Below are 72,089 nucleotides of genomic sequence, written 5' to 3'. Positions count from 1 at the left end.
GGACAAGCTAAGCATTTGGAGCGGACATAATTTTAATTGCACTTTATTTTTGTTGAGCTTGGTAGGCCCAACTCCCTCACTTTATATTATTTATTTGATGAAATATGTTTATTGGAACCCTTAAAAAATTATCACAAACTTAGAGTTGCCAAAAACTATTTTTCAGATATAAAAACTAATTTTTGATGAATAATAACATGCAAAAATCGATTTTAAGACTAAAACTGCCTTATGGATAAAAACAGACATTTTTTTAGATGCAAATCATGATTTTGGACAAAAATGACTTGACAAATTTATGGACATTGAGACAAATTGGGACCAAACCTATGGACAATTTGGATAAAATGGACTTACAATATTTTTGGACTAATTTGGACTAAAAAGACAAAAAATCTAAAAATGTCAAAAAATGGTTAACATATGGACAATAATAGTATGCCAAAGAGATTTTTATAAAACTTAAAACTAAAAACCTTTTTCTAAAAAACTCGGGTGGGCTTACGTGGTGTTCTACTTAGGTTAACGCCTTTGGGTTTTAACCTAGGTGTTCTAGTCCGAAACCCAAAATGCCCAATTTTGGGCAAAACTCTACCATTTTTATTTCTTGAAAATGAGTAGTTTTTGCATAAATGACTAACCTTTATTTGCAAAAATATAAAACAAAAGCAGTTTTTATATAATTTTTTTTATATCTACAAGGCACACTATTAGAACCCGTAGGTCAACCTTATTTTAAGGATCCTTAATACCGGGGTGCCTAACACCTTCCCCGGGGGATCATCAGAGCCCTTACCCAAACTTTGGTATAGATTTATTTCTTTTAAAACTTAGCCATTTTAAATGAACCCTTTCGAACTGATTTTCCTAACTTACCTATAAGTTAGGTGACGACTCTAAAAACAATTTCCATTTAGAGCACCATCCACATAGAAGTATATTTTTTCCTTTTTCCAGATACGATTGACAACCGTACTTTCCCGGGACACTTTTCTTTTTAAATGAAATAAGTGTGAATACGAATCAGAAAAAATAGAACTGCTACAACCCCCTCGGGTCGTTATCAACTTGGGTGGAGCCATACCTGTAATTATCAAAAGCCAAAATCTAGTCAATCTGTACGAGTGAAATCAAAAACTCAGAAAAAAATAAAATTTCTCAGTTCTCTGAAGTTGGGACCTGCAGACCGTCGTTGTGCTTTGATGGACCGTCGAACAGATAGACAGTACCATATTTGTACAAAGACGGTCCGTCGACATGTTTACGGCCATGGCTGTAGCAACTGTAATTGTGCAGGTTCGAGTTTTTTTTTTTTAAAGCCAATCAATCAGAGAACACACATTAAATTATTTTGCACATTTGGGGTTTTGGGGCTTCGGGTTGATCAGACTTCACCCTTATCTTTGACCTTTTTGACTTTTTGTAATTTTCCGAATTTTGTTTGGTGGGTATAACGATATCAAAACGAGACTTTTTTTTTTTTTTATTGAAATACCCTCCAACCCGTTGGAGTTACTCAGGCTTCACTACTCAATTTGTATGTTTATTAGAATTCCTCTTTTGCGAACCATTGGCGGGCATAATAAATCAACAAAAATTGTGGATCAAAATGCCCGCTGACTCAATGGGGGTACGATATTCTCGTCCCCACGAGTCCTACTAACAGCAAGCATGCCAAATTCCCTTCCCCCAATTAACAATTTCATAATTTTGCAAATTTAGGCATGAATTTCATTCAACAAGTCCCAACCCTAGGTCATGATTTCTACCCTTAGCATTCAACATCACATATATCACACCCCCAGCCTAATTAAAACAACCCCAACTTATTTAATCATGGTATAAACACACCTAGTTCCCATTCTCTAGAATCACTCATTTAGGAACCATAGGCATGCTTCTGTAGTAATTTTCTAACAGAATCACAAACTAAAACCAAGAAAGGGTCGAAATTCACTCAACATACCTGATTATGTGAATAACTTAGAAGAACACTTGAGTTAAAATAAATAAAAAAATGGGGAGCAGATTTCGAATTTGAAGGGCAGAGTGTTGGAGGGGATTTGAGTAATGATAAGAAGGGTTTTGGGGATTTTAATGGGTGAAAGGTTACGGAGAAATTAATGGGGAGTTATGGAGGGAATTATGGAGAAGTGGAGAGGTTGAGGGAGAGTGAAAGGCGGGCTGTGAGAGTTTTAAAAGAAATAGAACTGAACTCTGCCCTTTTGGTTTTTTTAAAAGAATCGCGAGTGTTTAGTTAAATTTTTTTTGGGCGAGCAGTCGACATGTCGACGACTCATCATTGCGTAATAATGACCTAAAAAATGAAAAGACACTTGACCTATTGACGAGTAAAAAGACGGACCGTCTTTGCACATTGACGGCGTCGTTGACGTGTCGACGGTCCGTCGACTTACTCGTCGACTTACTTACCTGCAGAGTAGCAGTTGCTAACTTTCAGATTACCAACTCTGCATACCGTCATTGTACATTGACGGTCCGTCGACATATCGACGACCCGTCTTTGTGCTTTGGTGTCACTTTGCTGGTTTTTCGAATTTTAGTTCCTGCGCACTCAACACTCGTTCAATAGTTTAAAAACTAAAAAAACGTAAAAAAACAAAAGTACAGAAATTGAAACTTGGGTTGCCTCCCAAGAAGCGCTTGACTTAACGTCGCAACACGACGGTGTTAGCCATTTTTACTCCGGTTCAGGATTCGTTCCCAGATGCTTTAATCGGTATCGATCGATAATTCTTTCCCCTTCGATGCAACCATGGTAGTGCTTCACCCTCTGTCCCTTCACCTTAAATGTCCAAGTTCCATCTTCGGACTTCAATTCAATTGCTCCATGGGGGGAGACACTTACCACTTCAAAGGGACCGGACCACCTTGATTTCAATTTGCCCGGTAGCAGCTTCAATCTAGAATTAAATAGCAGGATAGGATTTCCCTTGTAAAATTCGCGCTTCAGGATTTTCTTGTCATGATACTGCTTCATCCTCTCTTTGTATAATGCTGCACTTTCGTAAGCATGATAGCGGAATTCATCCATCTCATTGAGTTGAAACAACCTGAGTTTGGTTGCTTTTTCTCAATTCATGTTCAATTTCTTCAAGGCCCACATGGCCTTATGTTCAGCTTCAACTAGCAGGTGACATGCTTTACCAAAAACTAACTTGAAAGGAAAAGTCCCAATCGGAGTCTTGAAGGCAGTCCGGTAAGCCCATAGAGCATCATCGAGCTTGCGGGCCCAATCAGTTCTGTTCACATTCACCGTTTTTGCTAAAATACTCTTGATCTTCTGATTAGAGACTTCAACTTGGCCACTTATCTGAGGATGATAAGGGGTTGCCACCTATTCTTGACTCCGTACTTTTCCATCAATCCCGCAAAGGCTTTATTGCAAAAGCGAGAACCACCATCACTGATTATCGCCCTTGGGGTACCAAAACGAGTAAATATGTTCTTTTTCAAGAATCCCATGACACTCTTGGCTTCGTTATTAGGTAAAGCCACTGCTTCTACCCATTTAGAAACATAGTCAACAACCACCAAGATGTACTCCATGCCACAAGAGCTTACAAAGGGCCCCATAAAATCAATCCCCCAAACATCGAACACCTCAACTTCCATTACAAAGTTCATAGGCATCTCTTGCCTCCTACCAATATTCCCCTGTCGTTGGCACTAATCACAAGAACGCACCATCAAATTAACATCATGAAAGAGAGTAGCCTAATAGTAACCACATTCGAGAACCTTTGCAGCCGTCCTCGTACCACTATGATGCCCCCAATTGGAGAGTCGTGGCAAGCCTTCAAAATATCCAATACCTCACTCTCTAGAACACAATGCGAATAATGTTATCAGTGTAAGTTATGAATAAGTATGGTTCATCCCAATAGTACTGACGAACATCCCGCAAAAATTTCTTTTTCTGATAAGATTTGATCTCATCAGGAATGATACCAGTCACCAAGTAATTTGCAAAATCCGCATACCAAGGTGCCACTTGTATAGATACCAACAAAACTTTCTCATCTAGAAAAGAATCATCAATATCAAGTTCCTCTGCTGGCACCCCAGTTTCCTCAAGCCTAGAGAGATGGTCAGCAACCTAATTTTTAGACCTTTTTTGATCTTTCACCTCGAAATCGAACTCTTGCAACAAAAGGACCCAACGAATCAGTCGCAGCATAACTTCCTTATTTTCTATAAGATACCTCAACGCAGCATGATCAATGTACACCACAACCTTGGACCCTAACAAATCGGATCAAAACTTCTCAAAAGCATACACTATAGCAAGCAGCTCCTTCTCAGTCACCGTGTAGTTCATCTGCACCGCATTAAGAGCCCTACTAGCATAGTAGATCGGGTGCATAATTTTATTGTGCCTCTGGCCAAGCACAACACCAATCACGAAACCACTCGCATTACACATCAACTCAAAAGGCAAGGACCAATCAGGAGTAACAATAACAGGAGCAGAAGTGATACGCTCCTTCAATTCATAAAATGCCTTTCGGCACTTGTCATCAAACTCAAACTTAGCCTGTTTTTCAATAAGCTTGTACATCGGGTTAGCAATCTTGGAGAAATCTTTGATGAAGCGCTTGTAGAACCCAGCATGTCCCAAGAAACTTCGGACCCCTTTGATTGAGATAGGTGGAGGAAGTTTTGCAATCACATCTATCTTCGCTTGATCGAACCCAATTCCCTTTTCAGAGATTTTGTGACTGAGGACGATCCTTTCCTACACCATAAAGTGGCACTTCTCCCAATTTAGCATGAGAGTTATCTCTTCACTTCTTTTCAGCACTTGACCTAGATGGTCAAGACAATCATCAAACGAATTTCCCACAACGGCGAAATCATCCATGAACACTTCCAAGAAGTATTCTACCGTGTCAGAAAAGATCGACATCATGCACCTCTGAAAAGTTGTTGGTGCATTACACAGCCCAAAAAGCATTTGGCTGAACGCATACGTCCCATAAGGACAAGTGAAAGTCATCTTCTCTTGATCTTCTAGGGCAATGTTGATCTGATTATAGCCAGAGTATCCATCTAAGAAGCAATATTAAGACCTCCTAGCCAGCCTATCCAACATCTGATTAATGAAAGGCATGGGAAAATGGTCTTTACAAGTAGCTGAATTCAACTTCCTATAGTCCATGCAAACACACCATCCAGTAATTGTACGAGTGGGAATCAGCTCATTCTTTGCATTAGGCACCACAGTGATGCCTCCTTTCTTTGAAACACATTGAATAGGACTCACCCACTTACTGTCTGCAATCAGATACACTACCCTAGCATCTAACCACTTTATGATATCTTTTTTCATGACCTCTTACATGTTTTGGTTCAATATCCGCCGATGTTCAACACTCGGCTTGCTATCCTCCTCTAGCTAAATTTTATGCTCACAAATACCATAAGGAATACCCCGAATGTCTGCTATGGTCCAACCAATAGCGCGTCTGTACTCACGCAAAATCTCCACTAATTGCTCAATTTGGTCCTCAGTTAGTAATGCTGAAACGATCACTGGCAATGTCCTATTTGGACCAAGGAACTCATACCTTAAGTGTGATAGGAGCTGCTTAAGCTCAAGCTTTGGTGGATCAACAATAAACGGCTTAGCTGGTGGAGTAGTTCTATTTGCGAGATCAAGATCAATCTTTCTTGGGTGGTAAGTGTAAGAACCTGAACCCTCAAGCGCATTTACAGTTTCCACATAGCCTTCTATATCTTCAGCATCAAAGTTCACCAGAATAGCAGTAAGAACCTCTCCCAAACTTTCTTCTTCCATTTTATGTTCGACAACATCATCAATCCCCTCAAACGAATCAATAACTGAGATATTCTCATAAGCACTTGGCAACTTCATCCCCTTACTTGCTTGGAAAGTCACCTCTTCATCATTCACTCGGAACTTGATTTCGTTCTTTTTAGAGTCTATAAAGGCTCTCCCCGTGGCAAGGAATGGTCTTCCCAAGATGACGGGAATATCTTTATCAATCGCACAATCCAGAATAACGAAGTCAGTAGGCAACATGAACTTACCCACTTGTACCAACACATCATCTATAACCCCAACTGGCTTCTTGATGGATCTGTTCGCCATTTGTAATTACATAGAAGTCAGTCTAGGCACTCTCAATATGGATTGCTTGAAAATAGCAAGAGGCATTAGATTGATGCTCACCCTATTGTCATATAGAGCACGAGCGAATGCATGAAGCCCAATATTACACGGAATGGTGAACGCCCCTGGATCTCCCTTCTTCTGAACTGTGGTGAAAGCAATAATACTCACACGATGAGTTGAATTCCCTGTCTCATGTTGAACGTACCTCTTCTTCGTAAGCAAGTCTTTCACAAACTTGGCAAATCCGGGCATCTCTTTAACATCATCTAAGAATGGAAAATTCACTGTGAACTGCTTCAATTGATCATAGAACTTTTAGCACTTAGCATAATCATTTTTCTTGGCCAACCTTTGAGGAAAGGGAGGTTTTTCTTTGTACATCTGAGTCAAAGGGCGAAGATCCCCTTTTATCGTCTGTTTCCTAGTATCAGCAGTAACATCTAGAATATCAGCAACTTTCTCTTCAACATGGACCTCATCATCTACTATATGTACATCAAAATGCACCTCTTCTTCCTTAATAATCGAATCCAGATCAACCGCCTTCTTGTCAGCACCTTGAAGTATTTTACCGCTTCTCATGCTAATAGCAAAAGTACGCTCTACACCACCACCATTCTTCGGGTTTGGAATAGTATCACTAGGAAGTCCTCCCTTTCTAGCAGGATGCTGCTCTCTAAAAAGATCACACATCACACATCTGCTGTTCAAGGTTTTGAATAGTCGCTGAGTGATAAACCACGGTCTCTGATAGCCCAAATAATGTCTTTTCAGTATTTTTCTGACTTGCCAACACTTTTTCAATGATTGACTCCAACCTCGAACTATTATGATCATTAGACTACCCTTTTGGTGGAATGTAAGGGTTGGAACTTCTGTTTCTGAAGTTGCCATTGTTGTTGTTGTATCTACCTTGGTTCGCTCCACCATAGTTGTTATTGTAGTTCCCTTAGTTGTTGTATGCACCCTACCCTTGTTGAGGTCTCCAGTATCTTTGAACTGGCCCAAGAATATCTCTTTTCGCGATGTAGTCTGCATATTGAACATTCTCAACTGGTGGAGGGGGACCCTCTTGATATAGACCCTCTTGGACTTAGTACATTCCAGGCAGCATACCTATGATATCTTCACAAACATTCACCTTCTTCGCCTCTCTATCATCCAATCATTTCGTCAGTAAAGAGATATTAGTGTCCACCTATGCCAATGTCTGCTGCATCTCCTGGCTATCCATTACAATATTTTGGATCAATGGTGTCCCAAGTGATAACCCATCGGAATTACTCGAATGCCATGCTTGACTGGGTGTAGTCAATCGATCAAGTATATTAGTAATATTAGCATAGGACTTATTCATGAAACATCCGCCAACAACATTATTGGCTATTGCTTGGGTCATAGGATCCAACCCTCTGTAGAACTTCTCCTTCAGCATCTGATCTGGGAAACCATGGTTCGGAATTCTATCCAAATATTCTTTGTACCTCTCCCAAGCTTCAAAAAGTTGTTCCCCATAACGTTTTTTGAACTCGTAAATCTGATCATAAATTTCAGCTCTTTTACTCGGGGGATACCACTTCCTGAGAAACACTTTGACCATCTCTTCCCATGTAGCAATAGATTTTCGGAGCTGCTTTGTGAACCATTTTCTCGCTTCTCCTGCTAAAGAATATTTGAATAGTTTCAGCCAGACAGCTTCTTGAGTCACACCCTGTTGGATATGCTGAGCGCATACCTCGAGAAAGTTTGTTATATGTAGGTGCGGGTCATCATCGACTGCATTCCGAAAGTATCCCTCTTGTTTGAGCATATGATAGAGGGAATTATCAAACTTAATAGTAGTAGCAGTCACCCTCGGATGAATTATTACAGATGCAAAGTCATCCTCTGGTTCTGACTCATCAGTAAAAACATTATCGACTGGAAGTTCGTTGTTAGCCATGATCACCTGGTTTACAAGGTAGAAAATGAGGTGTGTTGGAATATGACAAATACTTTAAGAAGAGTAAACACTATTTAGTAATTTCAAAACTATATTCCCCGGCAACGGCGTCAAAATTTGATACGCTCAAATTACACCTTTTAATAGCGTAAAGCGAACGATGTCAAATATAGTAGCCCAACAAGGGTTGGGTCGAGTCCCACAGAGAATATGGTGTGAAAAGTTTACTAAATAAGTATTATACTAATCTTGCGGTCCTGGTGTATTCCAGAAAAAGGGTTTTATAGGAGTTTTGGTTTATGGACTAATTTAAAGTGACCAGAAATTTAGAGTTGTAAATATATGATTAAAAAGAACCAAGGTTGCATCCCCTTCACATAAAGTGTATGATCTTGGGTATCGATCTTGATATACTTCTAATGGACCGTTTGTATGGATGCGCTTAACCTCTATGTGAATCTAGACTATTTCCCAATAAGAAAAGATTATTTCTTTCTATGCTTTTTCCAAAGATAAGAAAGTATGCATGAAGAACAGTTAATTATGCCAAATAAATTCCTCTTATTCTTAAGTCAATTTATTAAACAAGGTTTAAAGTCTTGAGTTCTTGTTATTCGTTCTTACCTAACCCTAGTTGTTTTCCCAAATAAACTAAAGTTTTTGGCATTAGCTAATGTTTGCAACCACTAACTATATGATGAAAACGAAGAACAAATAATCCCTAACAATCCATTATGCGTATATCAATCACAATCCCCAATCACAAACAACCATCCTTGGGTTCACAATCTTAGTAAAGGTGTTTAGCTACTCATGGCAACAAGAAAACAATAAAAGATTGAAGATTGCATAATTGAATTTTGTATTGAACTTACAAATAAAACTTGAAAATAAACGAATGTAATTGTCTGGAAAATCTTCAAAAGTAATAACAACCCAAAAGTAATTATTACCAGTCTAAAACTCCAGATGTCTGAAAAATAAAACCTAAACAGGTATTTATATAAGTTAAACTCGGAATAGTTAATCCCAATCCTGTTCCACGTCGGCTTGCAACTTGATGGGTCGTCATTGTGCTTCGACGGTCGTCAACATGTCGACGGGCTTGACGACGATCTGATGACAGACTTTCATTCCGCAGGAGTTCAACCATCTTTGCACTTCGACGACCGTTGATCATGTCGAAGGTGCAACTCAACGGTCTGAAGGCACTTTACACTTTGTAGGATGTATGTCGACGAGGTAACTCGACGGATCGTCGAACATGTTGACGGTCCGTCAATCATCCAGCTCTGCATGTCGTCGAGCTTACTTAGCTGCAGGAACTCTCCTTGCAATTCTATGATCCAAAACGATGAACCAAAGACATGTCGACGGTCCGTACTTAGTGCATATCAATACAGAACACTTCATTTCCTTATTTTCTCTTGCCGACCATTCCGACTTCGAAATACCTGCACAACTGCCAAAACACATCAAACTAACACAAACTTACTCGAAAACCAGTAAAACTTATAGTTAAAAAGCATTAGCTGTGCCATAATTTCACGGCACATCAATATATATTAAAGGATTTTATGACCTGTATAAATATCAACATGAGCTCCATATAAGTAATGCCGCCATATCTTCAGAGCGTATATTACTGCCGCCAACTCAAGATCATGAGTTGGATAGGTTTGCTCATGTTTCCGCAACTGTCTGGAGCCATAAGCGATCACCTTAACATTTTGCATTAATACACATCCCAGACCTGTGCTTGAAGCGTCACAATATACAGTGTAACTCTCAGTGCCTTCTAGAAAGGTGAGAACATGAGCGGATGTCAACTTGTCTTTCAATTTCAGGAAACTCGGCTCATAATCTTCTGACCATTGAAACTTGGTTGTTTTCTGAGTTAATTTTTTCAAAGGAGCTGCTATAGAAGAGAATCCTTCTACAAATCTCCGATAACATCCCGCAAGGCCCAAGAAACTTCGAACTTCTAAGGTTGTTGTTGGCTAGGAAATTCTTAACGGCTTCGATCTTCCGATTATCAACTTTAATACCCTCGTTAGACACAACAAGGCCTAGAAAAGCTACTGAAGTTAGCCAAAAGTCACATTTGGAGAACTTTGCGTACAACCTTCGATCTCGTAATGTTTGTAACACCTTCCGAAGGTGATCAGCATGTTCTGCTTCAGACTGAGAATATACCAGGATATCGTCAATGAATACAACAACAAAGACATCCAAGAAGGGCCTAAATACAGTATTCATTAGTGCCATGAATGCCGTTGGAGCATTTGTCAATCCGTAGTACATAACTAAGAATTCAAAATGTCCATATCTAATTCGAACAACTGTCTTTGGAATTTCTTCCCCTTTTACATGTAGCTGATGATACTCTGACCTCAAGTCAATCTTCGAGAAACATTTGGCACATTGCAGCTGATCAAATGAATCATCAAATCTGGGCAATGGATATTTATTCTTGATAGTCACCTTATTTAGTTACCGGTAGTCAATACACATTCTTAGTGAGCCATCCTTCTTGCGCATAAATATTACTGGCGCTCCTGACGGAGAAGTGCTGGGCCTAATGAAGCCCTTGTCTAGCAAGTCTTGTAATTTCACCTTCAATTTTCGTAATTTGGAAGGGGACATACGATAGGGAGGATTAGAGATGGGATGAGTTCCCGGCTACACATCAATCGCAAATTCAAATTCTCTCTCCGGCGGAATTCATCAGGGAATATATCCTGAAATTCATTAACTATTAGAACAGACTGTAGAGTTGGTGGTTACGCTTCATACTCCTAACTCGAACCAAATGATAAATATAGCCTTTGGAAATCATCTTCCACGCCTTAAGGTAGGAAATAATCCTACCTTTTGGTGCTGGGGTATTACCCCTCCATTTAAGAACTGGTTTGCCCGAAAACTAAAATTTCACTGTTTTAGACCAACATTCAACATTGGCATAACAAGAAGCTAACCAATACATACTCATAATAGTATCGAAGTCCACCATTTCTAATTTTACTAAATCAGCAAGAGTTTCGCAGTCACATGTCGTAACCACACACTTACGATAAATTCGTCTTGCAATAACAGGCTCCCCGACTAGGGTAGAAATTGAGAAATGCTTAGATAAAGATTCTGGCTTAATACCAAACTTATTAGCAACATATGTAGTGATATAAAATAGCGTAGAGCCAGGATCAATTAATGCATAAACATCATAAGAACAGATGGATAAGATGCCGATCACAACATCTGGGGACGACTTAAGATCCTGCTGCCCTGTGAGTGCATAAATACGATTCTGACTGCTGCCTGAACCAGAGGTCTGATCTCTGCCCTACCTCTGATTGCTGGATTTAAAGAGAAACCTTGCCCAGGTGGGCGAACAGAAGATGAAGAGCCTGCAACCAAACCTGTCAGCTGAGTCGGGCCACCTCTACCGTGAGACGGACAGTTTCGTATGACATGACCAGGCTGCCCACAAGTGTAGTACACCCCCATACCCTGGAGATACTGACCAGAGTGGACTTTACCACACGGGTCATAATGGGGCAATGGGGGCTTTGCCTGACTAGACTCTCCCCTATAAAAAAGATCTGGCGCCCTCGAACTTTGAGCCGGTTCAGAATAAATGGATCAGTCATAACGATGCCCCTGAAATTGAGAAGGTTCACTAACTGCTGAAGGGGTTGATCGTCTGGGATAATGAGGCTTATAACCTCCTTGATAATCACCATAATAACCTGCAGACCTTGCCCACTTACAACGACCTCTGTCCGGATCCTGCTTGGCCCGCTGTTGACGTTCATGATCCTTCATATTCTGAGCATATGCCTGAATACGAGCACTATCCATATTGTCCTAAAGTGAGGCCATCTGTAACATCCCATATCTTTCAACAAAGGTTAGACTTGTATCGTTAGAGTTTTAGCGGAAAAACAGAAAGTTTATACGTATTACGAAAGTGGTTGACAAGCCTACTTCGGGCACCCATAACCCCTTGATTCGTTGAGAATTTGTAAAAGGTTTCTTAATGAAAGTTGTAGTACATAGAAATATCTTTTCAGGCATATAAGGACCAGGCCAATTGGAGTTCAGATCAAGGAGATATGATCGTCTCAAAATGGCTAATAGAGAGGTGCTTAAGATTCGGTAGAATCGACTAACTTTTTGATATATCTGCCTTCCAGCCCAATTACAGGAAGATTCGTTAATAATTTGAGAAAACTTAAAACATGAAAGTTATATCCCTTTGAAATAGATTTCCAATGGTATACTGTGGAGCCCGAACGGAGCTTGGTACTAGGAGTTATGCCCAGTTTTCTAAACACTGTCGACTGAGTGTAAAAGTGACTAGAGAGCTCGCCGAGCTCGCCCCAAAGCGAGGCAAGGGCTCGCCTTGGGCCGCGCTTAGCGAGGTAGGGGTCCAAAAGTGGAAAAATTCAAGAAAATCGTCTAAGTGTAAAATGGACAAGGGAGCTCGCCGATCTCAACCCAAAGCGAGGCAGGGGCAAGCAATAGACCGCGCTCGGCGAGCCTAGGTGTCCAAAATGCCCCATGCTATAAATTCAACACTTTAACTCGAAGTTTCATTTATCAAACATTCCAACTTTGTTTTAAAGCCCTAAGCAGCCATTTTCCTCCTCTCCCCATCCTCCCACGTCAAGGTAAGATCGCTTTAGCAATTCCTAAGTAATTATAACATTAATTCATGAATTGTAACATGATTCTTCAACCAAAATATAGGATTTCCAAGGTAAATCCATCTTAAGCGATTCAAAGCTAGAGTTTTGGTGTTCTTCGTCAGAGAAGCAGTTTAGTTCATTAGATTGGAGCGTTTACAGGTATGTAGGGTTGCTATCTACGTGTGGGAATATCATTTTTCTTCCCCACGCTTCTTCTTCCATAAAGTATGAAGCTTTACAAAAACTAGGATTTTTAACCATGTTCATGGTAACCCTAGGTCCATGCCCTATGTTATATTATGTATTAAATTGTTATAAATTCTTCATTGTGTTCTTGATACATCATTATTATTATTCAGAATCTGTCCGTAATCCATGAAAACCCATACCTTGCATTCCATGGGTTCTTACATGTAAGCTTATGAACTGTTATGATATTTTCAAGAAAATCTATATATATGTTTTATAAGTTCATGCAAGAATAATACTAATAATATCTATGTACATGCAAGTTTTCATTCATGAAAAGCCATAGGCAGCAAATGCCACTTATTTTCCATGTTCATTTTTTTGGGAGTTGCATTAATTGCCGAGAAGGCTTCAAACAGCCCGAAACTACGTAGTCACCGTAGGATGAGGATCGCTCCACTCATGCTTAGGACGATCTGTCATAATGACTGAATCCTTTCATAATATTATTAAATCTCATGTCCCTGGCAAGGTATGAGTATTCTGCTGGTAAGACGCAAGTACCAGACCATGTTGTCGGCTATATTTACTGTTCTCCCTACTCACGATACTTTACACATGTTATATATGTACATGTACTCATGTTCATGATCATGTTTCAGTTCAGTCTCTATTATGTTATTTCCATGTCCCACGTTGTTTCGGTCAGTTGCTTTTCATACCAGTATATTTAATGTGCTGACGTCCCCTTTTATGGCTCGGGGGCCTGTATTTCACGATGTTTCACGATGTAGGTACAGATTTACAGGACGACACATCTGCTTAGTAGGACTCTACACGTATCAGCTTATTGGTGAGCCCCATCTCATTCGGGGTTTTAGTCAGTTATCTTTATTTCATTAGTTATGAATTTAAAGGTATGCTGGGGGCTTGTCCCAGCAAGTACGTTTTCCATTCAAGACTCATGATTAGAGGTTTCATAGACTAGTCAGTCTGTTATGTCAGATACTCAGAGTCGTGTAGCCATCTTTGGCTCGATTTATGATATTTCCGCATTCATGATTTAAACAAGTATTTCATTAAATTATTATCACATCTCATGTTTTATAAAATCTCATCACATTTCATGCTATATTCCACTTATGTTATGCTTCATGATGATTCAGCAAGTCATGTGGTTCGCTCAGTCAGATGCAGTAAGGCATCGAGTGTCGTGTTTCAGCTAGGCCATGGTTCGGGGCGTAACAAAGCTTGGTTTCAGAGCCCCAGGTTGAAGTGTCTTAGGGAGTCTATGAAACCGTGTACAATAGGGTCACTTTTATATGTGTGTGAAGGACAAAGCTCGGGATCAGAGTCTCAGGTTTGATGTATTCATGATATGCCATGCTCGAGTTTCACACTAGATGTTAGGATCCTATTTATATTCTATGACTCATAATAGACTCATTTGCACTAAATTGCGATTTCATTCAAAGCTTAATTCGTACTTTTATCTGATATGTCTACCGTGGGGACATACGAACATCTATGCTCATGTCTCTAAGTGTTCAAATCCTACCCGTGCTCAGTATTCAACCCTCATGTTGTAACAATCATGTTTTTCTCATTCAAATCCCATGTTATGATATCCATGTTTACACGTATTCGTATCTCATAACAGTTTAGCACTCATGTATTCAAAAGCTGGGTTTCCACTAAAAACAACTTTTGTATCAAGGTATTGAGACCTCGACCTAGACGTCACATGTCTTGCCTTGATACATTGGCTGAGTGGACGTCCAAAAATACAAAAATTTAAAATGACGCGTTGATAGCGGGATTGAATGCCGTTACTCACAATCGAGTCTAGTCCTTTTGGAAGATGTGAATCCTTTCGACGGACGGGTATTCTTCCCCGGAGTCAAAAAATGAAGGTGTAAGTATTGCCACCGAGATAAGCTTCAATCCTCAAAATGACGATATGGATCAAGACACTACGTGCCGAAGGGGCTAAGTCGCCATCCATATATATAGCCAAAAATAGGTAGCGTAATTCCGAGTTGATGTCCGCAATCGTTGAAATACGAATGTGATTCCTACGTCAAAATTTGTGGTCGCTATTGCAGTCTATTTCAAGTTAACGTAATCATGGGTCAGGGATAGTGGTAGTCATGAGAAAAGGCTCCGCCCCTGAATATGCCATAGTTAACTTGAAAATTCTGACTAAATGTTGTAATTTTGGATACAAGGGTTAGCGGTCAACATGAGAGGAATATGATACTACACTCTAATGTGCAGTCTACATTTGGGTATTTTTTACTATAGGTGATGTTAGACTAACTGGTGTACCGCGGTCACCGTATGCGGATAATGAGATGTGCAACACCAGATTTGGACAGTCATCGCGATATGAAATCATGATGTGATGCCAAATTTTCGAGGGTAGTGGACCTCGTAAGAAACAAAAATAGCCCCACACGAGAAAACATGGGTTTCATGATTGACATATCGAGTTACGAAAACGACAGCCAGACTGGGGCGTGTAGGTTCACAGAAATGCGATATAGCCCGACCCACATCCCAACAGAAGTTATCATTGGACGATGAAAACGTCTGATGATGACGTAAAAAACCGATCGAAGTATCGTGATTATTATCCAGAGTAGATTATTATTTTTAAAAAAATATACACAAAAACACACACTGACACGAGAGAAGAAAGAAAATGGACAAGCCTTTGCCAAAAGACGGACATCGGAGGATGATTACAATGTCAACAAAATGGCAAAATGCCACACAGGTATGACTACATTAAAATTAAAATTTTCAAAAGACTAACACGCAGGACTCAGCATTTGGAAATGAGCTAGAAACTACCAAAGGTGGGAGCAAAACCCGGATTCAAAACATGCGGAGCATACGTGGAACTTTCTTGGGCATCCAGTCAAAAATCGTGTACGAAAGTCAAGATTTCTACACCAGGGATTGGAGATCATTTCAAGCATCAACACTAATAAGTCCTTTCAAAAATCGCCTCCGGTTCGGATTTTCAACCGGAAATAGACAAAGGGGTTCCCACATAAAGGGATGTTCCTTTTCGGGTTATCAAGTCGAACTACAATTGGCCTGATTCCCAAAGCTAGGGATATGTAGGCTACTCAAGTTTCGAGGCTCGACCATATTCCTATAATTATCTTGGGATATCCCGAGATAGCTTAAAGAAAACTTTTTAATTTATAGTCCTCATAAAGTCAGAACTACAAATGGCCTGAATTCTTATTTAGCCTGAGATATGTAGGAAGCCCAGAAACCAGGGTCCGGCCATACTTCTGAAATATTGCGCAAAAAGGACAGTGCTTTCTATTATTCAGTGAAAAATTAGGTTTGTCAAATTCGTAGCTCAAGGATGCCATCCTTGAACTTCGAAAGGGCAATTGTTGACACCTAATTTACACCTCAGAAAACGTATATTTTTAATTTCCATATTTCCTGAGTCCAAGATGGGATGAGGATGCCCTTAAAAAATTAAAAATCCCGAGAAAATTGCACAAATTGACGCTTAATTATTATTTTCATAAAAATTAACAATTACAAGAAATTACAAGTTATTTACTTTCACAAACGTGATTTGAAGAGAAGATACACATCCCGTTCCGTCTAGCTCGGGAAAATTGTTAATTAAAACGACATATGAATTACGGTTTACTCTTGACCGCATTTTTCATATTCTTGAATATCCTCCAGAACTATATCAATATTAGGCTCGTTTCGAAGCTAATATTTTAAATTTGCGAGTTTTAAATTTTAATTAGCCTAAATAACTATTTTATTTAGTTGTATATGTATTTATATTACTTAGTCATTTATTTGATCTAAATTGGGAGGGGGACTAATTTAAACTCTTAAAAACTTGGGGGGGGGGGGGGGGGGGAGTTAATAAAAAATAAACTTCCAGCCCCACTCTTTATTTTTCCTTCACCCGACCACCCTTTCCTCTTCTTAGGCGATTTGAAGGCGATATTAGGGTTCCGCTATTGGCAGTCTATCCATAGGATTTATGCGTATTTTTGGCCGGACTTTTAAGGGTTTTTGTTCTTTATCACGAGTTTTCGTGATTCCCAGGTTCATTTTCCTCGAATCTGTGTTTTTATTCCTAATCGAATCCTAATTTAGGAAGTTACTCTAGGATTCCTTCGTGCTATGGTTGCCATGGGCAGAGCCACGAGCTCTTTGCCATCTTGTGCCCCATAACACTTGAGAAAGGGACCTAAGGGGGAATTTCCTACGTGGGTTCGTGGTTGGGTACGATTTTGGGGAATTTTATCTTTTTGTACTATGGTACCGTTATAGGGTGGTAATTTTGATTTATTGATGACAAGGCATGCTATCATAATATTTTCTGATTTTTATTTGTTCTTTCGGGTACAATTGGTTAGATTCTTACCTGTATTATTGTGATTTATGTGAAAATTTGGTTGGAAAAGGTACCATTGGTACAAATGTGCTGAAAATGGGTTTAAAACTATGTTCACATGATCCTGGTTTATGCATACCATACCTAGGAATATCCCCTTTTGACCTAGTTTCACCTATTTGAGCCAAACTATGTGCATTGGTCATCCCTATACTTTAGATAGTGCCTTGGATTTTTGTTTAAACTTAAACTCCTCAGAACTTGTCATGTAGGAACCTCTGTTTATCTGCACTTGTTCTGAATAGTTGACTCACATTTCTAGAACGTAAGGCAACCCTCATAGGTTTACTTGTGAACCTTATAATGACTAAACAACTTATATGTCACTATGTGCCAATTCTGAGAATGTATTATGATTATTTGACTCTATACCTAACTTGTTGTGCCTGTTCTATATTGACTTGGATCCCGATGGCTTTAAAACTGCCTAAAATGATCATTAAAACTTTGATTGAACTTACTCAACTTGTTAAGTGAAAAAATGGCTTCATTCAGTTGGAATTACACTGCTTTGACTCTGCAACTTACTAAAGAAGAGATAACTTGGAAATAACTTACTTGAAACCAGTTTTGACTATTCATAAGATTGAAATGGACCTAAGAAGACCTTCTGCTTTTTTTAACACTTGGTTTCTACTTGAATGAACCTCTGAATTGCTTCATGGCTTGCCTTCTACTTATTGGCTTCATTTGAGTCTTGAATTTGTTTGAACCTTACATCAGGACTATAGTTTGGATTCTGTGACATAAGAGTTAGTTTGAAACTATGTATCTAGGCCATTTTAATCCTCTACAGGCTCTATGAGTCAACTATGTGACATTCATTCTAAGTTTGGTACTCTAAAAGCTGAAATCTTGTCCCTGCTTTGCTTACTTGAGCTCCTCTCCTTGCACCTAGTTGAACCTTCTACATAACCCTAGCCTTTTAAATGACCAGTTAAGGCTGATATTTGTTATGTTTATCATGATCCTCATGCCTGCTCATTGAAGAATTGTCTGCTGTTAGTTTCTGCGTCCAGTTGGACTTATGATAATATTTGTGTATTTTGCTGAGAATTTCCTTATGTTGTTCTGTGTGATTACTTGAGTGTTAAGAGCTTAAATTAGAGTATATGGAGGGTATGCCCTTTTAGGGTGGTTTTGCTCTCCCCATTATGTGGTATATCACTATGTGTGTCTTGGTATATAAGAGTTTCAACACTTAGAAAATTTTGAGAAAATTGAGAGGCATATAAGTTGTATATCATGTATACTGCCAGCTTAACACTTAGAAAAATTTCAGAAATATAAGTGAGTATAATAGTTGTATATTGTGTGTATCACAAGTATAACATTTAGAAAAATTGGAAGAGGAGGCTAGGAAGCACATTGTTGGTATATTTGGTATTACATTCAACACTCAGAGATTTAGAGAGAAAACAGGTGGGCATAGCAGTTGTATGCTCGGTATATTATAGCCTTGACACTTAGAGAATTTTGGGGTAAAAATTGGAGTTGGGCCTGTCTACTTTACCTGATTAGCAGCCTTGGTTAAATTGGGGCTCATTTTCATAGTTGGGTTAGTTTTGTCGGTTAATTATTATGGGCTTGGCCCAAATGAGAGTTGTAATTTAATTTTTTGGCTTTATAATAGTAATTAGTTTAATTCCATTCTCATATTTAGTTTAATTTTGAACATGTACTAATGTTGTATATCCATTTGTATTTGTACACCCAAAAACCCGTTGGTCGGCTTCCACGAGGTCCACTAATGTATCTAGATCGAGTTAACCAAATCTGGAGCAAAATGGAGCTTATTAAGGACAAACTGTTGCATAATATCTACGTTTGGGCTTGGTCGACCCAAAATCTCACTCTTTATCATTTACGCAATTTTAATTCCTTATTTGCGCACTAGATTGTATATATATTGGAACCCTTAATTGGTAATCGCATAATTTAGAGTCGTTAAAATTGATTTCTATATAAAATTGGCATGAAACATGTATAAGTTGAATAAATAGACTGATTAGGACTATCATTTACTGGAACCGCTAAAAAAATAAGAAACTTTTGGGACTGAAATTGACATTTCTAAAACTTGAGGACTTGGACTGTATTGGATTAATTCGAAACTGTTTGGACTATATTGTGACATTTAGAACTTGTATAAAACGGATTAAAATCGGTTGAAAGTTAGAATAAAATTGGTCTATTAAATATAATACAGTTTATATGCGAACTATATAGTATATAAAAACTATCTTTTGTATAAAACTATTTTCTATACTTAATGTTTTTTTTTCAAAAACCTTTTTGGGTGGACTTACTGTTACACCTCGGAAATTTCTCGTTAACGTACAGTGAATAGGCTAATGAAGGGCACGACGTATGCGATGTTTTAATAAGTAAGAAATAACATTTGTTGATTCTAAATGAGATTTCAAAGACATTTGAGGTGGGAGACGAAAGTTGTTAAGGAAAACAAGGTACATGTTGTGTGTCCGGCAGGATTTATGAGTATCGAATTAATGATGGCTTAATGATGTTTTGGAGAAGAGTTATAATGTCTCTTAGATTGTTAACGAGGTGTTAAACAAGTATCAAGAAGGTTCCATAATGATTGGAGATCAAACGAAGTGACGAGAACAAAATCGGAGAAGAGATAGATTATACGACCAATCATACGGTCCGTATAATATTATACGGTCCGTATAATGGTCCGCAGAATCGTCACAATGAAGGTCCCTCACTGATGGGATTATACGGTCACTTATACGGACCATATAATGTGCCGTATAATGGTCACAAAATGAGTTGTTGCTGGGATAATTTTACGGTCACTTATACGGACCGTATAATGTGCCGTATAATGGTCACAAAATGAGTTGTTGCTGGGATAATTTTACGGTCACTTATACGGACCGTATAAGTGTCCGTATAATTTAGTCGGGATAGAATTTTAAGTTTTTAAATAAGGGACCCAAGTTCATTATTTTCATTTCCCATCTTCTCATTTTCTCTCCACACCTCAAGAACCCTCTAGAACTCTCTCCACTCTTCATCTACAAGAATCCAAGTGAAACTAAGGATCAACTTCATCAAATCAAGAGAAACAAGTGCAAGAAACTCACTAGGGTTCATCTAAGGCAATAAATCTCATGGGAAGTGGAACTAGGGTTTTTCTCAAGTGAAGTATTTCCACTTAAAGCTCATTCTCACACCATCAAAGGTAAGTTTTATGATCATTCCATGTTGTTTAGAGTATCGAGAGGTTGAAAGACTTGAATTGTAAAAGGAGATAGAAAATGGGTTATGAACGTAAGAATAATGACATTTTGAGTGGTAGCTTGGAATGGATCATGATTCTTGACATGTTGTGATTATGAATATGTTATAAATGACATTAAGAATATGGGAGAAACATTACGAAGAGACAAGTGTAATATTATACTATGACCCTAGTTATGGAGGAATTGAAGTGAAATTGTGAAATGTGGATAATGTAGATGAATGGTGATCGTTGCCTATAATATTGTGAATGTTGTTATGGATGCTTGGGAGTCGATATATGATATGAGGAAAGTTGTATAAACAAAGGAAATGCTGCCCAATTTTCCCTAGCTTTTCCTAAGCACGTTCTTATAATCGATTAGCTAATGTTAATACGAACTTTCTTGAAGGTAGAAACGCGAGCATCGAAGGAGAACAATCAAGCGATAGAACTGTTAAACGAAAGAGGTATGTAAGGCTAATCCTTTCCTTCTAAGGCATGACTCCTATGGTATAAATCTTCCTAATTTTTCCATAATCTTCCTAAATAACGGAAATTACGAGTCCATGACTATAAAGAGCTACATACGCACATGATAAAGAAAAGAGATACGTTACGAATATGACAATACTGATGATGAATCTAAGTCTAGAAGTTCTAAGCTCATGATATGACATTCCTACGAAGGTAGTGATCCTAAGTACGGTTCCATTGATGTTTTTCCTTGTGTACACTCACCTTAAAATGTTATCCCCCTCAAGGTGAGATATAATGATTATGATCACTCCATAATGTAATCGGGGGTTCACGACCTTATGTCACCCCGACATAGCCATAGTTGCCTTCAAGCTCTAATGTATGTTTTGATGATAAATGTATAATGATGCTAAGTTATGATAAGGTCATGATATGCCTATGAGATGTATAATAATGATAAGTTTATGTTGACTATATGACGATACAATTCCACCGTGCCTAGTTGGCCGGGCATGTCACCGCGAAGGCGGGCTGCATACGATTTCACTGTGCCTAAATGGCTGGGCATGTCACCGCTAAGACGGGCTGCTATGTTTACACCGAGCCTAGAGGGCCGGGCATGACACCACTTGTGGGCGGCATATGATGGTTACCCAGACGCGGGTTAACGATGATGATTTATATGATACGATGATGTATGCGCTATGATGATACATGTACTATGATTATATAAGATATATGTATGAAATGTATCCACCCTTAAAAGTTATGCAGGTTATATCTTCATCTTATGTCTTATGATTTCTCTATTATGTTCATTTCATTCATGCCTTACATACTCAGTATAATGTTCGTACTGACGCCCGTTTTCTTTGGTCGCTATGTTCATGCCCATAGGTAGACAGGGAGGTGATCCCGACTCGTAGGAGCTATTAGCTGACTTGAGAGCACTCCATTATTCCGGAGGTGCTATTGACTTATTCTTTTGTGTGTGTGTATATATATATATATATATATATATATATATATATATATATATATATATATATATATATATATATATATATGTATTTTGGGCACGACGGGGTCCTGTCCCGTCCCTATATCTAGCACTCTAGTAGAGGCTCGTAGATACGTATGTGTGGGTAGCATGGTCTCACGATGTCCCTATTGTATGTACATTATTTTGATAGCCGAAGTGCTTATGCATATAAAGGTAATTATGTTTCCAAATGAAAAATGGGTTTCCTATGATTTGAGTATAAGACTAATGAATGAACGTTTGATGGGTACGATGGGTAATGGTATGAGCGGTGCTCGGTGGTTAGCCCCGGGTACTCGTCATGGCCCCTAGTCGGGTCGTGACAAAAGTGGTATCAAAGCAGTTCAGTCCTAGGAAGTGTCTCCGAGTCGTGTCTAGTAGAGTCTTGTTTATGGTGTGTTGCGCGCCACACTAATAAACAAGAGGCTACAGGGCATTTAGGAAAAATGACCATCTTTCATCTTAAGAGATCGTGCGATAGAGCTGTGTTATAAGATTTTCTATTCCTTAATAGTGTGCTATGATTTCAGAAATGCCGCTAGAGGGAAAAGCTACAGCCGCCCAGAAGGGCAAGACCACGATGAAAAGGCAGGTAGAAAGAGAGCCGCCAATGAATGTAGAAGAGGGCGAATCACATAATGAGGCTCCATCTAATACTTCTCCCACTCCACCTATTATAGAAGAACAGGAAGGGGCTTCAGCTCCAGCTCCTATGCCACAAGTTACTCCACCGGCTACTTCGGGTCAACAAGTGACCGAGGCTATTCATCTATTGACGCAGTTAGTTGCCGCCCAGGCACAGCGGCAGAATGCGGGTCCAAGTGATCGGGCAGCTAGTACCAGAGCCCGTGATTTCATGAGTTTGAATCCTCCGGAGTTTTTCGGGTCAAAGCCGAATGAAGACCCGCAAAGTTTTATTGATGAAATGTTGAGAACATTGAAGATTATTCATGCCTTCGAAACTGAATCTGTGGAGTTGGCATCTTATAGACTCCGAGATATGGCGGTATTATGGTACAATAATTAGATATCATAAAAAAAAAGAATGTCCCTCCTCCCGTTTGGCAAGAATTTGTAGATGCCTTCATCCGCCACTATTTGCCACCCGAGGTCCGCCGAGTTAGAGCGGATAGATTTTCAAATTTGAAACAAGGAAATATGAGTGCCCGGGAGTATAGCCTTCAGTTTAATTCATTGGCTTGATATGCCTCGACTATGGTGGCCGACATCGGGTATAGAGTGCACAGATTCGTGAGTGGATTAGGGCCACATTTGTTCAAGGACTGCTTGACGGCTTCGTTGCAAGATGGGATGGATATTTCCCGCATTCAAGCCCATTCCTAGAATTTAGAAGGATAACAACATCCAAAAAAAGGTGATCGTGATATTGATAGAGGGCAAGGCAAGAGGGCCAGATCTATGGGGGCAGGTAGTGATTATAGTGGGGAATCAAGGCAGGTATATTCTAGACATTCAGGCCAGTCGGCGACTAGTGCGCCTCCATGATTTGCAGGTAGGAGATTTGATCGCTCCTTTCCTTCAGGACAGGGTCAGAGTTTGAGAGCTTCAGGTTCTCAGTTTGGGGGTGATCATAGTCAGAGGAGACCACCGGTGCCGCGATGTAGTCAGTGCGGTAAATTACATTCGGGGCCATGTCGCCAGGGCACAGGTGCTTGCTATGTTTATGGACAGACTGGGCACTTGATGCGTGATTGTCCCTCGAGGTATGGTAGAGGTGGGGTTTTGCCCACAGGATCAGTAGCTGGTTCCTCTTCAGTGCGCCCGGTAGGGTAGACTCCCCAGATCCCAGCAGGACGAGGTAGAGGCAGAGGGGGAGCATCTACTTCAGGCGCCACTCAGCCCCGTATGTATGCTTTAGCCGGACGACAGGATCTTGAGTCCTCCCCGGATGTGGTTACAGGTATATTATCCGTATTTTCCTATGATGTGTATGCATTGATAGACCCGGGTTCTACCATATCTTATATTACTCCATATGTTGTGTTATGTCCCGTGTTTCGTGTAAGTGAAAATTGAGAAATAATTAAGATTTGTGCCTTATGAAGAAATATTTTAATTATGGTGAATATGACGATGTTGGTTATGGAATCATTGATGTTAAGACATTGGGAAAGGCCGAGGGTAAACTTGGAATTTCGGAAATTAGTTTCGGGAATTACAAAACGGGACTCTTAATGAATTGGGCCAAGATTGGACAACAAAAAAATTGAGGCCCAAGATGGTGTAGTAGCCGGCCAAGGGGGCAAGGTCCAAGCCCATTTTCTTGAGGTCATGTGCTATGCACATGACCTATAAGTGGATATATATCACCTTGTAATTGGTAATTATCTAGAACAAAGAAAAAAAAATTGAAGAACACCCATTGAAGGGCTCTCGGCCGAACCTAGTTAGAAAAATAAAAATAAATTCTTGGCCTTTGTTTCTAATCCACACACCTAGTCTCTTTTGAATGATTGATGAGCTCGAGGTGCTCTTCGTTGTGGTACAATTAGTTTGACGAAAGGGCGACGTTTGCGGCGAATCGGAATCTTAAGAACAAGGTAAGATTTTTATGTTTTAATGTTATGAAATGGATATGTATGTGTTAGTAATTGGATTGGCATGAAGATTATGGGATGGGGTCGTGTTTGTGCATGGCGTGTGTGTGTGAAAAAGGGTGTGTTTGGCCGTGTGCCTTAGATGGGAAAACAAGTGTGAATTGATTTCGTTTAAGGTTGTTAGTTGTGTCGTCATGGCCTTTATAACGTAAATTAATGTTTGGAGAATTAATTTGGTGTTAGAAAATGATTTCGGACGTTATCGGAAAGTGTATACCTTTGGTATATTTGTGTATATCATAGTATATTTATGATATTAAGGACTTTAAATATGATTTATGGTTGATGATAATGAATTCGGAATGAAACGACGCAAGTTAGAATGTTCGTCGTAACTTTTGGTGTTTTGAATGAAATATGGAAAGTAATGAACTTTGGGGAAGTTTGTATGTGGTTTGGAAATTGTTGGTGGTGTGTTTGAATAATTGTGAATGAGTGAATGAATAGACTAGTGTGGAAATAGATTAAGAATTTTGAAGTTTGAATATAGAATTACCAACTTATGTAATAAGGTGCAATTTTGAAGTTAGTGTGGTTGATTGTGGTTTGTATTGTGTAATGATGTTTGGGATTGTTGTTGTTGTTGTATTTTGAGCCGAGCCAAGTCTCGGGGATGTTAGATTTATAGGGGAAATGCTGCCGAAATTTCGGTAGCCAAGTATAGCCCCAAAGATGAAAATGCTAACTCTCATGAATAGTAACTGGTAAAAGTGACCATTTGCAGTTTTCGGACGAAACGGGAATCGCGATTTGACGAGCGTAAGGCGCCAACCAGGTATGTAAAGCCTACCTATTATTCTTTTGGCATGTCCTAGTCATACTAGGTTAAGATCGGAATCTCGGGGGTAGCTCTGCTCTTGGAAATTTAGGTTCAAGTTTGGGTACTATTCATCCAGCGCAATTGAACCCTTTTGTTGCATTTGGTCCAAAGAATGTTCGAATCGTCATAACTTTTGCTGTTGTGTCCGAAACCCTCCGAAACTTTCGTAGATGGCTCTAGGGAGCCTAAAGTCTGTGATTTGCGTCCGCCGCCTCAATTTGACTCGAGGTGGGCCCGCGAGCCCCGAGGCTCCCCTTATTCGGTTTGTTTGGTTCGATTGCGTCCGTTATGATCAGCGATCGTTTGTTTATGACTCAATGCTGCGTTTGAAACTCCCTATGCCATTAGTGAACGTTTTGTACTTTGAATGATGTGAGATTTTCGGAAAAATGACCTATAAACAGTTTTCTCTAAAGATTTGGCAGTTTGGAACTTCGTACCTTTTACCCGCAAATTTTGCTTAATCCGATTCCTACTCCGAGCCTTCTGGCTTCGGTATATACCTATATGTAAACTATATGTTGAGTCCGGTAAATTATTTTTGATATGCATATGGTTTCTGCACTACTCTGTTCGTGCTGTCTGCTATGATTTCGTTCGTCGGTACCCGGGCCGACTTTGTGATCGTGCGCGCTATAACATATTCGGGAGTCATGATGTGTTACGGTTTCCGAGGCCTCGCCATAGGGCCGGTTACCGTTTATGGAGTTATGATGTGATATGGCATTTGATATGTTCTGATGATGTGATGTGTGTGTGATATGATGTGTCTGGAGACTGTACGGAGATTTGAAAACTTCTGGAGTTATGATGTGTTGTGGCACCAGCGTCGGGGGGTGACCACGTTCCTAAACCCTATACATGATTTGATTGCATTTGTACGTTCGCCTCCCGCACAGGTCTGCTTTGTTTACGTTGACGGTGTGTTTGTTTTTTTCTGACTCCAGCTGTGTTTGTGATTTCTGTACCTTCTGCTTTACATACTCAGTACTTCTCCCGTACTGACCCCCGTTTCTTCGGGGGCTGTGTTTCATGCCCGCAGGTACAAAAGCTCGTTTGGGTGGTCCTCCAGTTTAGGCTACTCATTCTGTTGTGTTGGAGAGCTCCCCTTGATCCGGAGCCTACTTTTGGTACATATCTTCTGTTGTATGTGTGTGTTCGGTAAAATTGTGGATGTGTGGGTACGGCGGGGCCCTGTCCCGTCATTTGTTCATATGTTCTGTTTTGTTTAGAGGCCTGTAGTCAGATTTGTGGGTCGTGGGTCCGGTGTGTTTGTATGTGAGTCTGTTTTGCGATCTTAAGCGGCCCGTACGCTACTATGGCCAAGTCGGCCTCTGAGTTTGTATGTGTGTGTGTGCATTTGGGCGATGTACATTCCGCCCCTTTCTGATGTGTGTGTGTGCATTTGGGCGACGCATATTCCGCCACCTTTCTAATTTTGATTTGACTAATCTGAACGGGCGACCGCTTAAGATAAATGTTTGATAAATGTTTGTGTCTGGCGTCTGTTTCTCATTTCTAGTTCGGATAGCGTATGCTGAGTTTGATTGAGTTTGAATTCGATGATCGGGTCGTGAGTTTGTTTGTGGTGCCTAAGTAGGGCACCAGTCGCGGCCCACGGGGTTGGGTCGTGACATGTTGCTGGTCGTATTGGGGTGAAACCTGAGCCAATTAAACCTTTTGAGGTATCTACTCCAGTTGGTGATCCCGTGATAGCTATACAAGTATACAAAAATTGTGTAATTGTAATATGAGACCACCAAACTAAAGCTGATTTAGTTGAGCTGGAGATGTTAGATTTTGATGTGATTATGGGTATGGATTGGCTGGCCTCATGTTATGCTAATGTTGACTGCCGAATGAAAGTAGTTCGATTTCAATTTCCGGAAGGGCCCGTGCTTGAATGGAAGGGTAATACAGCATCTCCAAGAGGTAGGTTTATTTCCTACCTTAAGGCAAGAAAGATGATAGCTAAGGGCTATATTTATCACTTAGTCCGAGTTCATGATACCGAAGCAAAGTCGCCAACTTTCCAATCCGTTCTGGTAGTGAGTGAATTTTCGGATGTATTTCCAGATGAACTTCCAGGCCTTCCTCTGGAAAGGGAGATTGATTTCGCTATTGATGTGTTGCCGGACACCAAGCCTATTTCTATTCCTCCTTACCGAATGGCTCCGGCAGAATTGAAAGAGTTAAAGGCACAGTTGAAGGATTTGCTTAAGAAGGGGTTTATTAGACCTAGTTCGTCACCGTGGGGAGCACTTGTCCTATTTGTAAGAAAGAAAGATGGCTCCCTACGAATGTGCATCGATTATAGGCAGTTGAATAAGGTGACGATAAAGAACAAATATCCTCTCCCAAGGATTGATGATTTGTTTGATCAACTACAGGGTGCCAAGTGATTTTTCAAAATAGACTTGAGGTCAGGTTATCACCAAGTGAGAGTTAAAGAAGAAGATATTCCCAAAACATCTTTTAGAACGAGATATGGCCATTATGAATTCCGGGTGATGTCATTTGGGCTAACTAATGCTCCGGCAGTGTTCATGAATTTGATGAATAACGTATTCAGGCCTCTCTTGGATTTATTCGTAATAGTATTCATTGACGATATTCTGGTATACTCTCGCACAGAATCAGAACATGCAGATCATTTACGTATTGTTCTTGGAATTCTTCGAACCTGAGAATTGTATGCAAAATTTTCAAAGTGTGAGTTTTGGCTGAATTCTGTGACGTTTCTGGGTCATGTTATTTCAGATGATGGCATTCGAGTTGATACTCAGAAAATTGAAGCTGCGAAGACTTGGCCAAGGCCTACGACGCCTACAGAAGTCCGTAGTTTTCTGGGATTGGCAGGTTACTATAGAAGGTTCGTAGAAGGATTTTCCTCTATTTCAGCCCCATTGGCGAAGCTAACCCAAAAGTCAGTTAAATTCAAGTGAAAAGAATTACCCAACTCATGATCTCGAATTGGCTGCAGTTATTCATGTATTAAAGATGTGGAGACATTACTTGCATGGTGTGCATGTTGATATCTATATAGATCACAAGAGTCTTCAATACATTTTCAAACAAAAGGAGTTGAATTTGCGGCAGAGGCGGTGGTTAGAATTATTGAAAGATTATGATGTGAGTATTTTATACCACCCCGGAAAGGCAAATGTAGTAGCTGATGCGCTTAGCCGCCGATCGATGGGCAGCCTATGTGAAGTTCCTCCGGAGAAGAAAGAATTAATTCATGAGCACCAACTAGCTAATCTTATAGTACGTTTAATTGATTCAGGTAGTGCAGGGATTGGTATTAATAATCCCACAGTTTCGTCCCTAAATATGGAAGTAAAAGAGCGTCAATATGAAGATCCTCAGTTGAGCCATTATAGAGACACATTTCATGAAGAAGAGGAGTCCCCATTTGAAACTTCTATGGATGGAATTCTTAGATACCGAGGCAGGATATGTGTTCCGAATGTTGCAGAATTACGTCATTGAATCCTCAAAGAAGCTCATTATTCTCGGTATTCTATTCACCCAGGTGCAACAAAGATGTATCATGATCTCAAGTTGATATATTGGTGGGATGGCATGAAGAAAGACATAGCAGAATTTGTAGCTCAATGTCCAAATTGTCAGCAAGTGAAAATCGAACATCAAAAGCCAGGAGGGTTATTGCAGGTGATGGAAATCCCTACTTGAAAATGGGAAGTGATCACTATGGATTTTATTGTGAGATTACCTCGTTCCCGAAGCAAGTATGATTCTATATGGGTGATTGCGGATAGATTGACGAAAACAGCTCATTTTCTTCCTGTCAGAACCACATACTCAGCAGAAGATTATGCAAGGTTGTATCTCAAGGAGATTGTGCGACTCCATGGTATTCCGATATCCATTATCACAGATAAAGGAGCACAATTTACAACTAAGTTCTGGAAATCTTTCCAAGAAGGCTTAGGTACTCAAGTAAAGCTCAGCACGGCATTTCATCCGCAAACTGATGGGCAAGCCGAACGTACCATTCAGACCTTGGAGGATATGCTAAGGGCATGTGTTCTAGATTTTGGTGGTAGTTGGGCTGACCACTTACCTCTAATCGAGTTTGCATACAACAATAGCTATCATTCCAGTATCCAAATGGCTCCGTATGAAGCTCTGTATGGAAGGAAGTGCAGATCCCCAATTGGATGGTTTGAAATAGGAGGAGTACAACTAATAGACTATTACACTTCGAAAAATTTTCCGTTGATGCACCAGTGAATAGACTAACGAAGAGTACGAGTATACGGTATTTCAATAAGTAAGAAATGACATTCGACGACCCTAGTTAAGATTTCAAAGATGTTCGAGATAGGGGAGAGAGTTGCCAAGACAAGGCAAGACATACGATAGGTAACGGAAAGGAATTAGGAGCGACGAGTTAACAAGGATTTAGTGATGCTTGGGAGAGGAGTTATAACGACCCTTAGATTGGTATTGAGGTGTTAAACAAGTGTCAAGGAGGTTCCATAAGGATTGGAGATCAAACGAGTCGACGAGAATAAGAAGTGAAACTGAAAACCTGGACATGAACATGAGCATGAATATATATATATATATATATATATAACATGAGTAAAACATGGTAAGTAGGGAGAGCATTTCATAAACCGATAACATTATGTCACCACGTGGGTACGTGGAGTCTGGTACCTCGCCGGACCAGCAGAGCCCCCATACCTTGCCAGGGTATAAGGTGTAACGTGCCTAATGGATCCATTCAGTGAAAAATTAAGATCGTCCTAATTGGGCGGAGCGATCCTTATCCTACGATGGCTACGTAGTTTCAGGCTATCTGAGCCTTCTCGATAATTTGTGCAACTCCCAAAAACATGGACATGATATAGTTGGCTAAGAAGCCATTGATTTTCGTGACATAACTTGTAAACATGATTTCATGAAAGCATGACTTTTATTTAGCATATATGTATCTTGTATCATGGCATGAGAGTAATTATATAATATAATTGCATGAAAACTTGTAAGACATGTAGTATATTTCTTGAAAATATCATAATAGCCATAACTTGCATGTAAGAACCCATAGGATGCAAAGCATGGGTTTTTCATAGATTAGGACAGATTCTCAATAATCATAAGGAATTATCAAGAACTTGAATGAAGAATTACTAACAATTTCGTACATAATATAATCATGGGACATCGGCCTAGGGTTATCATGATCATGGTCAAAACCCTAGTTTTCGTATAACTTCATAATTTATGGAAGAAAGGCGTGGGGAAGAACAATGATGTTCTCACACATAGATATAAACTCTACATACCTGTAAACACTCCAATCCAACGAACTAAACTGCTTCTCTGACGAAGAGCACCAAAACTCTAGCTTTGAATCGCTTGAGATGTATTTACCTTGGAAATCCTATCTTTTGGTTGAAGAATTATGTTACAATTCATGAATTAATGTCTTAATTACTTAGGAATCGTTAGAGAGATCTTACCTTGACGTGGAAGGATGAGAAGATGAGGAAAATGGCTGCTTAGGGCTTTAGAACGAAGTTGGAATATCTAATAAATGAAATTTCGAGTTAAGTGTTCAATTTATAGCATGGGGCATTTTGGACCCCCTGGCTCGCCGAGCGCGGTCTATGGCTTGCCCTACCTCGCTTTGGACTGAGCTCGGCAAGCTCCCTTGTCCATTTTACACTTAGAAGATTTTCTTGAACTTTTCCCACTTTTGGACCCCTACCTCGCTGAGCGCGGTCCAAGGTGAGCCCTTGCCTCGCTTTGGGGCTAGCTCGGCGAGCTCCCTTGTCAATTTTACACTCAATCGACAGTATTCAGTAAAATGGGCATAACTTCTTGCACAGAGCTCCATTTAGGCTCCACAGTATACCGTTGGAAAAGTATTTCAAAGGGCTAAAACTTTCATGTTTTAAGTTTTCTCAAATTATCAACCTATTTTCCATAAATTGGGCTGGAAGGCAGACGTATCGAAAACTTAGTCGATTCTACCGAATCTTAAGAACCTCTCTATTTGCCATTTTGAGACGATCATATCTCCTTGGTCTGAACTCCAATTGGCCTGGTCCTTCTATGCCTGAAAAGAAATTTCTACGTACTACAAATTTCATTAGGAAACTTTTCCAAATTTTCAATGAATCAAGGGGTTATGGGTGCCCGAAGTCGGCTTGTCAACCATTTTCGTAATACGTACAAACTTTCAAATTTTTCGCTAAAACTCTAACGGTACGAGTCTAACCTTAGTTCTATGATACGGGGTGTAACAGCAGTGCCTAGTATTGTGCATATTTTCTTCTTTCTCGGAGGCATCGCTGAAAATTAAACAAGGAAAGATTAGATAGTTGCACTCTCAACTTGGTTCTATCACACGATTTAGATCATGAAGAAAAGTGACCTCCTAACTGCCCTGTAGCCTCTTGGCTATATATATGGTGCCCGACATACCGATAACCAGGACTCTACTGGACACAGCTCATAGACATCCCTAGGACTGACCTACTCTAATACCAAGTTTGTCACACCCTGACGAGGAGCATAACGGGCACCGACCTATAGGCCGGATACCACCTGGCATAACAGTTACCATGATTATCATATAACCGTTATTCGATATAAAATGACTCAAAGGACGCCTGCACGCAGAAAAGGCCCAAATACAGAAATATGCAATGATCCAACATACACACACACACACACACACACACATAAGCAAGCCGATAATGCCACAACAATATCATAAATGTCATAAAGCCGGCAAGGCTATCAGGAGAATATCAAAAACCAAAGCAAGGCCGATGAGGTCGTACATAACATTATATATACCCAAAATGTCTATGAGCCTCTAAGAACAAGGATACCAAAAGCATAATAGTCGGGACAGGGCCTCGATGTTCCCATAGCATATGAACATATATCATGATAACATAAGTATACCAAAAGATAGCAAGTCCGGAGTAGTGGAACTTGCTGACACCGCTGAAACTGGAAGTCTTACTGTTGTAGAGGTCCTCTGCTACGCCTATCAGGACCTGCAGCACGAAATGCAGCATCTCGTAGGATAGGACGTCAGTATGGATAAAAGTACTGAGTATGTAAGGAAGGAAACAATAACATAAGTAAGACGTAAATATAAAAGGATAGAAGTTACCTGAGCCATCTGAGAGTGTACAATATGCAATGCATGAGTTTAAAAATCATGTGCAAGTATATACATATAGCAGCAGCATCATCGTATCATCATCATCATATCATCATCATCCGGCGTCCGGGGTATATCATAACATGCCCACTGCAGTGGTGTGCACATCTAAGTGCCTGTTCGGGTGCGGCGCGGTGTAGAAAAATATTGCAATACACACACACACACACACACACATATACACACACACACAATGCATGAGGGTCCAATGAACTAATATCGGGCCTTTCGGAGTGACGTAAGGTCGATAACCTCCGAATAACGTTATGGAAACTCATATCAATATCAAGAAACCATTTAGTGAAGGTAATTTATCATAACTAGAATCAATCAGATAATTAAGGCATTAAAATTTGAATCACAAAGCATAGTAATGGAGTGAATTATTATGGAACACTCGTGTTATGTTCTAGTTGGATTCGTGCCAAAGAAAGAGGTAAATGAATACCTTACATACCTTAAATTGCTGATCCGCTACTTGAAGGAATTCCTTATTCCGAAGCCTGATCGTCCCTTGCCCATATATGGCAATATATGACCTTAGTTAGGCCTTAATTGTTCATACACTAACGCATATGTGATGTATCTTTAAGACTATTTAATTTGGGGTTAAGGGAATTCAGGCAGCATTTCCTCAGTTTATGCTACGTTCCGATGATCACAATTACAACAAAACCAACATCAAAGGCATTTGATCTAATTCCATATTCACATAATTCCATCAATAACATCCCATAAGAGGGTTATGCCATATTTTGTCGTACGCAACAATCTAACAATTATAACTTTGAATTAACGTAATTTATTGGTAATAGAGAAGGAATCTTTACCTCAATTGACCAAGGTTACTCTTAGTACCAATTTGGATTCAAGGTTTCCGCCTTACCATAGCGATACCAAGATTGAATTGAAGCCTACGAGATTATACGCACTTCTCGAGCTTAATTGACACTAGATTTCAACAAGTATCGTGAAGATTGATGTAGAAACTTTGGGAGAATATATGTATCTATGGTGAAGCTTTCAGACCTTGACATATGATGAAAATAACAAGGGAGGGGCTATTTATACTTGTGAAAGTCGGTGGGCACCGACTCAACTCGACGTGCACATCGACGGACCGTCAACATGTCGACGGTTCGTCAATGTGCAACCATCGAATTGCAAGAAAAGTCGTACAATTTTGTACGAACCGCATCTTCCACCTCACATCTCGGATTTACGATCTGTCAATTGCATTGGAAAGAAGAGCTGAACTTCAATTTACATAGATTATGCTTTCCATAACTCCTTATATACTAGGAGATATACTTCCCCAAAGTTTGACTAAAATTCCTGTCCAGAATTCTGCCAAATCTTCCCCAAGTTTCGACAAACTTAGTTTCTTCGAGTAGCTTGATCCTGAAGCCTTTGGATACATATTTAACACTTGTTAAAAGTCTTCCTTGACCTCTTAAGATTTCCATGGCCTCTCCGTGATTCTGTCGAGGAATACGTAACGTACTTAGTTTCTCGAAGGGCGAGATGTAACAGATGAAGACGGCGTAGTATCTACTAAAGTAGTAAACCAGTCTATATGTAGTAGTTTAGCTACTTTTAGATTCTCGAAGGGCGAGATGTAACAAATAAAGACGGCGTAGTATCTACTAAAGTAGTAAACCAGTCTATATGTAGTAGTTTAGCTACTCTTGCTGACTTGTGTGTAACCTCTACTGCCGATGGAGCTCCGGAATGTCCATCTAATATAATACTCTAGTATTAATAATAATATTTCCTTTATCCCAAAAAAAATAAAATGAGACTCTCCAGAATAAGCAAAGGCAGGTTGAGCACATTAGAAGAGTGGTTGTCCAGAAGATAATGTGCCAAGTAGAGATTTTTATATTGTTAAGCAATTAATAATATCTTCCTAATTATCATAAGATTAGCATATTTTATTACAAATTTGGCACATATACACACTTGGGTGACAAACTACAAACACTGCAAGCAAACACCCTAGGAACAAATGTGATCAAAGTATGTTGGAAGCCACCTTACGGTGGATGGGTAAAATGCTATACTGATAGAGCTTCTAGAAATAAACCTGAAAGAGGATCATGGGGTTCCTGTGTGAGTAATGAAGTTGGACATCTAATGGGACATCTAATAGCTGCTAAAGTAAAAGAGATAGCTGATTCTCATTGCATTAATACCTAGGCAAAAGCTATATCAATAGTACAAGCACTGAGATATATGGAAAAAAAAGCATTTTCAGCAGTTGATAATTAAGACAGATTCTTTACTATTAAAGAATATCATTTTCAGAACCTGGGAAGTCCCTTAGCCAGTGATTGAAATGGTGGAGGAAATTTGTAACTTAATGGACAACAAAACTGTCAGGGCGATACACATAATGAGAGAAGGAAACATGCTGGCAGATCACATGGAAAATGTTGCACTAGATGATGGAGAAGTACCTGCAGAATCTTTCCAGATGATTGGAAGTCAAGGGAGAAGATTGATTAACAATGATAAGCTACAATTACCTTATTTGAGAAGCAAATTATGCAAGCATTGAAAGAAAATGCTTAGGGAAGGAGATTTTGTATTTTCCTATTCAGGTCTTGATAAGGAAGTAGAGCATGGAAGATAAGTTTCTCTAACATTAGCTACTTTTTTTTTTTTTTTTTTTTTTTTGCAGGAACAATACACATGAATACAAAGGACAAGTAAATACACTATATGGACAAACCAAAAAATAGGAAAAAGAACACAATCAAGGATACATACAGTTAGGAAAGCAACAATAAGCAGAACATGAAATCCAAGAAGGTGAAACACCGAGCAAATAATCTTACTTTGATTAGTTCGGTAGAAATGAATCAGTGGGTGGTATTAGTGTCATTGTCATCCTACTGAATCAAATCTACTAAACTATCACATACATATGACTTTAATAGTAAGCCTCACTGGGAATTATAACTGGAAAAGGAAAAACTACAGGCTTCAATACCATACAAGAGCACAACAAGAAGGAAAGGAAAATAAAGAGACAACACAAGCAGCAACAACAACGGAAACATTCAAGCACATACAATCACACTGCGATACAGGAACACCACACAAGTTTGAATAAGTCACAAAGAATTCAACAGAGACACTAGTGAAATTACCCGAATCGATGGATCTTCAGATCCGTTATGAATATCAGCAGGAAGTTACTACCCCCAAACGCTATTTTCAACAGCATCGGGCTCGAAATCAAATCCACATACCAAGAGAAACGGGCTGCAATTTTGAATTGAACTTCCTGAAGCTTCGACATCGCAACATCAGGAGGAAGGGATTAGAACTGCAAGACCGAAGAGGGGTTTCTAAATTAGGGCTTAAGTTCATTTCGTTACTTTCTAGAATACGATTTTCTTTATTATTTTCTAGAATATGCTTTTATTTATTGTTTTGCAAGAAATTTTATTTAAATAATTAATAAAATAGCCTCACCGAGGCTGTAATTTAAGAAAATTAAAAATCTCCACTATTGACCCCTCAAAAACCTTTGTCGGCAAATCTATTTACCTCAAAATCTAGTGAGCATGATTTATTAAGGCCTTTCGGAGTCTATATCAACGCATACAGTCTTGGAGTTGTATTTGTTCGCTCAACCTAATTGTATATATTTGTTCGCTCAACCTAATTGTATCTACTCATACAATTTCGATTGTATTTGTTTGCTCTAATTGGATGTACCAATGCATACAGTCTTGGAGTTGTATATCTGTTCACTTGAAGCTATATGTGTTCGCTCAACCTAGTTGTATCAACACATACGATTTCGTTGGATATATTGTATTAGCACATACACCACACTTCAATACATTTTGCAATCATCACCCCAAAGCGCCACACATACAATTGACATGCGTACAAACATATACTTTACATGCATACAACATACACTTTATTTCTTGAGTGTATGCACCATGTATGTAAGAAATGGTCTTTCGATACATGTCTGTACCATTTATGCACGATATTGGATGTATACGTTCTTTTGTTTTGACTGCATTTTGGTGAATGTATCATTGTTGCTACATGAGTATGATTGAACTGATTGAACTCATGAATACAAGTATTTTCTTTTTGAGTGTATACATGAACCCAACAACTACATCGCCAGCGGCGGTCATGATTTATGGTCAAGCTTCGATCAGCAACGAGTTCGAGTGAATTTGTTGCTGAAATTTTTTATTTGGGTGTTGTTTGATCTGACAATAGGAGCAGCTGTTGAATCAAAGTGGTGAGTGACAAATTTGAATTCTTGGTTGTACGGTTCTTAGAAAATTTTATAAACAAAGAATGATGAAATGAGTCTCTTCAATTTGATGATTGTTGGTTTGAAGTTAGGAAACAAGTATTGAACTGATTTCAATACATAGTTGTTGTCAGTTGATCGAATTTGAGCAAAAAATAAAATAAATTGAATCCGCCATTGATGAGAAAGCTTTGAAGCATGAGTTCAAAAATTTGGATTTGTTTTTCCTTCGACGCACAATGTTGCTCAGCCGGAGCACCACCAGATATGCATTCACCGGAGGAAGAGGAATTGGATTTTGCCATCGCCGGAGAAAGAAACGCTGAACCAACGGCGTTTTGGTGTTTGGATGGAAGAAGAATTGAAAATTTGCTATAAAACTCAAATGGCAGCTATGAATGATAATTTTTTAAGATGTATTTTTATACGGAAAAGGGTCACAAATGCCCTTAACGTAATAGAAAATATTTAAAAATGCTGTCTTTCCACTGTTGGATCAAATTTGCCTTTCCTTCCAACTATTTGGATAAAAAATGCCCTCAACGTATTAGAAATGACTCAAAAAATGCCCTTTTCACTTATTGGATCAAATTTATCCCTAATATTATTTTATGCTTAAAATTATCTCTTTTATTAATGACACAATTATATGACATTTAATTAAACATGTGGCCTCTTTTAATCATACTTGCTGCACAATTTGTTTGTTTCGAAAATATAGATCCTCACTTCCATCATATAAATTCTTGTTAATTTACTTCTATCTTGATTGTTTAAATTTTGTTAAAGTAGCTTTATAAATGTTACAGGATATCCCGATTGATCTAAAGTGTGGAAAATAAATACTGTGCTGTTTCGATATATAAAAATTATTTAAGATTCCAGTTCAATTAATTTGAATATGGACTGTAAAAAAACAAATGAGTTGTGGAATTTATCAAACAAATTTTGAACTAAAAGAGAATTTGGTACATATCACCACATGTAACTAAGTTTACCCAAATGCTCAGTTTGTTTTGTTAAGCTACATGCACTAATTAGGAAAGGACCCTTGATCTTGACCACCAACACAAAGAAAAAGTCATTTTCTTTCGTTTTATTCTAGCCTACTGTACTTGCTAATACAAGAATTTGTTTATGCATAAAAATGTACGGGTGACATCTTCCCAACTCTTGGTGCAATCTAAACGTCACATTTTTTTATTAAAATTTAATTAAACGTCATATAATTGTGTCGTTAATAAAAGGGATAATTTTAAGCATAAAATAATAGTATTAGGGATAAATTTAATCCAATAAGTGGAAAAGGGCATTTTTGAGTCATTTCTAAATAGGTGGAATGAAGGGCAAATTTGATCCATGGGTGGAAGGAGGCCACGTTTGAACCATTTTCCAATACGTTAAGGACATTTTTGACCCTTTTCTAATTTATGTATGATAAATACAATGTATAAATTAGTTACATGCCTGAGGAATGGAGGTGGAGTATGATGGTTCCTTTGTACAAGAACAAGGGTGATATTCAAAGTTGCAACCACTATAGAGGGATCAAGCTGCTAAGCCACACTATGAAAGTGTGGGAAAGGGTGGTGGAGATGAGGGTGAGAAGAGGCATGTCCATTTCAGAGAACGAATTCGGATTCATGCAGGGGAGCTCGACTACAGAAGCCATTCATCTTGTGAGGAGACTGGTGGAGCAGTATAGGGAAAGGAAGAAGGACTTGCACATGGTTTTCATCGACCTAGAAAAGGCTTACGACAAAGTGCCAAGAGAGGATTTATGGATATGCTTGGAGGCTAGAGGTGTACCTGTAGCGTACATTAGCGCGATCAAGGACATGTATGAGGGAGCCAAGACCAAGGTAAGGACAGTGGGAGGAGACTCGGAGCACTTCCCAGTGGAGATGGGTTTGCACCAGGGATCAACTCTTAGCCCATTTTTATTTGCCTTAGTGATGGATTATTTGACGCGGCAAATTCAAGGTGAGGTGCCATGGTGTATGTTATTCGCAGATGACATAGTCTTGATTGACGAGACATGCAGCGGAGTGAACGCTAAGCTGGAGGTTTGGAGACAAACTCTAGAGTCTAAAGGGTTCAAGTTGAGTAGGACCAAGATAGAATACAGGGAGTGCAAGTTCAGTGGCGTGACACATGAGGCTGGCGTGGAAGTGAGGCTTGGTACTCAAGCCATCCAAAAGAAAGGAAGTTTCAAATATCTTGGGTCTATATACAAGGAAATGGGGATATTGACGATGATGTCTAGCATCGTATTGGTGCAGGGTGGATGAAATAGAGGCAATCGCTTCAGGGGTGCTGTGTGATAAGAAGGTTCCACTAAAACTTAAAGGTAGGTTCTACAAAGTGGTTGTGAGACCGACTTTGTTATACGGGGCAAAGTGTTGGGCAGTCAAGAACTCTCACGTCTAAAAGAGGAAAGTTGCGAAAATGAGAATGTTGCGATGAATGTGTGGGCACACTAGGCGAGATAGGATTAGGAATGAAGATATCCGGGATAAAGTGGGAGTGACATTAATGGAGGACAAGATGCGGGAAGCGAGACTGAGATGGTTTGGGCATGTGAGGAGGAGAGACACAAATGCCCCAATGCGGAGGTGTGAAAGGTTAGCTATGGATGGTTTCAGAAGAGGTAGAGGTACGCCGAAGAAGTATTGGGGAGAGATGCTTAGATAGGACATTGCGCAGTTCCAGCTTACCAAGGACATGACCTTAGATAGAAGGTTATGGAGGACTCAGATTAGGGTAGAAGGCTAGTAGGTAGTCGCAGTTTTGATCTATAATCTATTGTCCTTTGATTCTTGCTACTATGTATTGTTTCTTGTACTTCGATTATCTTATTATCTGTGGTAGCTACTGCTTCCTTTTCTCAGTCTGCTTTATCATGACTTTTTTGCTTTCTTTAGTTTCATTTTTATTTTGCTTTGAACTGCTTGTGCTTTTCTGACCTTTTCTCGTCGTGTTTTCTCTTGAACCGAGGGTCTTTCAGAAACAGCCTCCTATCTTCCGAGATAGGGGTAAGGTCTGCGTACACTTTACCCTCCCTAGACCCCACACTGTGGGATTTCACTAGGTATGTTTTATTGTTGCATGTAATTTTTCCTTATCGAAATGTTTCAATCTTGTTATTCGTATCCCATATTCACAAGTCAAGATCAATAAGCTCTTATATCTTTCTCGATCTTGAGACAAGGTTTCGTGGTAAGTTTGAAATTTAAACGAGGACGTATCCTTATTTAAGTTTTATATTATCCTTCTGTTTAACTATTAAAATTTAAGCTTGAAAGAATATATGAGTGAAATATTTTTGTTAGATTATAATTTTTTTTTTAAAATCATGTGTCACAAAAAAGAAACTCCATTAAGGATTTTAAATTCGATAATATATTGGATTCTTATTAAAATAATGAACTTGTCAAAATTTTATCCATTACTCTAGTAAAGAGAGATTTGATTTTATATTATGTGATTAAAAAAAAATGACAAAACTGCATTAACCGACCAAGTCGATGTAGTTGATTTGGTTTTGATTTTGATAAAACCATAATAATTAATGAGTACCTATAACCAGGGACAAAGCCAAAGAGGTGGAAAGGGGTCAATTGAGCCCCCTTCGTTGAAAAGTTATATCTACAAAAGTTGTACAATGTAGATAAGGAAAAATGATATTTTTGCATATATATAAGCTGATTAACCTCCTCGACATAAGATCCTTTTTTTTTTTAATCCCCTAAATTGAAAAATCCTTGTTAGGGAGTGCTTTTCCCAAAAATGAGCCCTACGCGACGCGAATCCGGATATAATTGAACTTCAATGCGGATACCGAATACCGGGTGAAAAACGAAAAAAATTCCCAGCTCTGCCACGGCCTATAACTAGTATGGATCCAGTAAATCTAGATACATTCATGAATAAGTTAAAGCATCCTTTTAAGTTAATGAATGCGATCCAAGTTCCTGTATCAGTAAGTACATGCGCATGAAAATATATATTCATGTATTTGAATGGTAATTCATTTAATGAGTAGAAAAGAATTATTTCCCAATATGTTATGGCTACTGATGGGCTAGTAGTCGTCATATCAAGAGACACCCAGTCGTGGTTTGTAAACATAAAGAGAGGATAGTGAATATTAAGACTCTAGTTAGGACAAAAGTCCGAACTTAATCTCAGGGTACACACCTTTTCTTATTTTGTGTTGATAAGTTGCTGTAAGCCTAATTCACATATTTCTTATTCTTAATTTTCTGTTACTACTTGTGATCTCTTCTACTTTAATTTTCTTGCTATCCTGATGTTGTTTCTGCTTTTACTTGAGCCTTTAATTTTCTTGCTATCCTGATGTTATTTCTGCTTTTACCTGAGCCGAGGGCAAGGTTTACATACACTCTACCCTCCCCAAACCCCACGTGGCCTGCGGTATAACAATACGTTGGTTGTTGTAAGCCTTCACCTTGGTAATCTAACATAGTATCCTTGCCTTCTTTTAATTAATCATAGTACTTTAGTTTTCATAGTTCAGCAGGAATCTTAGGAAAACCTTTTCAAAATCCGAGATAAGATACACGATTTAGCAATATTTGCATCTCATAACGGATATAACAAGCAGTTGACAGAATCTAGCTTAAGCAATCTATTCGATGTATACAAATGTAATGGTCAAGCACATAAGCGTTATTGACCTTTCATCTGAAATTCAACTGTATCAACAAATTCCTTTGTTTTTCGGGTTGGAAACGGAAAATGGTAAAAGGAATAAAAGGCAGTCATTAGCAAGTCAAAGTAAGTAACATTTGCACAAGGAACAACTTTCACAATGTGTTTTCCAGTCAGCACTTCTCATGGAAAGGAAGAGATGTCAAACAGTTTGTGCCACAGTAGATAATAAACAAAGTGGTTGCAAATAAGTATACTAGAGATACATAGCATTCACAAAGTTTAGAAACCAAGGGAGGTACACTGCTTCTTAGCATGTTCTGGTATAAGTTTGTTTAAGAGCTCTGCAGATGCTCCTTTCAACTCTGCAAATGAAATTGCACAAAAATAAGTAACGCAGAAAAGTGCAATTCGTAAAAGTACTGGTAAGGGAATGATTAAACCTTGAGGCCTGAAGTTGAAAAGAGGTGGCAATGGTCGACCATTAGGGAGACGAGTCTTAGGGTCACGGAGCTCATCAAAGAAAGTGTGGGTGCAAGCCTCCAGCTGCAAATAGGAATCAAATAGATCATATAAAAGCTTAATGGACATTTTTTTCTTACAAGTAGAACAAATAGACATTTTCTTGCATGCCATACAAAACATGAAAGAAAGGTACTTTGCTCTTCATCATTTTTATGCAATCAAATGACTGTAAAACATCTGACCACATAAGTGACACATTATTTTTTTCATACATCATTTCATAGAAATATGTTGCATAACAGAAATGATACAACAAGATCAGGATGCTTTTTTTTAGACAGCGCAACAAGATCAGGGTTCATATCAGCCGCAAATGCAACAACAACATACCCAGTGTGATCCCATAAGTGGGTTCTTGGGAGGGTCGGGTGTACGCAGACCTTTCCCCTACCTATGATGGAGTAGAGAGGCTGTTTCCGATAGACCCTTGGCTCATCAGCCGTAAATGCACTTTCCAAAAAATATATCAGCCTAAGAAATTTGAGAATATTAATTCTTCAGTTATGAAACAACTGATTCAGAAATGACTTGACCTATTTGCTAAAGCATTTAAAGGTGTAAAGATGTGAAGCTTATTTTTCTTTTAGTTACTATTAAGGTAGGGTTCTTCGGTAGTTTGGGATAATCAAAGAAGGAAACAGATTGTCCAGCGTTTAGAAACAAATAGGGGAAAAACATCCGTAAGGCAGACCCTTGGCTAACAGAACCTAGTTTTTTCTTCTTCTTTTCCTGGATAAGGAAAAGAACATAGTTGCTTCGATGGGAAGATCTAAACAAGGCCAAGTAATTTATACATCACGAAGAGCTTGTGGTCTTGTTACTGTGACTATGAAGCCCTTAGTTACTCTTGGTCCCCACGATCTAAAACTGATTCCCAGAGGAAATACTCCTAAATCAAACTTTCAGAATCACAATCGTTTGTGGGGCAATGTGGCCTGAAGTTTGACCAGGTACTACTGCTTAATATCGTTTCTTGAACTGTCCAATTCATCTAAATTTGCAGCTGACATTGCGGGGGAAAAGTTTATACTTACTGCAGTGGACCTCAAATTTGGAGAATACTGGAGAAGCCTTGACACAAGATCCACAGCTTCAGGAGGCATCCGCTTATGAAAAATCTGAGCATAAAAAGAACAAGGCAATGAGTATATAGGTATGCATGCAATGATCAGCAATTCAGCACTGTATTCTCTATGTAGAAACGACGACCAAGAACCTTACTTTGTGCCAAGGGTGAGCTTTGATCTGTGGGAATTTGAACTCTGTGTAATTTGGATTCATACACTTAATTTCCTCCCGAGTTGGTGTTCCAAGAACCTAGACAATACAAGAATACAGTAATTGCGTTATGCAATCTGAAGATCATGAAATTAAGTACATCATTAATAGAGTGAAGATACCTTGATTATTTCAACAAGTTGATCAACTCCACTCTCACCAGGAAAGAGGGGCTATAAATATTGAAATGGAAAAAGATTAGAAAGATATCAAGAATTATGAAATTGTTCCTCTGTCTAGAATCAAAGAACACAGTTCTGAAAGAATAAGACCTGCCCCAGAAGCAGTTCAGCAAGGACGCAACCCACAGACCAAATGTCAATAGCGAATGTGTATTCAGTTGCTCCAAATATAAGTTCAGGCGCACGATAGTAACGAGAGCAAATATATGAAATATTTGGCTCGCCTTTGACCTTTAGGAAAATAGACAACTTTAGACAGCTGTTACAGAGGAACATGAGGATCAAAATAAACACAAGATTGTGAGCCAAACTCTCCTGATACCCCCAGAGAAAAATAAAGTCGAGAAAAGAATGAAGTGTGGGCTTCTAGGGAAATTGACCAAGTCCAGCTTGATTGACATTAATGAAAAGAAAGTTCTATGTTGTGGTAGAATCCCTTTTTGACATTGTACAGTGTTGAAGGTTATTTGTTTATCATTAGGTTGACAGAAAAACTAGAAGGGACAGAGATTACGTCCATGAAATACATTCTTCAAACATAAGGGAGACTATTTAAACAATAAGAGCTTTACCACAGAAATTAAAACAGTACAAACTAAAAGAAAAGGTAGAAAACAAAACTGATTATTATAATCCACAATACTTCGATTTCCTAAATAATCAGGGACGGACCATGTAACATTGTTCAACTTCTGTAAAATCCTAGTAACTATATCATAAATATAACCATCATGATAGTGTAGAGCCATAATCACTTATCACCAATAAAAGGAATGTGCACAACCACAATTGTTTCCTGATTTATCTGGAAGTGGATGATAGTAGTGCACAACCACAACCACTCATCACAAAAGAAGGTGCACAACCACAATCATTCCTGGTTTATAAGACAAATCGCTTGTACTGAGGATTCCTCTTCTGCATGAAATGCGTAAGTGATAAAAATGAAATACGTTAACTTTTAAGCTGCAATACTGCTGTCACTGAATAAATAAATAGATAGACTTTGTTCTTCATAACTGGAGTTAGTCAACTTTTGAGTAGTCACAAACAAAAACATTACAAGTTACAATTACCAGAACTTTTGCACTCCCAAAATCACAGAGCTTAAGCTGGTGAGTGTGTGGGTTGACCTGCCATAAGAAACTGCAGTAGTTAATGTCATAAACCTTTAATAGACAGACTCTTAAGCTTCAAATACAGACCAGTAAATTCTGAGGCTTGATGTCCCTATGGCAGACTCCTATACCGTGTATGTAAGCCAAAGCTCTGAAAATCTGAAAATTGATTTGCAACAAATATCTTTAAGGTACTTGTAACAAAAAACCTTACTAACAATCCCAAGCTGCAACGACTATAAAAAAATAAAACAAATCAAGCTGCAACAACTATCACATAAGTTTTGCTATAGACCATGAATTTGCTTTCAATTTAAAATGGAAAACCTGATATGTATACAGCTTGACATAAATCATAGGCATCCGCTGGTTTGCTTTGCTGTAATGCCTCAACACACGGTAGACAGTCTCAGGTACATATTCAAGAACCAAATTTAGATAAAGCTCATCCTTTTCCGTGGTTGAAAAGAAGCAGTGTCTCAGTGAAACAACATTAGGATGATCAAGAAGGCGTATTGTTTGCAATTCCCGATTCTTGTATCTCTTATCCTGTAAAACCTTTTTTATTGCCACAGTTTCTCCAGTTTCAAGGCATTTGGCCTGCAAAAATTCAAACACGGTTTCCAAATCATTAACAAACTTGGACTTATAAATAAAATCTGCTAGACAAGTTCTGCATAAATACAAAAGGGTATTTTATATTTCTCCAACCCTTTGCGTACAATAAACCTTAATAAACGGTGGTCATCATCTGTATAATATAAACAGTTTGTACCTGGAACACAATTCCAAAGGAACCCTGTCCAACAACACGCTCGGCCATGTAACTAATGGTCTGAATGCCAAAAAAGAATAAATTAGCACAAAAAACTTTTAACAACACAGAAAGACGTTAAAGAAAAACGCATAAAAGGAAAAGTCAAATATTAATCGAGAAGTAAGATGACACGATAATACTGGGTTAGTCACAGAGACATGATAAATTATGAGCGTTGAGTGGGTTAGTGCCAATTCTACTTGATTTCTGTATTCCCTAGTACAAGTTGTCCTCTGAGAAATATTAATCTAGAATTATGTGTTCCAAAAAATCTCAAAATTATTTGCACCCTTCCAATTCTCATATTGATTCATCTCATTATGTGCGAGTTTTGTACATCACTTGCAAATTATTTGGTAATTCTCCAATTTGGAGAAATCTACAACAACAACATACCGAGTGTGTCACACAAGTGGGGTCTGGGCAGGGTGGGGTGTATGCAGACCTTACCCATACATTTGTGGGGTACATAGGTTGTTTCCGATAGACCCTCGGCTATTCCAACATTGAATCACAGAAAAGATTCTAATTTTTTTTTCCTTCCCAAGAAAAAATGTATCAAAACTTTACAAGCATTAAGAAAAGGTAGATTTAACTGATTTCATGCTATCGCAACTTACCAATTGTGCTAGATTTACCCCCCCTCGTGCAATTCCCGTTCTCCAGGACAGTCGAAAGGGAATTGTTGGATGTAACTAAGCAGGCAGGATAAAAGCAGGACCAAAGAGAAGGACGGAAGATATCTCTAATGCACAGCTTACCGAAACGTCATCTAAACTTTACAAGCATGCTACTAACATAACTAATTCACTACTAATATATTTGAATAAGAATTCTTGTTTTCTAAAACTTAAACCAGATAAACATATACTATAAATTCAAACAACGAAGAAAAAATGGAGTGTTTCTTTTGTTTTGGTTTCACACCCGGTGTTCGGTACCCGCTTTGGGGTCCGACTAATTCTGATTCGCGCAGTGAAGTCCTAACTATGTGGGGTAAAGCACTCTCCACTAAAGGCGACTCAATTCCTAGGGATTGAACCTAAGACCTCTGGTTAATGATGGAGGGGTAATTACCACACCGCCACAACCTTTGGTGGTAAATTGGAGTCTTCCTAAACTATTTGCCCCTCTGTTAGGGTGTGCAACAAATGTCTGCCGCCGAATAAATAGCTCTATGTACGAAAGAATGGGATTAACTAGAAAATGACAAGATTTCTACAATACATTTTATCGCTGCTTTGAGAATAAACGTTAGATATGTACATGTCGCATACATGTTCCGCCTTACTCTTTTTTTTTTTTTTTTTTTTTGAGAAAAGGTAAGTACCATCCCCCCCCCCCCCCCCCCCCAGTACTCACCTCAACATCTATACGTGTTTTCTCCTTTGCATTCTATGATAATAAGGTAAGTATGTAGCTCTGGATCAATGAAATGGCATGAGCTAACCCTCTAAAAGCATAGATGAGATATTCAGTCAATAATGTAGTGCACATAAGATGCAGGGGAAAAGATAGGGGAGCAAGAGCTAACTTTACTTTCCAATATTCAGACCAAAAAGGAAACTATTACAGCGAGAATTGCTCATTGAATCTATAGATCAATTCAAATTTTAGCTTTGATCTAATATTATTTTCCGAATTCCTAAGACAAAAAGAGACTAATGCAAAGAGATTTGTTGCTCACCTCAAGTGTTGGCCATTTTTATTTTTCTTTTATCTTCAATGATAAACTCTTTATCCTCATAATGTGTAGTACTCATGAAATAAATATTAAAACCATTAGAAGATATTAGTCATGTCCAGTATCACTCAATTAACAAGTGTAATTAACATATTCTAGAGCTTGAACCCAATATTTGAAAACTGAACAATCAAATGATTAAAAACTCTTACCTGCTTAGGCTCACCATTTTTCCCCCCAATAGTTGTCACAATGATGTGGCCTTTTTCTGTTCCATTTCCATCAACTACAGCTGCTTCCATTTCCTATCACACGTGAAACTGGCTAAGATAAAGCAAATGCACACAAGGAAAACATGTTTAGACGAACAGACCAGAATATGCAGTCCTCTTCCCAAAACCAACCTTTTCTGCTTTATCATCTCTGATCTTCATTTCATTTATTTCTTCAGGAAGTTTGTCGACAAGCATGACATCAGTTTGAGGTTTTCCACCTGCCGAAGGCATTATAGCACCAGATGCCATATCAGGAACAAAGATAAGCACTTGCTTATGGTACCAATCAATGGGCACAACTCGAATAACAGATCATCAGCTTCCAAAACCTGGGATGCAACGATATACGAAAATTAGAAAAGATGCATGTGATACTATATCTGCGTTTCAAAGCGGTGTCATAATTTCTGAACCAAGAAATGGCATACACATTCATACAACATTGACCTGAAATGACCAGAATAGAGCCATCGCCACATTCTGCTGAGTAAGAACACATAGTAAGTATTGCAGACATAGTACTGCTAGGTTTGGTTATTTAATGTTTTTGTCATCCCAATGGTAAATAATGACTTGTGTGCATAAACGATTTATTATATCATTACAGAGAAGTTTGTGCAAAGAAAACTTCAGTGCCATTGCTGGCAAAGCTGAAGCAGAATTCAGTATTATCTTAACTCTCACAGCTTATCCCTTGATTGAACATTGACGCGAGGAGCAATATGATTGAACAATTAAAAAAAATAATTATTCGGGCTAAAATAGTTCCTTGTCTTCTACTGAAAAAACACCCAATAACATAACAATGATAGATCTTCTCCAGACCTTGAGAGGACCCCCAAAGAATTTTAGCACACCAACACTTGTTAGAGAATACAGATTTTCGAGATCTCAGTCTGCAAATTGCATACCACTTTCTCTTTAGGCTTCAGACTTTAATTGACTTACGAAATGCAATAGACAGTATGGTTCCCTCACCAACCTCTCCACCGATCCAGCCTCACAGCCCCTGAAAGTTCCTGATCACATTTTCAGCCATTCTATGAAAATACAATAGACAGGTACTTTCAGTTCAATAAACCAAAACAGACGTAATAACCCATTCCATGTTAGTGATCACCAATGCTTCTCTTCTGATATTGACCACATAATATGTGCAGTCTTTCACTTCTTGATTTATGGCGTCTTCCTGAATCCCCCTTTTCATTTTCAAAAGAATGCTTCAATACTTAGTCATTCTTGAGCTTACCTCTCTTTGTTTCACCTTCACTAGCTCCCTGACAAAGTCCCCAAAACTTCAATTTAGTTTAAACAAGATAACTATATCCTAGCCATTCTTGAGCTTAAGAGCCCTCTCTTTGTTCCAGATGGCAAACATGAAGGAAAGGTTGCAAGAAAATCATGGAAGACGGCACCTATCAGGATACAGTTGCAGAATGCTAAAAGATCCTGCATCACCCACTGTCAACAGGAAATGCTCAAGACCATTTTATGATCTTCTTGACCCAAACGCAGCCAGGGAACCCCTGACTGCATCTTCACATGATGTCACAAGAGTTCTCAATGGTATAGCAAAATGGACACTCCCCTTCTTTCCTTATTTTTTCCTTCCCGATCTTTGGGTATCTGAAGAGCTGATTCCTCAGTTGGTCACTCAACAAATAGTTATTATTCATAAAGTCACCTTTCTTCTTGATTCCAATTTTCTTCAACAAAGAAAGAGACTTTCAGAGATAATAACTACAGTTGAGTGACCATCTAAGAAATCAACCCGGTATCTGAATGGCTCACTGCCCATTTGAGCCGCCTTTTTTTTTTTTCAATTCCAGAACCAAACTGGAGATCCTGGTCCACTGAAAGCTACTGATGCGCTTCAGTTCAGACCAAAACAAAAGATACATCTTCAGGAAACATATCTTTACTCTCTTGCGCGAGTTTGTACACCTCAGAAAGCATAATCAGTTACTCCCTCCGTCCCAGTTTGAGTGTCTTGCTTTCCTTTTTGGTCTGTCCCAGAAAGAGTCTCTTTCTATATTTAGTAAAAAAAATCCATTGCAACGTTCTACATGGCAGGTTTAAGATCACAAGATTTAAAGGACTACACATATCATTAATTTAAAGACCACAAGATTCCAAGGTATTCCTTTGTATCTTAAACTCCGTGTCCAATCAAACTAAGACACTTAAATTGAGATGGAGGGAGTAAAAAAAAGAGGTATTTGTTATGTTGACAAGTTTCCATCTTTATATCTTACCAATGATCATCAAGACACCACCAAAAAACTTACAAAAATGTTATGCCCGCTAACAACACAAGAACTAAACTTGCTATAGCAATAAAATCATTAAAACAAAAAATCAAAACTAAGCTGAGAAAAATGCAGAGAAAACACATTTAATGGATATATCAGTAAATACTAGTATCTGCATTTTAGTAATCATTTCTGTAGTTCTGATAAAAACATACAAAAGATACATACCAGCAAAAGCTCAAAGCGGCAAATAATATCACAGAAAACTAAACTCAGTTTACATCCAGCTAATTTCACAAAAACTAAACTCGCTAAAGCAATAAAATCATTAAACAAGAAAATCAAACTGAGCTGAAAAAAATGCAAAAAGAACACACTTTTAATTACTGCATTTCAACTAGCAGTTCCGATCAAAACGTAAACAGTCGAAAAAAAAAATAGAAGATATGTACCCGTGGCTGTGAATAGCTCAAAGTTTGTGACGGGTAATTAAGCGGCAAATAATGGGGGATCGTAATTAACAAAGGGTGAAGAGAAGAAACCCTAGTACTAGTAGAAAGAAAGAAGAAGGTAAAGTTGTTGAATATTGTGAGTTGTGAGTTGTGAGTTGTGAATAGCTCAAGTTTCAAGGACTTTTCATACACAAGCTGCTTTGACTCTCTGTTGTGAGAAAGACTCCAATTTCTGCTGTGCGGACCCCAACTGCTTTTATAAATTTCAGTTAATTGAAGTTTCTCGGTTACGTACCAGGTGTTTTAAGTACACGTGGCATTACGTGGTTGGCTTTTTGAGTCTTACCGTAATACGTTTGACTGTATTAATAATTCTACTACTTTTTCTTCTTCTTCTTTTTTTTTTTTCCAACATAAGATTCAGGTTTCCAATTTCATCCACGTAGCTAGCAAAAACAAAATCTGTGTGTTTGCAGAAAAATGTTTTGCTGAAAAAAAAAGTGATTTTTATTTTTATTTTTTTAGTATTTGGTATGTAAACAGAAAATATACATGTGACGTTATTTGGTTGGCACTTGCTGTAATATGTTTGATTGTATTAATAACTCCACCACTTTTTTTTCCCAACATAATTTAGGACTCGCTTGGCCATGAGAATTTTTCTGTTTTTTCCGGCAAAACTTTTTCATTTTATTTGAAAATTAATATTTGTTCATAAAAATTTCAAATACAAGTTAAAGTTGTATTTGTAATTTAAAAAACACCTAAAAATTTATTTTCACTTTTTTCACTTTCGGTACTATAAAAAAACCAAATATTTTTTTATAAAAACTATAACTAAACACAACTCCAACTTCAAAATTACAAATAAAGCGAAAAATACTTGATTTTCATAGCCAATGCTTAGTCTTCCAATTCTATCCACGTGGCTAGCAAAGATATTCGGATTAATAGCCGCAAAAAAACGTGGCATAATTTGGTTGGCTTCTTGAGATTTGCAGTAATTGTTGACTGTTGTATTAATAATAACTCCAGCACTTTTTCTCCAATTTTATCCACGTGGTTAGCAAATAAAAAAAAATTCGGGCTAGTACTGAAAAAGATATATGCGAGTCAAGTACATGCATTTGACCACCAAACATTGTAAAGAGTCTAATTGCCTTAACTAATTTTTAAGTACTTCATTTTATTTTATGAGTTCTAATTTATGAGAGTGTACTCGGACCGTTTAGTTTGGTTATCGATTTGATTCGATTATGATAAAAGTTAAACCAAATGAACTATATCGATGTAATGACTCATTAGGTCTTTTTGAACGCTAGGACTCTTTTTTCCTAAGTAACTCTTTCCGTAATAATCAGGTGAGTATCGAAGAAGAAAATTTAAATTTGTAGCTATTAAGTTGAAATAATGAAAAAGTCCGGCCAAAGTCAACATCTGGAACTAATGAGCTCAGATTCGAGTTTTGAGAATTTCGTTAGGTCCGGAATGTGATTTATAACTGTTACATCTCATCTTTCACAAACGTTAAAGTTTCGTCTTAAGTCGTTTATTGTAAGCTCGTGTTGGGAACCATTTGGGAAGTTGTGTAAAAGTCCTACGGGTGCGTCTTGGAGTTATATAAGTTCTTAAACATGTTTGGAAGAGGTTACAAAGGTTAGACGTCAAATGTTATTTGGCCACCTTGGATTTGGGTGGCAGGTTGGTAGTTCACTGGAACAGTTCCACGGACCATTTCACAACCGTGAAAATGGTCCGTGAAAATGTGGCGAGGGAGAATTGTTCTTGGCTTATAAATTTATTTCCACGACTTGGACCTCATTTTTGTTATATCCCGTATTTTGTACATTCGGATAATCCAAGATAATTGCGATAAGTTAAGGGCAAGGCTATATTTTGATCTTGTTTAATACACAAATTGTTTATGAAATTTTTTGATGTGGAAATATTAAGAAAGGCTAGGGGCAAAAAAGGGAAATTCACAAGATGGCTCATGGAAATATTAAGGAAGAATTTGGGGTTGAAAGTGAGTTATGGAAAGTTATAATTCTTGAAACAAAAAAAAAGCCAAGTGGGCTGTTTATGTGGTGTGGGCCTTGGCCCACATGGATGCTTAATATGTGTAAATAAAAGATGACTAAGTGATCATATTTATCATCTTATCACTTAGAAAATTCAAGAACCTTGGAGAGCAGCAAGAAGAAGGCCATTCGGCCAAGCCTAGCTAAACAAGAACCTTGAAGAATTGATCACAAAAAAATATTTTCTTCTAGCTAATCAACCAATTGGAAGGTCCTCTTTAACGTGGGATAGTTGTTGGAGCAAGCCAAACACTTATTGGTGCCAATTACAACCCTAGCCAAGTTGTGGAGTTAAGTGGAAGAGGTAAGATTTAATCTTCTTTTTCATATATTATGAATGTTTTGTACATGTTTTAGTGTGTGGAAATGGATGGAAACCACGAATTTGGTGTGTTGGGGTGGTGGCCGTGTGTGTGTTGTGTTGTGTAGGAAGGGTGAACCAATTTTTACTTAGTATTTTGGTTGTTGTTGTCATGGATTCTATGATGAAAATGAGAGTTTAATGATTCAAGTTGAAGTTGAAATTGTTGTGGGCTGTTTTAGAAGCCAATGTGATTTGAATGTAGTTTCTTGTACTTATGGAAAATAATGTTGTTAGTGTGTGAATTATTGGTGTAGTTCATGAATTTGAAAGAAGGAAATGTGTTGTTATTGTTCTTGTTGAATTTGGAAGGTTTCGGGTGAAGTGGTATGTTGGTTGGGTTGTTTTGACTATTGTGTGAATTGTTTGAAGTGTTCTTGAATCATGTTAGAATGATTTCGGATTAACACTTGAATGTGAGATCATTGGTGTTAGCTTGACTGCATATGGTCGATTTGAATATAAGTGAAATGTCGTCGAATTATGTAAAGGAGTCACTAATGTTAGAATGCATTTTGAATTGATTGTAGAAGTTGTTAATATAGTTGTGGGTATTGTTGTTAATAATTTGGCCGAGTTGAATTCTCGGATTGTTGTTAATGATTTGGCCAAGTTGGATTCTCGGGGATGGTCGTATTTACAGGGGAGATGCTGCCGAAATTTTGGCAGATTATAAATAAATTTGTTTGAAAGACTGAGATAAGTATGTGATGATAAGTCTAATGATTGTATAAATCCTCTTGAATGTAGACTAGCAAGCTTGGACGAATAAGCGTAGCTAATAGGACGTGGAACAGGTATGTAAGGCTTACCCTTTTTTTCTTTTGGCATGTCCTGGAGCTAAGTAAGTTATGATACGTACCTTGGGGTAACTCTATTCTTGATTTCGAGCTTGTTAATGATTCTTATTCACTTCTTGATATGAGTATACTTAGTATAGTCGAGCTTATTGTACGATTGAATAACAAGCAAAGCATAAAGAGTTCTTGTTTTTTTTTAAAAAGAGTTATGTAAGTAGTAATGTCCCTAACTTTCGTAGATGGTCTCGGATTGTTTTGGAAACGTTCGCAGAGGTTTCTATAATGAATAACGTTCCTAACTTTCATATGCTAACTCGGATTGCTTTGAAACGTTCATAAAGGTTTCTGTAATGAATAACGTCCATAACTTTCTTATGCTAACTCGGATTGACTCGAGACGCGTTTATGATCCGTCAAATGTCGATTCGTGTACTTACCTATTGAGTCCTACAATCTGATTTATATGCATACGGTTTTACTAATGATTTCGAGAAAATTAGTTTTGTACTAAAGGAAACATAAAGTTGATTTTCAAAACCACTCCGAAGGGGGTGCGAGATTTTACTATTTCATTTCATTTACGATTTATGTTTACACTCCATAACATCATTTCTTTGTATTGATATTTGTGGATTAAGTTGCGTCGACGCCATCATCATTATTATGCCGGAAGCGGCATGCCCGAAGGGGCCATCATTATTATTATGCCGGAAGCGGCATGCCCGAAGGGGCCATCATTATTATAATGCCGAAAGCGGCATGCCCGAAGGGGCCATCATTGTTATTAAGCCGGAAAGGGCCATCATTACTATGCTGGAAGCGGGCGTCCGAAGGGACTATTTTGTTAGCATGTCAGAAGTGGCACGTGTGTGAGATTGCATCAATTGCTTAAAGAATGTGTGTTCGCTTGCATTATTTACTTAAGGATTGTTTGAGACCTCGTGTATACATTTATGCTTCTTCCAGCGAAGGCTGCAGGTATTGAGTTTGATTGTGATTTCTTCTCTCCTAAATCAAGCTATGGTTATGATTTGTTACCGCCTTACATATTCAGTACATATTCCGTACTGACCCCCTTTCCTCGGGGGGCTGCGTTTCATGCCACGCAGGTGTATACAGATGAGTGGAAGACATTGGCTACAGGATGTTCCCATGCTACCAGCTGGATTGGCGAGCTCCATCTCAGTTCGGATTGTTACCGGGTCAAAGTACTTATGTCATGGTATTTTGTATATGTTAGAGACTTTGCAGACAGTGTCCTGTGGATAGAGCATCGAGAAGTGCGAATCATTTGTAGATTTTAAAAGAATATGTATTTTAGACGATTTCGATTGGTTTAAAATACTTAATTGATTGAAAGTTTTCATAATCATTATAAAGACAAAGATCTCTATGTGAAAAAGTTTCATGCTTTTAAAAGTTTTTGAAATGACAGGTTTTGATAGAGCGAATGTTTAAGGGTTCGTTCGACTCTAATGAGAGTCGGGTGCCCGTCATGCCCTATCGAGATTAGGATGTGACAATTTTCCCCCAAAATCAAAACCCTAAGGTCCTTCCAAGCTCTCTCAAAATCTCTCTATCCATCTTAGGCCATCACAAGAGAGATCAAACCATAAAACCCCAAGCTAGTCCATAGAAGTAATTGTTCTTGTCCCTAGTTGATCTTGTGGTTGCTTAACCTTGAAATAAGTGGTGTGGAGTGAAGTTCTACAAGCTGTAAGGTATGTTCTACACCTTGTTACTTGTGTTGAGTTGTTCATGGGGCATAATAAGTCTTAAGGGGAAGAGAAACATGGTTGGAAGAAGCATGGATGTTGTATTAAAGTTATTGGTTTGTGGACTGATTTTTAAAGGATGGTTTGGACTGATTTGAATCTGTTTTGAATGTAACATCTTGGATATGTTGTTGTTGATGTTGTTATTGATGTTTTGGAGTTGGATGGAAGTAAATAATACAGGGGGGATGCTGTCTGAATTCCGTTAACTCACCCACTAGTTTAACTTGACCTTATAAGTGTTTCAATAACTTAACCTTAGTGTGAATCATCTTGAATGTAGATTCATGAGCTAGGAAAGATAGACGTTGAGTGCTTAAGTAGACGTCGAGGTATGTAAGGCTAACCTTTCTTAATTTTGGCATGTCTTGTTATGAAACGAAATGTAAACGAAAGCCTTCCATAATGGACTCTATTCTAGGAGATTATATTGCCTCTATATTGATTGTCCCTTCATGTTGATGTCTTCAAATATTTCTCAATATGAGTTTTGAGTCACAAATGAAACTCTTGAGATTGATATGGATATTCATACATAATTCGGAGGATAAACAACTTGAAAGTCACTCCAAAGGGAGTTCCAAGTCTTATAAGTTCTATCATGCATTACTTATATATATATATATATATATATATACACACACATATAAAAGATGATTTTCTAGGAAATGGGAAAGGGAAAGACGTTATATACACAAGTGTTATACCTCGGAAGATTTTGTGTCATTGTGCCATAATTCGATTGGCCTAAGATTGAGAGGAGGTTATAGGGCACCTTAGATGGTTAATGAAGAGTTACATGAGTGTTAAGGAGATATCATAAGGATTGGAGGTCAAACGAATCGCAAAGAACGCATTTTCGCGAAGAGTGGAGTTTGTGGACAGTTTGCGGCCGCATATGGAGTTTGCTGTTCAGCAAACTGGCCGAAAACTTCCATTTTTAGGTAGCCTCATTGCCCATCACCACCCCAAGATGCGGCCGTAAGTTTTCACTTGCTAGGTCGCATCTCCCCTGCAAATTGAGGCGGATGGGCGGTTCAAGGGCTATATATTGTTCTAAAAGTTCCATTTTCAGGTACACACCTTCCATACTTCTCTCTTTACTTTATAAGAGTGTTTTTTAGGGTTCTCCATCATCCCCTAAGAGTGCAACAAGGTTTTGGGGCAGATTTGTCTTGGATAAGCTCGTAGAGATCCCTAGTGACCCTTTTAGCTCTCTCAACCATCTCTAATCATCCCAAATCATTTCAAGAGAAGATCAAGCTCCAAACCCTAAGTTAGTTCATGGAAAGTGATTGTTCTTGCTTCTACTTTATATTGTGGTGAATTTAGTCTTAAAACAAGTTGTGTGGGTGAAGTTCTTCAAGCTATAAGGTATGTTCTTCGTTTATTTCTTATGTTAAGTTGATTTGAAGGTTTAACAAGTCTAAAAGTGAAAATAGTTATGGAGAAAAGGTCATAAGGTGTTGTGATGAAGTTGTTGTTATGGACTAATTTTGGAAAGAAAGTTTTGGGATTAATTGGAGCTTAGTAGCATATAATCTCTTAACTATGGTATTGTTGATGTTGTTGTTGGTATTTTGGAGTTATCTTGGAGTTTGGGAAGAAGTATATGATATAGGGTAAATGCTGCCCAATTTTCATTAGCTCACCTATTAGTTTAACTTAACCTTATGAGTATTTCAACAACTTATCTCAGTGTAAATCATCTTGAATGTAGATTTGCTAGCTCAGAGAGATAGACGTTGAATGGTTAAGTGGACAATGAGGTATATTAAGGCTGTCCTTTTCTTTCTTTTGGCATGATCATATTGTCACGAACACATACGAATGATATCCAGAATGATTCCACTCCTAGAAATATTAGAACCTTATGTTCTTGATCTTTTTATGATGTTATTGATCTTGTTCCATGGTTATTGATCTCATCTTATGGTTATTGATTCTTCAAAGTGAGATATGTTGATGATACTAGTTCCATAAGAGTAATCGAAGGTATACCGACCTTATGTCACTCCGATAGAGTCATAACACTTCTTTGAGCTCTCATATATATATATATATATATATATATATATATATATTTTATAACACCGCACTACGCTATAGTCAGCAGGGTACGACACCTATTGTGCACACCACTGCAGTTGGGTACGATATGATAATGATAGCCCCAAGAGTGGCTTAATGATGATGATGCAGCCCCATAGTGTGGCTTATATATATGTATGAAAATGTTTTCTTTAAAAAGAAAGCATGCATGGCATCCGCCCTCAGAGGCATTCCGATGTACAGGTTGTTTCTCTTTTATATTATGTTACTTTCCTGTCCCTATTATGTTGTTTTCCATGCCTTACATACTAGGTACTGTCACGACCCGACTAGGGGGCCGCGATGAGCACCCGGTGTTACCCCACCCGGGCACCCCCTTATCGTACATAACATAACATCTAGGTGAACCATAAGTCAATGCGTGCTTTTCTTATCGTTAATCATATTGATCTCATTAGACGACCATCATCATTTAACATATCATAGGCATCTATGCCACATCATAAGTACAAGGCCGACGAGGCCAACAAAAGATATACAAAACATGGGCCGACATGGCCGAACATCTCTACCCACATACACATGACTACGAGCCTCTAAGAGTATGACATATCGTATGAGCGGGACAGGACCCCGCTATGCCCATAATTATGTACACAAAAGAATGAGTACCCAAAAGCTATGGCTCCTGAAGGAAATGGAGCTCTGCTATGCAATCTCTGGATAAGCAGCTATGGATCAAGCCTGTCTCCCTGTGCACCTGCGGGCATGACGCAGCGTCCACAAACAAAAGGACGTCAGTACGAAGAATGTACTGAGTATGTAAAGCATGATCAACATTGATATATAAGCATAATGAACAACGTATGAAATAGCATAGGAGGGGAGACAATAATATCATCGTCATAGTACTTACCTGCCTTTCGTAGGACTTTCCATTTTTCATACGTATTAGTACACCTACGTCATCGTCCGTATTCCATAATAGTACTGATACCATACTTGTGCTCATATTCGTATACATGTCCTTATTCGTATTCTTATACATAGTCTTATCACATTCATATTCATATTATATACATAGTCATTTCATATACAAAGCATTTACATAGCATACTCGACCTCATAGGATCGGTGTTTCATACATACTTGGCCAACCAAGGCTCAAGATCATACATACCTGGCCCTACCAAGGCGTCAGGGTTATCCGTACCATCTGCAGAGGTGTGTGCGCGTTTCGTAATCGTATACATACTTTATACATAGTCATATACCTATAGTCTTACCCGGCATCATAAGCTCGGGGTCTTATCATAGCCCTTCATAGGCATATATATACATATATCATAGCTCGTAAGCATCTCTAATCTCATTTTACTCTCATCATCATTACTATCCTCATCATTATCGTTACATCTACATTATAGACTTATTCGTCATACGAGGAACATAGTATAATCATAGTACATATCAAGGGTCGTGAGCTTATGAGCTCGGAAAGTCAACCATGTGAAGACAACATACTCATATAGAGGAATTAGGAATTTGGCCAAGAACCATGCCTTAGGAAAGAAGGGTTAGCCTCACATACCTTTCCGTCGAACTATTATACACTTGCACGTTCCCTTCCAATGCTAGCGTTTATACCTTCATTAATATCATAACAATGGCCATTAGTCATTCACATCATCCACATTATCTAGATTTCTCAATTTGCTTCTAATTCTCCCATATTTATGGTCATGACCTCCAATTTCGTCCATTCGTCTAAAGTGTCGAGTTCATGATCTTAGTACCATTTATAATACATTCATATCGTAACACAACAACATTCATAATTCAATTCAAACTATTTCTCAAAATGTCACTATTCACCATTCATGACCTAGTTGACCACATTTTCTACAATCCATGTATTTTAATTCTCCAATACCTTAAATATCATGTAAAAATCATGAATCTTACCTTAGAAGTTGTAGGAACAAGCTTTGGTTGATAATACCCCACTTTGAGCCAAACCCTAGTTTTTCTCCATTTGGATTTCTTGACTTGGATGATCCTTGATGATTCCCTTATCCTTGATTCACTTGTCTTAATGTTATTGATGGCTTATAATATTTGAAAACTCATATAATAAATGTAGACAGAAGTTTTAGAGAGAAGTGGTGTAATGTTGTAATGAAATAAAACAAGTGTTGGTCCCTTTATTTAATGACTTGTGAAATCTGTGCTGGGTGAACAGTGGTCGTCCATGGAGGTTTACGGACTGTATTCCACTATACGGTTCGTCCTCCATGGGCGTATTTAGCCATTTCCAGAACCAGAAGCTGGGCTGCCTTCATGGTGGTTTACGACCATGGTTTACGGGCCGTAAATCACTTTACGGTCCATCCACCAGGTCGTATTTAACCATTTCCTCGGCTGGCAGAAAGTCGAAGCCTTGCATGGCAGTTTACGACTGCCAGTTTACGGACCGTATTGCACTTTACGGTCCGTATTTTGCAATATACGACCATTGGGCAGTTGCAATTCTGCAACTTCCCATATTTCTTAGACTTCTCATTTTAATCACCCCCGTCCATGCACATGCATTGCTCACCTTGTATCTCATCTTAACTTAGCCAACTTCCTCGTCTCACATCGGATACTTTCGAAATCTCGCCTAAGGTTATCAACGTCGTTTCTTGCTCATAGACATCATGCACTCATATTCATCACTAGTTTATCCACTTGCGTACCAACGGAAAATTTTCCGAGGTGTAACAGGTACATTAATTGTACTTGTTACGACCCAAACCGATGAGTCGTGACGAGTGCCTGACCTCTATTGACCAACCACCCCTATACTCGTACCTGGAGCTCACTGAAGGATATGGTGGCCCATATATGATTTATAACTAAACTATACTGACTTGAAAGGGAAACATCATGAACTTTGTATCTGGAACTCTCAGCCATCTGTATATATATATATATATATATATATATGCATATTGAAAAGAACAGTGCAAGCCGAGTAGGCCGCTACATATGCTGTACACAAAGAATGGGAGCCGACAAGGCTACATCACATGACATCTACAAACAACTGTCTACAAACCTCTAATAGAATGCAAAGCTGTAGACGGGACGGGACAGAGCCCTGTCATACCCATATACATATATACATCTAAAAAATGGCATACCAAAATAGACTGCAACTCCGGATCAAGTGGAGCGCACTGACCACTGCTGGATGGAAGTCCTACTGAGCTGGACCGCCTGTCTATCTACCTGAATCGGCGGGCATGAATGTAGCCCCCCCGGGAAATATGGCAGTCAGTACGGATAATGTACCGAGTACGTAGGGCATAAGAACAACATGTACATAAGAATCATAAAAGATATCTGAAACAGGAAAGCTAAACTCAATATCTAAAAATGCCTCTGCGGCGTATAATATGCATGCTCAATTTTAAAATCATATATATAATATAGTTGCTGATACTATGGAGCGTACAGCCTGATCCATATATCATATCATCCCGCGTCCGGGGTAATCTCATAATCTGCGCACTGCAGTGGTGGGCACATCTACGTGCCTGCCCAACCGACTATAGCGCGGTACGGTGTAAGAAAATAGCTGTGCATATATATAAATGCATGAAATACTTGGAAAAAGAATACTCTGAACTACTCTGAGCAACATAAGATCTCTGGAAGCCATAGATATAAAACATAGGAGGTCAAGGATACGATGAATCCTATACCATCTAGGAGTAGAGTGTTTGGAACTCGCTCGCTTACTCTGTTCGTTCATAAGATAAGGATCATGCCAAAAAGAATAGAAGGGACAACCTTAATATACCTTGAAGCGTATCTAATCGTCCAACTTCTACTTCTCGAACTTGTAAGTCTACAATCAAGATAACATAGGCCACAATTAGACCCTTTACAACACTTACTATCCAATTCAAGTACGAAAGGAGCTTAACGAATTGCGGACAACATCTCCTTTGTGAACTTAACAATCCTTCAACTTCCAATTCAATCCAACATCAACAACAATACAAACAACAACAATGTCAGTACTTACATATCAAAATATAATCAAATCTATTCCAAATCATCCCTCAAAACAGCCTTTAATCCTAACTTTACCCCTATTCAACCTACCACTTTCATAACTATATTTCTTTTACTTAAAACCTCTAAAACTTTTGATAATTAACTTAAACACAAAGGTAGGAATCATATACATACCTTGAGGGGTTTAGGATTCCAAGAATCAAACTTTAACTCCAATTCTTAAGCTCAACAACTTCAATGGAATCCTAGGAACAACGTTCCCTTCACAAGCTCGAGTTTGCGAGGCTCCGATCTTACTAAATCTTCACTAATATGATGTAAAATTTTGAGAGAAAATATTTAAGGGTTTTCTATGGTTTGGGGAACGAAAAATAATGAATTAAAAAGTGGGATTACATATATATATATATATATATATATATATATATATATATATATATAGGTGAAACTAGAAAGTTCCAGCGATGTGGGTTGACAACTCGTCGACGTGCTCCGTCGACCTGCCACCTGAAAGTTCAGAGGCAGCGGATCATCGACGGCGTACAACGATGGCCCGTTGACGTGTCGACGGCCCTTCAAAGGCAACTAGTTTGTACATACTTTCTTGAGTTGCTCCGACTCGCGTTGATTCGATTCGTTTAACTTCTATTCCTATCGTATTGCAAGAAAAATATACTTGTAATTCAGTATATATGAGGTAAGGTACTTAATATCTCAAAAAATCGGGTGCAGATCTCCATATTAAGGGTATAAACTAACAATAAACCACAGACTTTCTTGCGACGAAAACGAGAGGCGTAACATTACCCCCCCAGAAACATTCGTCCTCGAATGTTCATACAAGTCATGAGCTATAAAAATTTTGGTAGAGTGTCCCCTGTAAATATACTAATCCATCCTGCACACAACAACCCAATACAATGCCACACAGTGTTACACCCCTTGTTTTCGTAGTGGTAGAACTTATGATTTCCTAGCTGAGTATGCCTTGGGAATTGAGACCTGAGCCTGAGTTTTGGAGATAGAAAGTGTCTTACCCCGTGTGAAATGGTACCAGCAGGTATTCCTGGTGATTTACAGAGTTAGAAGTTGAACGAGTCGAATCGACGCGGTCTGAACTAAGTTGGAAAAGTCTGTAGACACCAGTCAAGATTGACGGGTCGTCGAACCTGTCGACGGGCCATCGTTGTGCGGCGTCAACAGGGTTCCGCAGCCATGCATTCTGCAGGCGCAGGTCGACAGCACGTCGATGGACCGTCGACACGTCGACGGGTTGTCGACCCGCTCGTCGAACCGGACCACTGAAGCAGTTAATTCTCCAAGTATAAATACATGGTCCACGACCTTATGTCTTATTTCTCCCATTTCCAGATCAGAAAACCCTAATATTTTGCTTTCCCAACATTTGTGGCACAGTAGTGAAGATTTGACAAGACCCGGACCCCGTAAACCCGAGCTTGTGAAGAAGAAGGTTGTTTCTAGGGTTTCTCCAAGAATGGGAAGCTTAGGAAGTTGAAGTTAAAGTGATTCTTGGGATTCTTGGCCCCTCAAGGTATGTAAATGATTTCTATCCTTGTATTTAAGTTAGTTAGTAAGAGTTTTAGTGGTTCATGTGAAGAGAAGATAGCCATGAAAGTGATAAGTCAATGAAAGGTTAAATAGTGCTTTTGGGGTTATGTCAAGAGATGATTGAGGGATGTGTTTGGGTGTATCTTGTTATGAGAGTGTTGCCATTAATGTTATCCTTATTATTGTAGTTGAGATTGGATGGAATTAGGAGCTGGGGATTTTCTAAGTTTTCAAGGGATATGTTGTCCATAGTGTTAAGCTCTTTTGTAATTATGATGATTAGTGAGTAAAGTGAATAGCCTAATTAAGGCTTATGTTATCTTAATTGTAGATTTACAAGTTCAAGAAGTAGAAGTTGGGCGATTTGATATACGTCAAGGTATGTTAAGGTTATTCCTTATTTTTTGGCATGATCCTATGATATGAACCGATAAGCGAGTAAGAGAGTTTCCATATTACTCTATTCCTATAAGCACTAAGAGAAATACAGTTGATGTTCCCGTACCCCGGCAATGGTATTTTCCCCATACACAGATCTTATGATTTCTTGTCCTAGTAGTATGAGTTTAGTAAGGCCCATGAGAGGCAAATTGCCATTATATTATTTGAAAATCCTGTTGTTCAAGTCTTACTTGTATTATGCATTCACTTTCAGTTCTCAGGGGTGCAGTGAAAGGCACACTTGACAGGGGGTGAAGGTGTGACCTATGATATTACCTTCTATATATGAAAGGCACACTTGACAGGGGGTGAAGGTGTGACCTATGAGTGGTCCATGAGTGGCCTATGATGTTGGAATATATACATGAGAAAGGCGCACTTGACAGGGGGTGAAAGTGTGGCCTGTGATGTGACGATGAGGTGTGTACCTACTAGATATATACATATATATATATATATATATATATATATATATGCATGTCTATACTTCCCGACATATAGATTCAGTCAGATGCAGATAGATACTAGTTCATACAGATTCATGCAGATAGTCATTTCAGCTTATGAGTTCAAATCTTATTCATGATTCTTATACATATTTATACATGTTGTCTTTATGCCTTACATATTCAGTACATTATTCATACTGACTCCCCTTTGGTCGGGGGGCTGCGTTCATGCCCGCAGGTAGAGGTAGACAGAGAGGTGGTCCAGCTTAGTAGGACCCTTATCCAGCAGAGATCAGTGCGCTCCATTTGATCCGGAGTTGTAGTCTATTTTGGTAGGCCATCCTTTTGAGATGTATATAGATGGGTATGACGGGGCCCTGTCCCGTCCTTTCTACAACTTTATTCCAGTAGAGGTCTGTAGACAGTTGTATGTAGCATTCAGATGATGTAGCCTTGTCGGCTTATATTCTTTTGTGTATAGTATATATAGCAGCCTAGCTGGCTTGCACTGTTCTTTCGCATGTTGTGTATATACATATGTAGATTGTACAGAGTTCGGATGTTTCCTCTTTATGGGCTATTGATGTTCAACATGTTTCAGATATGAGTTAGGGGTGTTTGGTCGCTCGTCATGGCTCATCGGTTTGGGTCGTGACACACAGGGCCACGTTCTAAAATATACAACACCATTGTCTCACACGACCAGTCACAATAACTATAAATGAAACCAATACCTGGGGGTGATAATGCCTCACACTGAGCCTTCTAGGACAACGGAAACAAGTACAGGTGCTTAGTCTTCATCTCCTCTTCAGCTTCCCAAGTCACTTCTTCAACATTATTATTCCTCCAGAGCACTTTAACAGAAGCCACATTCTTAGTCCGCAATAGACGAACTTATTTATCTAATATAACCACTGGGGTCTCCTCTTATGATAACTGCTCGGTCACCTGGATATCATCTATCAGTACAATTCACGAGGGATCTCTTATACACTTACAGAGCATGGACACATGGAATACTGGATGTACAGACTCCAACTCAGAAGGTAGTTCTAACTCATATGCTACCTTACCCACTGTGCAAATGATTCTATATGGCCCAATGTATCGAGGGCTTAACTTACCCTTCTTGCCAAATCTCATCACTTCTTTCATAGGTGAAACTTTCAGGAAGACCCAATCTCCTACCTCAAACTCTAACTTGCGCCGCCGATTATCTACATAGGATTTCTATCGACTCTGTGCTGCTAGTAACCTTTCTTGAGCTACTTTCACTTTGTCAACTGCTTGCTGTATTAAATCTTGGCCTACTAGCTGATTCTCTCTAACATTAAACCATCCTATAGGTGATCTACATTTCTGCCCATATAAAGCCTCATAAGGAGCTATCTGGATACTGGAATGGTAACTATTATTATATGCAAACTCAATAAGAGGCAAATGATCATCTCACCTACCTAAAAAATAAATCACACATGCTCTCAGTATATCCTCAAGTGTCTGTATAGTATGTTCGGCTTGTCCATTTGTTTGCGGATAAAATGCGGTACTAAGACTCATCTGGGTCCCCAATCCATTCTGAAAAGATATCCAGAAGTTAGCTGTAAACTGCGACCCTCTATCTGAAATAATGGCTGTAGGAATACCATGGAGTCGTACAATCTCTCTAAGATAGAGCTTCGCTTAATCTTCAGCCGAATAAGTAGTTCTGACAGGCAGAAAGTGAGCTGACTTTGTAAGCCTTTCAACTATGACCTTTGGGTACCGGGCAAACCTGTAATGAAATCCATGTTAATTACCTCCCATTTCCATGTTGGAATCTCAATAGCCTGCAATAAACCTCCGGGCTTCTGGTGCTCTATCTTAACTTGCTGACAATTTGGACACTGAGCAACAAACTCTGCTATATCTCTCTTCATACCATCCCACCAGTAAACCTCATTGAGGTCATAATACATATTTGTTGCGCCCGGATAGATAGAATAGCGAGAATAGTGGGCTTCCCCCATAATTTGCTGACGGAGGCCCGCAACATTGGGAAGACACAATCTACCTCGATAATTGAGTACTCCATCTCCTGTGATCACAAAGGGTGTCTTTTCTTTCTGAGGAGCTGTATCTCGGTAATAAACTAAAATTGGATCTTCATACTGACGCTCCTTTATCTCAGCTACCAAAGATGACCTCGCTGTATCCTGAACTGTAACTCCTGTATCGCCTGAGTCTATCAACCGAACTCCCAAACTGGCTAGCTGATAAACAGGATAGGCTAGCTCTCTCTTCTCTGGCTACAAATATGACAGGCTACCCATGGATTTACGACTAAGAGCATCAGTTACTATATTAGCCTTCCCAGGATGGTACAGAATATTAACATCATAATCTTTCAACAAATCTAGCCATCGTCTCTGACGTATGTTCAAGTCCTTCTGCTTAGAGATGTACTGGAGGCTCTTATGGTCGATATATATATATATATCGATATGGACACTGTATAAATAGTGCCTCCATATTTTCAAGGCATGGATCACTGCAGCTAACTCAAGATCATGAGTTGGATAGTTCTTCTCGTGCTTCTTCAGCTGTCTAGAAGCATAAACGACAACCTTGTCGTGCTACATTAATACACAGCCCAAACCAATACCTGAAGCATCATAATATACCACATAGCCACTGCTCCCTCTGGAAGAGTCAAGATGGGTGCTGAGGTCAACATGTCCTTCAAGATCTGAAAACTCCGCTCACATGCATCCGTCCACTGAAACTTGGCTAATTTTTTAGTCAACTTGGTCAGCGGGGCTAAAAGAGAAGAAAATTCCTCTACGAACCTCCTATAATATCCTGGCAAACCCAAGAAACTACGTATCTACGTTAGTGTCGTGGGCCTTGGCCAATTCCTCACAACCTCAATCTTTTGAGTATCTACCCTAATGCCTTCATCTGAAATTATGTGACCGAGGAAAGCCACAGAGTTCAACCAGAACTCACACTTATAAAACTTTGCATATAACTCTTTATCTCGAAGAACTCTAAGCATTGCACGTAGATGATCCGCATGTTCAGCCTCTGATGGTGAATAAACCAGAATATCATCTATAAACACAATCACGAACAAATCTAAGAAGGATCTGAATACACAATTCGTCAAGTCCATGAATACAGCTGGAGCATTAGTTAACCCGAATGACATAACATGGAACTCATAGTGCCCATATCTAGTCCTGAATGCCATCTTCGGAATGTCTTCCTCCTTCATCCTAACCTGATGATACCCCGATTTCAAGTCTATCTTTGAAAAATATTTAATGCCCTGCAACTGGTCAAATAAGTCATCAATCCTCGGAAGTGGATACTTATTCTTTATAGTCACCTTATTCAATTGCCTATAGTCAATACACATTCGCAAGGAGCCATCCTTCTTTCTTATAAATAATACCGGCGCTCCCCACGGCGATGTACTGGGTCTAATAGAACCCTTCTCGAGTAAATTCTTCAATTGCTCGTTTAATTCCTTCAATTCCGTAGGCTCCATCCTATGAGGAGGAATGTATATTGGCTGAGTATCTAGTAATAGATCAATAGTAAAATCAATCTCTCGTGCTGGCGGAATGCTTGGAAGCTCATCTGGAAACACTTCTGGGAATTCATTAACCACACGAAAAGACTGAAGGGCCGGTGACTCTGCTTGTACATCCTGAACCCGAACCAGGTGATAAATATACCTCTTTCTGATCATCTTCCTTGCCTTAAGGTTGGAAATAAACCTACCCCTCGGCGAAGCAGCATTACCCTTCCACTCTAGGACTAGCTCATCGGGAAACTGGAATCGAACTTTCTTAGTTCTACAATCAACATTAGCATAACAGGAAGCCAACAAATCCATACCCATAATGACATCAAAATCAATCATATCTAACTCAATCAAATCTGCTAGGGTATGGCGATTACAAACTATCACTACACAGCCTCGATATACCCGCCTAGCTATAACTAGATCACCAACTGGCGTAGACATCTCAAAAGGTTGCATCGACTCGGGCTCTATCCTAAACGTGCAGCAACAAATGGAGTAACATACGATAAGGTGGAACCTGGGTAAATCAGTGCATGTACATCATAGGCGGAGACTGATAATATACCTGTGACAACATCAGGAGACGACTTACGATCCTTTCTACCAGCTAATGCATAGATGCGGTTCTGAGAACCGCTCGAACTAGATGCTCCACCCTTTCCTCTACCACGTCCAGCTGGTGTCTGAGAACCTTGCCCTCAGGGCGTACAGATGAAGAAGAACCAGCTACAGACCCTGTAGGCTGAACAATACCTACACCACCTCTCGACAGACACTCCTTCATCATATGACCTAGCTGGCCACAAGCATAACAAGCATCTGATCCCAACCGACACTGTCCAGAGTGTAATCTACCACACTGGGTACACCGTGGCAAAGGTGGTCTTACCTGGCCTGACTTCGGTCTGTACTGAGAACCCGAAACTCTGGAACTCTGGCCCACTCCAGAATAAGAAGACCAATCAAATCTCTAGCCTGAAAACTGCGGAGGTGCACTCCCTGCTGAACGAAATGGATACCGAGAATACTGCTGTCTTTATCCCCCTTTAAACTGACCAGCAATATCCAAAGACCTAGCCCTCTTACTATGGCCCCGGTCATGCTCACGCTCTGTCCTCCACTGACTCTTACAATCCTCCAAGTTCTGTGCATATGCCTGTATACGGGAAATATCCATACCTGGCTGTAATGCAGTTGTTGTACACTCATTAATCAAATGTAGCCTTAGACCAGCCACGTATATCATCCCGTATATCCTAGCCCGATGCATCTGGTTGAGGAGCTGGAGGCACTAAGACAGGTGCTGGAGGGGGGTATGCGAAGTCTGAGATGGGGCCTCACTCTGGGACTCGCCCCGTGCCCTTGTAGCCCGCTGAGTACGGCTAGTGGCCTCACCAGCCACTCCCTTGCCCTTTTGGGCAGTTGTAGCTTTCTTTCGAGGCATTGCTGAAATCAGAACAAATCTTTAGAAGGTGAATTCTTATCACACGGCTCTATCGCACGATCTAAGAGAGAAAGAATGACAATTTCTTAAATGTCCTGCAGCCTCTTATTTATAAGTGTGGTGCACGACACACTCATAAACAAGACTCTACTAGAGACAGTCTGTATAAAACCCTAGGATGGAACTGCTCTGATACTACTTCTGTCATGATCCAAACCGATGAGTCGTGACGAGTGCCTGACCTCTATTGAGCAAGCACCTCTATATTTGTACCTGGAGCTCACTGAAGGATAGGGGGCCCATACATGATTTATAACTGAACTATACTGACTTGAAAGGACAACATCATAAACTCTGTATAAGGAACTCTCAGCCATATGTATGTATGTGTATATATGTATATATATATATTGAAAAGAATAATGCAAGACGACTCGGCCGCTACATATGTTGTACACAAAGAATAGGAGCCGATAAGGCTACATCACATGACATCTACAAATAGCTGTTTATAGACCTCTAATAGAATGCAAAGTTGTAGAAGGGACGGGACAGGGCCCGTCATACCCATATACATATATACATCTCAAAAATGGCATACCAAAACAGATTGCAGCTCCGGATCAAGTGGAGCGCACTGACCACTGCTGGATGGAAGTCCTACTGAGCTGGACCGTCTGTTTATCTACCTGAACCTGTGGGCATGAACGCAGCCCTCCCGGGAAATAGGGAAGTCAGTATGGATAATGTACCGAGTACGTAGGGCATAAGAACAACATGTACATAAGAATCATAAAAGATATCTGAAACAGGAAAGCTAAACTCAATATCTAAAAATGCCTCTGCGGCGTATAATATGCATGCTCTCTTTTAAAATCATATATATAATATAGCTGCTGATGTTGTGGAACGTACAGCCCGATCCATATATCATATGATCCCGCATCCGGGATAATTTCATAATCTGCCCACTGCAGTGGTGGGCACATCTACGTGCCTGCCCGGCCGACTATAGCGCGGCGTGGTGTAAGAAAATAGCTGTACATATATATAAATGCATGAAAGACTCAGAAAAAGATTACTCTGAACTACTCTGAGCAACATAAGATCTCTGGAAGCCATAGATATAAAATATAGGAGGTCAAGGATACGATGAATCCTATACCATCTAGGAATAGCGTCTTTGGAGCTCGCTCGCTTACTCTGTTCGTTCATAAGATAAGGATCATGCCAAAAATAATAGAAGGGACAGCCTTAACATACCTTGAAGCGTATCTAATCGTCCAACTTCTACTTCTCGAACTTGTAAGTCTACAATCAAGATAACATAGGCCACAATTAGACCCTTTACAACACTTACTATCCAATTCAAGTACGAAAGGAGCTTAATGAATTGCGGACAACATCTCCTTTGTAAACTTAACAATCCTTCAACTTCCAATTCAATCCAACATCAACAACAATACAAACAACAACAATGTTAGTACTTACATATCAAAATATAATCAAATCTATTCCAAATCATCCCTCAAAATAGCCTTTAATCCTAACTTTACCCCTATTCAACCTACCACTTTCATAACTATATTTCCTTTATTTAAAACCTCTAAAACTTTTGATAATTAACTTAAACACAAAGGTAGGAATCATATACATACCTTGAAGGGGTTAGGATCCCAAGAATCAAACTTCAATTCCAATTCCTAAGCTCAACAACTTCAATGGAATCCTAGGAATAACTTTCCCTTCACAAGCTCGAGTTTGCGGAGCTCTGATCTTACTAAATCTTCACTAATATGATGTAAAATGTTGAGAGAAAATATAAAAGGGTTTTCTATGGTTTGGGGAACGAAAAATAATGAATTAAAAAGTGGGATTGCATATATATATATATATATATATATATATATATATATATATATATATATATATATATATATATATATATATATATATATATATATATATATATATATATATAGGTGAAACTAGAGAGTTCCAGCGATGCGCGTTGACGGATGGGTCGACGGCTCGTTGACATGCTCCGTCGACCTGCCACCTGAAAGTTCAGAGGCAGCGGCTCATCGATTGCGTACAACAATGGGTCGTCGACGACCCTTCAAAGGTGACTAGTTTCTAAAGACTTTCCTGAGTCGCTCCGACTCACGTCGATTTGATTCGTTTAACTTCTATTCCTTTCGTATTGCAAGAAAAATATACTTGTACTTCAGTATATATGAGGTAAGGTACTTAATATCTCAAAAAATCGGTGCGGATCTCCATACTAAGGGTATAAACTAACAATAAACCACGAACTTTCTTGCGACGAAAATGAATGGCATAATAGTACTAGCGTCCTTTTGTTTGTGGACGCTGCGTTCATGCATGCAGGTAGATAGGGAGACAGTTCAAACCCTTAGGCTGCCTTCTCAGCATTTGTACCGAAGCATTCCACTTGTTCCGGAGTTGCAGTTCAGTTTGGTATGATTCTTTTGTGTAAATTTGGGCATGGCGGGGTCCTATCCCGTCCATATTATATTATGTACTCTAGTATAGGCTCATAGACAGACATGCACAGTTAGATGTTCCATGAGCTTCTCGGTCCATATTTTTGTTATATCATTATTTTTGATAGCTTTGTTGGCTTGTATATTTGGTTTCAACTTGTATATTTTTGTTATACACTATTTCTTTTGAGCTTGTGTCCCTTACAACTTATGATATCTATTAGTTAGTATAATGGCCCACATCAAGGCGTGACTATGTGATACATGTATGTCTTGTGGTGCTCGGTAGGTTAGTTTCAGGTGCCCGTCATGCCCCTCCGGTTGGATCGTGACAGCAAGCCACCTGACCAGCTGGTATACGATGATAATGATGCCCAAAGGGGCTTGATGTGATATGAAGCCCGATGGGGCGAAGCTCGATGGAGCGAATGGGTAAAGGCATATATATAAAAATATTTTCAAAAGTATAATATGCATATTTATGGCCCTCATTGGCAGGTCATGGTACAGGTTGATTCTCGTATCCCTTTTCGATTCATGTCTTACTATT

General features: G+C 39.0%; 1 protein-coding gene and 2 long non-coding RNA genes across 3 annotated transcripts; all 3 read right to left on the bottom strand.

Annotated features, from left to right (window-relative positions):
* Positions 1-8,947: 8,947 nt before the first annotated feature.
* On the bottom strand, positions 8,948-22,178 carry LOC132617976 (uncharacterized). Its single transcript, XR_009573905.1, has 2 exons — positions 9,685-22,178; positions 8,948-9,556 (listed from the first exon to the last, which is right to left on the bottom strand). It is a non-coding gene; the product is annotated as an uncharacterized LOC132617976 (long non-coding RNA).
* Positions 22,179-32,383: 10,205 nt separating this feature from the next.
* On the bottom strand, positions 32,384-36,301 carry LOC132617975 (uncharacterized). Its single transcript, XR_009573904.1, has 3 exons — positions 36,020-36,301; positions 35,175-35,323; positions 32,384-32,954 (listed from the first exon to the last, which is right to left on the bottom strand). It is a non-coding gene; the product is annotated as an uncharacterized LOC132617975 (long non-coding RNA).
* Positions 36,302-41,945: 5,644 nt separating this feature from the next.
* Positions 41,946-50,632, bottom strand: LOC132616518 (shaggy-related protein kinase epsilon). Its single transcript, XM_060330966.1, has 13 exons — positions 50,416-50,632; positions 47,841-48,040; positions 47,649-47,741; positions 45,711-45,770; positions 45,263-45,535; positions 45,023-45,094; positions 44,894-44,950; positions 43,908-44,048; positions 43,758-43,808; positions 43,579-43,674; positions 43,392-43,475; positions 42,276-42,378; positions 41,946-42,197 (listed from the first exon to the last, which is right to left on the bottom strand). Exons 2-13 carry the CDS (start codon positions 47,958-47,960, stop codon positions 42,115-42,117), a joined length of 1,233 nt encoding a protein of 410 aa, XP_060186949.1. The 5' UTR covers positions 47,961-48,040; positions 50,416-50,632; the 3' UTR covers positions 41,946-42,114.
* Positions 50,633-72,089: the final 21,457 nt, after the last annotated feature.

This window comes from Lycium barbarum, chromosome 11 (genome assembly GCF_019175385.1).
Source record: "Lycium barbarum isolate Lr01 chromosome 11, ASM1917538v2, whole genome shotgun sequence".
Classification (NCBI taxonomy): domain Eukaryota; kingdom Viridiplantae; phylum Streptophyta; class Magnoliopsida; order Solanales; family Solanaceae; genus Lycium; species Lycium barbarum.
The sequence above is the reverse complement of the archived record's forward strand: the minus strand, read 5'-3'. Positions and strand labels throughout refer to the sequence as shown.

Excerpts from the sequence above, each read along its gene's own strand:
- LOC132616518 (XM_060330966.1), bottom strand. The coding sequence starts at position 47,960 with ATGGCATCTGGTGCTATAATGCCTTCGGCAGGTGGAAAACCTCAAACT. Across the intron at positions 45,095-45,262 it reads TCAAGCTGTATACATATCAG|ATTTTCAGAGCTTTGGCTTA; the intron begins GTTTTCCATTTT and ends ATCAATTTTCAG. Across the intron at positions 44,951-45,022 it reads TCAAGCCTCAGAATTTACTG|GTCAACCCACACACTCACCA; the intron begins GTCTGTATTTGA and ends TTCTTATGGCAG.